The sequence below is a fragment of the Homarus americanus genome, unplaced genomic scaffold (assembly GCF_018991925.1).
Source record: "Homarus americanus isolate GMGI-L3 unplaced genomic scaffold, GMGI_Hamer_2.0 scaffold26351, whole genome shotgun sequence".
NCBI classification, from domain to species: domain Eukaryota; kingdom Metazoa; phylum Arthropoda; class Malacostraca; order Decapoda; family Nephropidae; genus Homarus; species Homarus americanus.
In genome coordinates, this window is record NW_024724368.1 from 1043345 (window position 1) to 1104818 (window position 61474).

Genomic DNA, 61474 nt, shown 5'->3' on the forward strand with positions numbered 1-61474 from the left:
ATCTCCCCCTCCCACATATACCAACCTACCCTATCATCTTCCCTTTATCTCCCCCTCCCTTATACACTTACCCATTCCTTCACCTACCCCCTCCCTTATACACTTGACCCATTCCTTCAACTCGCCTCTCCCTTATATTAATTTACCCATTCTTCACCTCCCTCCCTATACACTTACCCATTCTCACCTCCCTCCCTTATACACTTACCCATTCCTTCACCCTCCCCTCCCTTGTACACTCTACCCAGTCTTTTCACCTCCCCTTCCCTACACACTTGACCCATTCCTTCACCTCCCTCCTTTGTACACTTACCCATTCCTTCACCCCCCACCCACACACTTGGACCCCACGCCTTCGGCTCACCCCTCCTGTGTATACACACTCCTACCCATTCTTCCACCATCCCTCCCCTACACACTTGACCCATTCCTTCACCTCCCTGCATACACTTACCCATTCCTTCACCTCCCTCCCCACACTTACCCATTCCTTCACTTCTCTCTATACACACTTGACCCATTCCTTTCACTCTCCCTCCTGTGTATACACTCCTTACCCATTCCTTCACCTCCCCTCCCTTGTGGCTATCACTTACCCATTCCTTCACCTCCCTCCCTACACACTTGACCCATCTTCACCTCCTCCCTTGCACACTTACCCATTCCTTCACCTCCCTCCCTGCCACACTTGACCCATTCCTTCACCTCCCCCTCCCTTGTATTGAATTTTACCCATTCCTTTATCTCCCCCTCCCTTATACACTTACCCATTCCTTCACCTACCCCCTCCCTTATACACTTGACCCATTCCTTCAACTCGCCTCTCACTCTCCTCTTCACTCACAAACCTCCCCACCTTCTAGATACATCTCTCCGCCTCTTATCTTCCATTTATTTTCCCTTTCCCCGTCTCACACCTTCATTCACTCATGTCTCCCCCTCTCTCTTTCTTACATACCCTTATCTTCCCAACCCTCGCATTATACTCCCCCTTCCCCTCCTCCCTCCTCTCCCACAATAGGCCGTGGAGGTGAGGTAATCAGATACAGTTGATAAGGTTTCTTCCGGTCTGGCGCCGTCTTGCCGAGATGGTGGCCGCGTCGCCCGTGCCTCCCTGAATGACACTTCGACTCCACCTACCTAGAGTATTGTCCCACCACCTGATTGAGACCGCCTGTATGATTGATCACCCGAATGACCAGCCACCTAATTGACATCTTAATTGATTGACCATCCACCCGATTGATCAACATAAATTTTGCTTGGTTAGAAATTTGAAGGTTTGACGAGTGGATAGGTTTGTTGGGTGATGGGTTAATTTATGGGCGCATATATTGGATCATGGGTGGATGGTTTGGTTGGTAATTAGTTGATTGTAATGGATGGTTGGATAGTTAGTTGATACGTCGACTATTTAATTTATCGATCTATGAGTTATGGATAGAAGCTTGGTTGAGGGATGATTAAATGTGGTTGAATGGTTGATGTATTTCCATAAAGGTTTCGTTAAAATGTTGACGAGTTAATTGCAATATGATGAATCTGGTGATAATATTCTAAGGGTTGATGGGGTTGATTTGGTTAAGTTGATGGGATGAAGGTTGAGGAATTGTTGAGTTGAGGGTAGATCGATCTTGAGTATAATATGGCCATTGTAGTGAGATAAAATTTATTTGCCGATAGATGAAGCGTTTGATTGATGAAATTTTTAGGGGGTTAGACCAATTGGTTGAAGGGATTGAGGAGAAAAGCTGGGGGCCGTAGGTGATGTCCAAACCAAATAGCGTTTCCTTTGTAATATACCGGTATTTCGATTCATATCAAAGAAAATAAAGTAAGAATGGAAAATTTAGAGGAAATTAATTCAGTTACATTATATTCATGATAATATATCAACCTATAAAACATTATCTGAAGTAATTATCTTTGTACTGTACACGATTTTCACTGTCCGTTTTTATACCAAGAGAAAAATATTTATACCAAGGAGGAATGAAGTCAACATAGAATCTAAACTTGCTATCTGGTTATATTATCTATGAAATAATATTCTCCTGCGTGACAAATATAATATATGAGATAAAATAGTAAGTGATAAGTTATCTACATTTTATCTTTAAAGACTCGGATTAGGTGGCGCCATATTTCCCAACAGACTTGAAGCCTTGTATAACGGAGGCCGCCGCTCTTGGTGGATATAACTAGACTCGCCGATATACAAATTCATTGTGCTGTACTGTATCTCGCTTCAACCACCGTATTTCGTAAAAAAACCTCAAGAGTATTGTAGATGTCAAACGAAAATGGTCTTTAAAATAGGGTAAACAAGGGGAAAAGAGAATATTGTAAACATTTAACTCCTGAAGTACAATTAGTATTTTGTCGGCTCGAGTCTTCTTTTTTGCAGTTTCTTAAGTTGTTGTTTTTTTTAATAAATTTATATATCTACCAAGGTTATCAATGTCACCAAAGGGGTCATCAGAGTCACTCCAAAATTGAATATGAAGTTCCTAAATGTTTTAATGTTAAGAGAAAATGCATAGGGTTTAATTTTACGTTTGAAACATACAGTATTATGGTAACTTTAAGTATCGAAGAAGTAACGATAACTTCCACCTGTCTTTGTACAGCAACTTTGAAATCTGACGAAATCTTTCGTAAAATGTACATAAATGTTCTCATTTTAGCAACGAACCAAAGAAAAACTTGTTTCTAGAGGATATTAAAAAATTAATAGATTCCATAGATAACTAATTCTACATAAGAGATACAAAACTAAATAGCCTCTATGATAAAAATCTATTGAATATAAAGTGACATATGAATACAAACGAGTTTTTCAAGGCAAGAGTGATGTTGGTTTTACATACAACAAAATAACTGCCAGGAGAGAAGTATCCCCACGATAAGTACTGTACGTCAGTATATTTCACCGACTTGTATTACGTTAGATAAACAAACATAATAACAAGACACAGTAAATACTTAACAACTTCCCTTTGTAATTTGAAGTGTATAATTATTCGTGATACAATAATTAGTGATAAGATCCGAGCTATATATAAATATGCTATCGTATAGTACTACCACCGTCCATAGGAGCACAAGCCGTAGCTACATGTGGCTCACAATCAACTATCTCAGTAAATGTGTATTTCCTCGCTTTGCTAATGTATGACTAAGTGATTTGCTTGAACGTGGGGTGGGGAAGAGTCTCTGGGTTTCGTAACTTTATGTTGTTTTAGACCGTTATTGTCAGTGGTGGTGGTAAGGGGGGGGACGCGCTGGTACACTCGGAAACCATATTCTCTAGCCCACCTAGGTCGGTGCTGGAGGTTAGTACAGTGTCCTTTCTTGACGGGGGCCCACTCTAACTATCACGAAGCAACACACGCACGAACACACACAGTCATAGTACAGCTGTATAGATGATATTATGTATAAATATTGTATATGGCATTTTATACTCTGCATTATCTTCATTATATATGAACACGAAGAAAAATTACCATAGGTTGTAGTTACGACAGTATGACTGGAAATAAACACTTCCAAACCACCCAGTGAATCCACACAACGTTTACAGCGCTTCCACCACACCCCATCTATATCTTTTATTTCCCATCATTCGCGTAACTATATGAAAAATCGTGTTTAATTTAACTACATATTTAAAAAACCTTAAATTACATGTGGATCAGTTACTCCTCATTTGACACACTTATAGAGTAATACTTTGACCATCCCACCTGGGCACATGGAGGCCCATGGTAACTCTCACGGGGCAACATACGCACGAACACAGAAGTTATGATATGAATCCTTCCAGGCTTCACTATCATTATCATGTTATGTTCATCGTGCTCTGTATCATGGTAACTAGTCATAGCATCAATACATGGAGGAAAATCTATATTAATATACTGTAATATTGTATTTTATTGCAAACCGTAAAAAATCTCGTTTAACCATTGGACGTGAGGGAAAGCACCACACACTGGAGTTACGAAATGAAGAACCAAAGGACATAGGAATGACCGACCTGACGTCATGTGTAGGGAGGCCTGCCGTATCAGTGTGGACACGGTTGCTCAAAGGGTAAGTCGTATAATTCATCCTTGCATTTGTTGAGAAGAGTTAAATATATGTTATAATATATATTTATATATATTTCATTAGCCCAATGAAGCACGCGGATTTCTACATATAATTAACACTTCACCCCGCCAGAGGTAGCGTTCCCCGGTCACAATTAACAATTATAAGATCATGGGTTCGAATCCTGGCGGGGTGAGGTGTTGATTATATATATATATATATATATATATATATATATATATATATATATATATATATATATATATATATATATATATATATATATATATATTTACTTTCCCTCACCCTAGCAAATTAGTTAGCATAGCATAACCAAACAGCCTCGCAAGGACCAATAGATCTGTATAAAATGTGCCTTGAGGTTCCAGCTAGTATAATTACCGACTATTTTACACTCATTCCTGTCTTGCTTATATAGTCTTTGGAAGTGGCTAGGAAATATTATAGGTAATGTCATGGTCACATTGACGGCTGGTCTGTTTTTAAACTGAGGATTCTTATTATACTAAACGCCCGCAAAACATTATACACTAATGATACCTCTCTAAGCCTCACCTTTGTGAAGACAGTTGTTAATACGTTTTTATTCCACTTTCTTCCGGCAAGCTCAATCTTGAATTAGTTTATGTAAATCAACTTTAGTAATTCGCCAGACATTTGTCAACTGAGGGTCATCTTTGAATGTGTAACAGTTGGTTTGTTTGTAATTTCTGTCATTGTGTGAGATAGCCACGTCTGGCAAATCACGAGTATATATACCCAGGGGGGACGGAGGATCAAGCCTCCCGTGACGTCCTCCAACTTTGTTCTCAGGTATGTTAGACGTGTGTTCCCCACTGATATAGCCATTCAGTTTGATTTAGTCAATTTTGTGAGTATCAGAGTTCATGTTGTACCAGTGGAATTGTCATTCACCTAGTGTAAGAAGTACTATAAAGTAAATGTCGTCTGACGTTGCGAGACGAAAGATTTGTTTGTGTTTGATTCCATGCTGCCTCCAGTGATGTCCTCCAACTTTGTTCTCAGATCCAGGGTGGGTTTATTTGAACACCCCACTGACTGCCCCGGAGTCCGTGGCTACCTAGCAGTGAGAGATATATGGACGATGTCGTTGATTCGACATGATTAACTTGCTCAAGTCCGCCTCGTGGGCCTTAGACCCCAGACTCGCCATGTATCTGGCTACCACCGACCACAACAGCGGTCATCAGTCATCGAGTGTTCTAACCTAGGACATGCCTTGAAGTTATATGGTCCACAGTGTGTGTTGTAGATGTCTGGGGATAATTCTGGAATATAATTATCCCATGTTGGGTAGTGAACCCATGTATAAGTTGTTGGTTTCAGTAATAACGTGTGGTGTGTTGTGAGTGCATCTCATATGTACTAACAACAGTCTGTGAAGGTATCATATGTAAGTTTGTCTTTTAACTGTATGTAATGCTATGTAGCACCAGAAGGTGTGAGAAGTAAGGTATCTGATTGGAGTTGTAATGTGAGTAAAGCCACGGAGTTGGTCCTGGTAACGGTAATGAAATGTATCACCAGTAATGTGGGAGAAGTCAGAGTACCCATTTGGAATGGCATGTGAGTAAAGCCAAGGAGTTGTCATATGTCTATATGTAATGTGAGTAAAGCCACGGAGTTGATCCTGGTAACTGTTAATGCAATGTAACACCAGTAAGGTTGTGTGTATAAGAGTACAGTATCTGAGTAATTTGCAGTTGAGTAAAACCGAGGAGTTGCACCTTGGAGTTGTATGTTAATGATATATTTTCCCTACTTTGATTTCACATTAATAAACCATTTCTTAGAGTACATTAGGGGTATTCATTTTCCTACAGTAGTTCACCTTTATTTCCGTCCAAGTGACCCTGATATCAGAATTACAATACCCATGTGCCCTAGACCCTCGCCATGCTACCAAGGAACTGAGGTTATGTAGTAACCATGAACTGAAATAAGTAGACAGAACCATTGAGGGAACTAAGACAAGAGAAGTAAGTAAGACAAGGGGGGCAGCTTGAGTTGAGAGATAACCCCCCAACACGGTCATGTCATTTCTGGAGCTCTTAACAACTTTCAATGGTATACTATTTTACACACATACACACACAAAGAATTATTTTTGTTACTATGGAGGGTGCCGCTTACGGATATAACTGTGTGTTCCTTACCACTGAACACAAATGCCTATTGAAATTAATGTCAAAATCCTTTTTCTTCAATCCTACCTGGGTTATACACACAAACAGCGCTCTGGTTTATGTAACTCCCAGTAGATATTGCAAATGAAAACTCGCTGTAGTCAAAACCGGTATCTAAAACTGAAAATTACATCCCAGTACATAGTTAAAAACACCTGAAAAATTGATAACGCGTTTGAAATCAGAGTATTACTGTGGTTTCAGAATCTATTAATTTATCCACGAAATGAAGAAAAAACGTGTAAAAATGTCAGACGGATCATCATAGTGTTATGCAGGAAAGATTAATGGAGTGTCAGGTTATTACCAGACACTTGTACGGTACTGTATATAACAGCACCTTGGTGGGGCTGTTGCCTTCTTTTATTTATTTGCGTATTGTTTGTGTGAAATATGTCATAGTTTTAGTAAAGGTTAAGAAGACGGACACCCCGGTATATCCTGATATAGTTTGATGAGATCTTTGCGAATATACTCAGTTTTTTTGTTTTGTTTACAGAGTGCAAATCGAAGGAAAGAAAACAATCATCCAACCCCCCCCCCCAAAAAAAAAAAAACTAAGCCCATAATTACAGTCTTTAAACCAGACATAAAATTATATACAAATATTGATCATTGCGACGGAGAAATTCACTCAAATAATATTAAATAATGTGCCACTAGCACTCGAGTCTAAAACACTTACCAGATGGTGACGTGTTAAGATTACCCCTCGGAATAAATGATTAGGTTAGGGTAGGTTAGCTTTTGATCAAACTATGCATACCCAATACATTTTCAACACTACAATCTCAGCAAGTGACACCGACGCTGCTGCTCCTAGCCTACAATACAACAACCTATTCTGTAGTACGACCCTAGCTACTTTTTTTACGTTTGATTATGAAACGGTATGAACAAGGCACATAACTGTACCACATTTATCTTCGCAATAGTAACTATGAACCTCACATCTGTCTCAGCAGTACTTCATATGAACTTATCCCCTACGGTTAATATACGTTACAACAAATAACGAAGACAGGCATTTATTATATTCGCACGCTAAGATACGTAGTATATGTGGGAAGTTACTAAAACAGCTGGCCAATAATAAGAAAGGTCAATAAGTCGAGTATTTATGTTCTGAAGTTCAATATGTTTGATTTACAGGCCAAGCAAAAGGTAGCTCATTTCATTTACCACTTTGATTAGGCTGGGCGTGTTTACCACTTTTACGCTCTCACAACAAGGATGTAGTTTCTGGGTGTACCATAAATGACAACAGACGGAGCAGACAAACCCAACCTTAGTTAAATTTGGGGTAATAGTCAGGGCGGGATTTACCTACTTGTGGGCCCCAGGCCAAATTCATCAGTGGGCCCCCAAATTTATAGAAATGTTTGCATACTTATTGTACAGGGGCCCCATACTTATTGTACAGTGGCCCTTATGGTTGTGAATATATTATATAATGAAATACTCGGTGTACACTTGAAACAAGGTTATACGCTGGCACGCTGCTCAACAAATTAGTTTCAGTGGGCCCCCAGATACCGGTGGGCCCTAGGCTAATAGCCTACTTGGCCTATTGGTAAATCCGGCCCTGGTAATAGTAAAGTACCAGCGGCTCCAGTCACACACGCAACTGTCGCTATAGCCTAGTCTATCTACTGCGTAGTCATGAAAAAAAATGGAGAACCGAACATTGAATTATGACATACCTTCACCGGACTCCTAGTATTATTATCGAGACAACAACAACAAAAAATATATATCAAAATATTAAAACTTATTTTAGAAGCAAGTCTTTTGTATTACATTACCTTATGTTTGCTTAGTCCTTTTTGTTTCTTGTTATCGTCTGTGCGCCTACAAAACACAGCCTTGTTTATCTCACATTTGCTCTTGGGTACAAAGCAGAATTTGTCATGAACTTTGTCAAAATAAATATTCGTACTCATCAATTTTGAGATGAGGACAGTGACGGGATCCCAAGGTGAATATCACTTATTCCAAGTTGCTAACACTGGTACAGTTGCGGAAATGTTCCTACACCCCTGTGGTAACCCGTGTCCAAACGGCACCGTCGCAGTCGTGGTATCATTATTTATGAATGAATAGGTATTGGTCGTACAACGACGGATGTGGTTGGTGGATAGGTTTGTTATAGGTAATTTAATTTGGCCGCTTGGAGACATGGGTTACCACAGGGGGTGTAGGAACACATTTCCGCAACTGTACCACACAGCGTAATACTGAATTAGTAACAACACATTGTTTAAGGCCCAAGGTAGGCGGGTTAAACATTCTTTTACAATCTTCTTGTCGACTTCTTTCCAACTGGTTAAAGGCCTCATTTTCGACATGAAAGTCGATGAAATTGATCTTATATAAAATAGCAGGTCCTTGAGTCACAAAGACGAATGTGAAATGAATGTCCAACTAGGTCACAGGCAGAATCCAGAACTTTCACTTGAAATTGTCAGTGATGAGACATACTAAGTTCCATTAGTATAGTAACTATCGGTCTTTGTGCAGTGTGCACTCACAAACAAAATAAATAAATCCACACTTCACAATCATTGTTAAGGGAAATCTTGACCCCTGAACCACAACACATTACACAAACTTCTGCCTTATGAAATGTAAACACTGTTGTCGCTCAGTATGAGTAACTTCTCACCATGATTGTTGATACCGTGTTCTGAGTCGTTGCCAACTAGTCGTTTATATATTTTGCCAGCGACAGTAGGTGAGTGAATTTTCAATTAATTTATCGACGCTCACTAACTTACAGAAACCTTAGCAATATGGAACAAAAGCACATGATATTGGTTTTCAGGTGATAAGGGGATTTTAGATAAATTGAATGTTATATATTTTTTTTAATTATTAGTAGTTAATTAGTTTTAACTTATGGTTGTATATGACTGAAAGATTAATTCGTTACATAAGGGTAAAATGTGGTACCGTTGCTCGGCAACAAGCAACGATACTTTGAAATCAACAAAACCATTGAAGGTATGGGGATCGATATAGGGGGTAGGGTAACATCATATTTAATGAACTTTGCTCCATTCTCTTGTTGCAATTTTAATGCAGCTGTTGCCATACAACAGCTGCATCAACGGAGAAACCAAATTTGAATTTAGAGCGTCGTTTTAAGGATTATGGAGCATCAATATCACCTTGTCGTCTGTATAACCGCTTGAATCATGCGAAATGAAAGGAAATCACCACTTTTATGAAAACAATCAAATTTGTGATTAAAACACACCATGGATATCATTTAAATTCGACATTGAGATGGCAGTTTTTAAAGGGTGGTGTTCTAGAGTGGGGTTATTTCTGGAGCTGCTCCTACACCTCACATAATACCATTCTTATAGAAAACAGTTGTATAGTGAGTGTAATATGTGCATGGCCTCAACAGACGAGGCTTACCGAATATAAACTAAGAAACTAAAATTACATCAATATTCACCTTGAAATATACTAACTTGCTTCATAATCATCTTGCAAAGAGCAATATATAAGTTTTAAATGTCTCACCCCAATACATATAATGTACATATGCATTGTATCACCGTACAGTGTATGATGCAGTATAAGACGAGAATACACACAATTATTGTATGTATTTATTACCCATGATTGAGTATGGCAGGTGTATACATAACCCTTAGTAATGTTACCCCATAATATATATAATATTACACAAGCGTTCAATATTATCGACCAGGAGGGTTCCATAGAGCCCAAGTTTATCTACATTATTACTTATATGACTGATGTATATTTATTAATAATGTAATATTTTTGTGAATACGTGAGTAGAGATAAATACTGCTTGTGATAATATATTTTAGTTTTAGTATTGAGGCTAAACAATGACCTTGAAATAAGATGAACTATGACTCAGGAGTATAGTGACAATAATGAGTCCTAACACAGTTAATGCTAATGTTAAATATGATAGTGATAATGTAAGATTGTTAATGGTGCAGTAATTGTGCGGCGGTAAAGAGTAATGGTGTGGGGCAAGATAAGTGGTATATTTTGTAATTATTGATGATAATGATGATGGGAGAGAGAAACGTTGCTTGGGGAAGTACTTGATGGTGGCAGGGAATGACGGTCACAGGTAGGTCAGTGGCTGGCCGACAAATGTTAGCACCACCCCAGTCTTAATCATGGCTCGTTAACTGAACACTCACTCACCTGCCGTATATGTGTTGGTTCACCCCCGTCCCAGGAATCACGTGAGGATTAGACACTTCAGTTTATTATTGTCACCTGTTGAATCTAACCCCTAAGGTAGCTTTGAGGTGTTTAAGTATCAGGTGAATTAAGCTGGGTGTCTAATCTTAACGTGATCCACTTCGGGACATCAGTTCGGTCGTAGAGAGCATATAAGACAATTGAAAGGAGGTATTTTATCACAGTTTCCCTTTACCTTCTGTTTATCACAGTTATTTCACATTTATTCCCAAGAAACTCAGTTGCATAATTTGACTTGTACATGAGAGAGAGAGAGTGTGTGTGTGTGTGTGTGTGTGTGTGTGTATGTGCTTTAATGTCATTTCCATTACATAACATAAATCCAAACAAATTAAACATATTAGCGTAATTCACAATGTTTTGAAGACCAGGTGAAAAAAATGGTTTAAGTCAGCAGTTCAGCGAGTGAATAGGTGAGGGGGGAGGTGGATAATTACTCCCACCTGTGTTAGATGAAGTGAGCTCGAGAGTATAGGTTGAGGTGGGAAGTGAATTATACGACACACACACACACACACACACACAAACACACCACTTAGCATCCAGCTGAAACACTGAATAATCTCAGCAGCGGCTATTAAGGGCAAGTCACATATATTTGTTTTATCGTCCAATTTACCTAAATTACGTTGTGAAAATTCAAATGTCTCTTTTTTTTCTTTATAGAGGTTTTAAATAGTTATGAGTGGCCTTTATAAATCAATTGCTTGTGAAGCGCTTATAGAATATAACTGGTAACTGTGAGTATGACGCAGCATCCTCCTCTCTCGCACACCTGCTCCTGACGTCACGTCTCATAACCAATCACAGACGCGCCAGACAGTCTGCTCGTAGTGACGTCATTACCTCCTTGGCCAACCACGTAGCGCGTTTTCGGCCAGCTGAGAGCATGATGTAATTAGATTCTTTAATCCGTGTTATCGGTCTTGGGAGGTGTTTATTCCTTGAGAACAAAGACAGCTGCTGTGGGGACGCCTCGGCTCGGGGTCTACAAACTTTTTTACGCCTTGACAGCTGGCGTGTGTCCCTGCTGCGAGGTGCTTGACCTGGAGTGTCCTTCATACTTAGTTGTCCCGGATGTACACACACACACATTATCGTGTTTAACATTTAAATGACATCACTAACATATATTTAATTATGCTACACTTAGTCTTCCACACCGTGCCAGGCTACCACACTATATGAGGCTACACTCAGTGTTCCACACTATGTCAGGCTACACTCAGGCTTCCACAGTATGTCAAGCTACACTCAGTGTTCCACAGTCAGGCTACACTCAGTGTTCCACACCATCTCGTATTTTGTTCCATCATTCCTTACCGAGTGCAGCATGCTATCAGTCGAGTTTATAATTTCATATCCATTCCATAATTCCGTCTCGTATCCTCCCTTACCCATTCCATCACCTCCTTCCTTCAGTGTAGATGCTCAGTACTGTACAGTGGGTGTGACATATCCCTCCCTCCTTCCCAGCGTAAACATACTTGATATAGATAGATAAGTTAAGTGGCCACATCTTGCAGTGCTGTAAAATGTTTAGAAGGGATGTTGTAACTGTAGGTTAATGTGTTCCCGTAGGTGACTGGTGTTTGTGTGCTCACTGTAGAGACAAGACTCTCATATCTTATTATCTGACCCATTTTCATATAATCATCAATAGGTGTGTTACTAATTTATTTAGTTACCATGTAGGTTAAGTAATCATGGTTTTGTGTTTGAGAAGATGCTAATGACACACAAATATAATATTCTCGATTTATTAATGACAACACAGCTTATAATAGAAATAATTACACCCGCAAAAGTATGGGGTCCTTTTTTTCACTGTTAACATACAAGAGTACAAATATTCTTTCACATCGCTCAGTGTAGTGCTGAACGTGATACTGCCTATTGTATTAGAGCAGTGAACGTGGTACAGTCAGTGGACCACACCACAGAACTTGATACGCTGCCCGCGCCACAGAATTCTGAACTTTAGTAGTATAAGTACTATAACACTGACCGGTACTTAACTAATTAGTGAATGTAGCAGAGGCTGTACCAAAGCACTACACTTAGTACATGAGTTGTACCTTAGTAGCACTAATATTATTTCCCGTGAACACAGGAGGTACAAGAATAACTTGTTGAAGAAATGCCGATGACGCGGTTTAAGAAACAAGAAATAATAATAAATATAATATATATATAAGGTACAAGATAAACATACCATCCAAGAGGAGAGACTATGAATCATCACCAAGAAGATCATTGACAGTGGCGCCCTTCGAAGCACAAATATTAGAGAGAAATTAAAAGTGAAATGTTATAAATTAAATTAATTACATATGATATTAAGATAAAAAATAGTGTTCAGAAACCAAGAAATCGTCATCAACAACTTCACCAACAAGAGAACGCGACTAGAAAACACCTGAGAAACCAGGCCACGTACACATGCTATGCTACAAAGTTTTCTAGCTACCAGAAATCTTCATTAAGAATGGGTGAGGGCGTATGGAAGGCCAGCCAAATCATTTCCTGAGGCAGCCACTTGCCAGTACAACCTCACTCATAGCAACTTTCATAAATGGTTTTACAATTTTTAGTAAATAAACAATTTATTTTGTAATCTAGTAGAACCCATGTCTGATTTTCAACAGATCATGAAGCGACAACATCAAATATAGTACTATAATATGCTAGCAGAGAGCATAGTATCAAGTACATACCAAACAAATATTAATCTTTCATAAAAAAAATATTTTTAAGGCACAGATTATCGTACAGAAAGCAGAAGACTGACAATTTGTTTTGCCAAAATAAATAGTTTAAGGAATTTGTTACACGTCATACAAAAAAGGGCACAAATTCAATTTATACAAAGGCACTTATTCAGGTAATGTTTACAATCACTCAGTACAGTATTCTTTAACATTTACAAAAAAAGTAAATTAAAACGAATGTAAATGTTGGAATGAAAAATTCAAATAAATTATTTCATGCGAGAAAACACATCATTTACAACTTCATACACAAATGAAGACTTCTCGTAAACTCAAAAGTGACACTGGAACCCATTTCATCCTTCACAATATATATAATAAAATAGCCTATAAGTAGCATTATTAACAACGTATACACACTATATACAAAATAGGATTTATACAAAGGAGAAAATAATTTGTGCATGTTTTCCTCACACAACCGACGAGATCATGGAATTTGTTCCTACGTAACTTTTGAACAGCATTCACAACACCCGGAACACTGGACTGAGAACACATCTGGGAAGTAATGCCCGACACCCGCAAGTAAGCTTCGTGTTTGAGGACAGGTTTACTTGAGACGTTCTTGAGAATCCAAATATACAGCACCTTGGTTCTGACAATTCATTAACATATATTTGATTATTACTTAATAATACTGACACGTTTAGATAAACGCATGTAGGGGGCCCATACAGGAACTTTAAAGAGCAGGGTATAATCCAACAGTTATAATCAAATGTCTTGAGACGATTCCAAGCCCTGGCTTGATCACAGCAGCCTCGGTGACAAAAACAACTGATGCATTACACTTGCTACTCTCCCGCACCATGACGGGCTTCAGGCTAACTGTGTACTGTATATTAAGTACATCTACACTGCGGAGTGAAGAACAAAGAGGGCTAGTATGCTACCCCTCGTTGACATCCGCTAGCATCTGCTGCCTCTCCATTTAGTTTCTATGTTAAGGCCTCCTTCAACAGTCATACTTTGATAACCTTATACTCGTATAGGATGTTACAGCACTTTTTGGACAAGTACGACTTTTCCTGCGTGCTCTAGATTCTAAAGAGAATTATGTAGTGTTCATAGCTCCTGAAGGCAGACTAATTCCCACAGGTCCCCCGCCCCTGACTTTGACTGGATACAGAAAATGACTGAGATCTACACCATTTGGTATGAGCTAGATCGCCCTGCCATGAGGACACGCGCCAGCACCCAGGATCTTTTGAGATGATTCAGAATATTAAAATAAGATTTTTTTGTGTTAATCTGTAGGGGAGATCCTACCCACTACAGAAATTTTAAGGAAACACCGCTACCTCACCCTCAAAAATGTCTTTGGTTTGGCTTCAACTCCACTCAATAAAAAATGACTGTGATCTGAAGATTTTCAAAATAGTCCTTGTACACGTCACTGAACAGCTGCTTACTATAGAGAACTTTCAGATATAGCTGTCAGTTTCACTCTACTGTACTTGGGACTTGCTTGGAGGTTTGACAGACCCTCTGGTACCTGAGGTTTGGTGCTGAAGGTGGAAGCGGCGTCGGGTTGGCTGGCTGGCTGTGCCTCAGCAGCGCGTCCGTTACAACTTCTATGTCTACACTCCCCGGATGCCCATAACAGGACCCCTAAGGAGCAACAGTGCTATCATGCAACTACCGCCGCCCTCGGCATCAGAAGTGTATATCCGTGAGATCTTTTGGTGTGTCGTTTATATCGAAGTCCATGGGAACGGTGGCCTGCTGCTTGTTGGTGGGGGTCGACGGCTGTTGTTGCGCCTGCTGCTGTTGGTTGTGCACACTAGGAGGGAGTATTGTGCTTTCCTTTGTCACTACCAGATCAATCTGTTGTATCACAGGCATGAGGGCGTGAGCATCAAGGTTAACAGCGGAGGCGAGGGTGGAGAGGACTTCGGACCATGAGGACATGTTGAGTCCCCGCACAGCAGCAGTGATGGCGGCCACGGCTATGGCAGAGGGCTCAACCTGCACGAACTCCGGCTCTATAAAGAAAGAAAGAAAAAAAATGTTAGTCTCTTTGAGAAAAACATTAAAATTTAAAATATAACTAATAAAACGAGCAAAAATTCAAAACAACTTATTTTCATCATCAATTACAACATCCTCGCCAACAACACTTCATATGTTCCACTGAGCATCTCCTGCAACATGCAGAGCTGTACACACTTCCTCAGCAGAAACGGATGAGGGCAACTGCTGAGAGGTTAAGCTTTACTAATATTAACAAACTAAATTTCCACGCGGTAGATCATAATACTTAATCCTTGTCGCTATTCATAAATCCCAGTGACCAAAAGACGACCTTCATGGTACCTGACTCACGGCTCAAATTTGTGCTTTCATACAGTAATTCCGGACTTTTATGTACAATTAGGAGAGGTCACCTCTGTGTCGGCTATAATATGGGTTAATTTTCCTCACAAACTTTTCCTACAGTAAACTAAGTTCAAGCTAAGCCCAGCCCACAGCTACACAAACCTTACTTCACTATACGAGCGATACGGACGAAAATTCTAAGAAATTCAGCTCCCAGCCATAAGGAAAGTGAAATTTAAAGATGGCCGCGAGAGGAAACGCGGATGGGAAACGCAGGAGAGACGGATATACTAACGAGGCTCACAAAAGGCACGGCGCTGATGTAGTCTTCGGGAAACTGTACAGGCGAGCTGGAAGGACGTCACCCAGGAGACGGTCCCACAATGCACCCCTTCACAAACCTCAAACGACAACCGCAGGAGTCATCCCCGGAGCCCTTTACATGTATTGCCTTCTACCAAATTATGCGAGTGAACGAAAAATATCACATGACAACTGACAATCACCACGCCAGGGAACCTTTTGGCATGTAGGGGATAACTCTCATGTAAAGATCACCCATATAGTTATCGCAGCCACCCACTCTTACTAACTGCCACCCAACAGCGTAACTTACAGACTATCACCGTGGGGCATAAGTTCATGTCTTGTATTTACATGTTGAAGTGGTGAGCATTACTAGTTGTAGAAGGTGATAAGCTTGACCTCCCAGGGCTAACAACTGGTTTCGGCAGTCTCGACCCATCCGATGACAATCCCCGTCGACCTCAGAACAAGTTGCAACAATGATCCCCCTTGGCCGGTAGCCCTCAACCCTCTCAAGGCCCTACAGGACCCCGAAACAGTCCCTGTCGAGCACAGCGGGAGAGCCTTGTGGCCCTTGGAAGGCCCTTAGTAGCCCTTCGTCACCCCCGCTGCCTCAAGACCCCGAAATCCCTGCGAGGGCGAGTCCCTCTCCCGGTCGACCTGCAAGGCCTATTGTGCCCCTCCGACCGGCCAGTATTGTCCTGGCCTGCCCCATTGTTTTGCATTGTTGTTGTGTCGAAGAGGGAGCTATGGGAGATTTGGAGACACCAGACGCACCGGCGCTGTTGGAGGCGGCCACCAGCTACCACATACGGCCCAAAGTCCCGCCCTTCACACTAGGATTTTAGCCTTAAAGGACTGAAAGGAACAACACCGCTCATACACGCGGGGAGGTTTATGATTTATTATTTGGGGAGTTGTGTCGATAACTGAGGAAAATACACATTATATTTCAGGTAATTAGAGAAATAATTGTATATAATTAAATGAAAGTAAAAGGCCATTAGTGAACTTGTGGGTCACTTTTAAAAATTTTTGCACATGTATTGAAAACTGTTATACATCGTAAGTAATTACAGAACCCAAACGCTCCCTGCAGTTTGCATAAGTTTAGCATACTTTACAGCTAAGGTGGAAAATATTCAATGCAATAATTAGATGAAGGGGAAACTAGCAGTAATAGCGAGAGGCTATGGCAACACGTCTGCTCCCGTCCGTCGGGTGTTGAGGCGGTGGTGTAGCCTCCTCTCAGGGTGCTAGCCGACTTATTTTCCTCTACCAGCAGCTGCAGCAACCACCAGCCCTTTAAAACACTTCCTAAACACAAACAAAACAATCGCGTCAAACCTTTATTGTATTTAAACCAATTTAGAGGTGACACTTCATTCCCTGTTGAAACTTTTGTCCGAGAATACTGAAAGGTACAAGACTTTCCTCCTTCACGTTAAGACTCACGCAACCAAAAGTTTGAAGTCATGAAGGAGGAACTAAAATGAGACAGAAAATAAGGTTCCATGAGAGAGAGAGAGAGAGAGAGAGAGAGAGAGAGAGAGAGAGACCCGGCAGCAGTACAGCATCCCGGTCTCCACCACCACCATCCGTGATCACCTCTCGTGCTGCGTTTGAATTTCCGGAAAATTACGTACACTCCGGACATAACCACTCGGTGCTTCCGGCGCGTGGCCACTGTTGCATTGGCCTTTAAAGGGTTGAACGTCCGGCAAGAGCATGGTTAGTCGTAATTACTGGCAGCCTAGTCATTGTGAACCCCCCACTACCACTGTTTCCTGGCTATGTTCAATGATCCGATTTGGTTAAACTGATGTATTTTTTTTTTATTATTCATGCCATCCAAACCTAGATATCAATACAAGAATGAGGTGAGGTGGATGACAGGGAGGTGGCTGTTGGGTGAAATGAGGTGGATGTTGGGTAGGTGAGGTAGGTAAGGAACGAGGCTGCGTAGTATCGGGGAATGGATATGATGAGTGAAGTAAGGCGTAGTATTAGGCAGAGTTGTGCGAGATGAGCTGTGTGGTTATGAGAGGTGAAGCAAGATAAAGACAATGTTTGCTATGTGAGGTAAAACATGGTGAAGGGTTGTAGTGTGAGGCGAGACGAGGCAGGGAAGGGTTGTTGTGTGGGGTGGATAAGCGGCCACGTGGTGGAATTGGCAGTGGGGGAGGGGTTGTGAGGGGGTAGCCTCCTCAGCACAGGTAAGGGTAGACAAGCATCATCATGTCAGGGGAAGCTGTTTCAGATGGCTGAGGTTGAGAGAGCAGGGCGAAGGTTCCTCCCTCAGCTGCCAGACGGCATTGTGACGCCCCAGGGCTAGACGGACCAGCCTTTTGTACGCCGTCTACACCGCACCTCGTGGCGATTTAAATACCCTAACATACTTGGAATTCTGTTCTCGAGCTTCTGCTAGAGTGAATGTCTTACGGTACTTTCGATAATTACTAAGGTGTTGTTATGCCAAGTAAAAATAATGTCTAATGTAAAAGGTAGTACTGTACTGCACCGGTTTATAGTACAGTTTTTCCCATAAGGAAGGGCGCACCACATCCCGTTTTCTACAGCCACGCGGTCCTCTACTAACACCTGGACATTTAAAAATGGCTGCCGTCCGGGGGTCCAACTAGTGTTTTTTTTTGTGGTCGGTCGCAGCATCCGGCAGTACGGTATCGTGTGCTCTTGTTATTTTAAACATCCACACTGAAGCACTTCCATTTAATGTTCCCAGTATTACAATATTATTTATAAGAGTCGTATTTTAATTCCTTAGCATGAATCCCTCAATAGAACTCTAAAAGCGTAAGGGAGTCGCCATGACCTAATTCCTGTACGATCCGCGCTACATGTGTACTACACTCTAGTGAGTGAGCGTCACACCTTGTAGTACACAGCTATATCTCTGAACCCCACCATGTACACAACCCGCATCCTCCCCCCACCACATCCCGTCATCCCCCCCACTTTGCCACTACCCCCTCACCACCTTTCTCCACGCCGTCTAGAGGGTTAGGTCTGGCCACCACACACGTGGTCCCTGCCGCTGCTGGGTCCGTCCTCCTTGTTGCTACCATGAGACACCAACCTCCTCACCTGGTCGCACAACTACCGCTATACATCAGGTCACAGCACTAGTCTTAAAGCAGAATACCAAGATCAAAGAGTACAAACCGTCCTGTTAAGCCCAACTATTGAATCTTCTCTCTCCAGCCTGCCCTATGCTGCCGACACCGACCTACACGAGAGCTGAAGTTTGAAAAACACATAAAGAGCCTCTCTCTCTCAGGACTGTTTTTTCCTTCTGTGTGGACACTGCAGTTCTGTTAAATGATTGCCGTAATCGGCTTACAAGAACCCACAGACATACTGCTGCATTCACTTGTACAACCGCCTAAGCCTACCTCTCAAAAAACCAACCATATGCAAATAGGGGTCAGTCCACTAGGCCTCCAGGACAAATATATGGGCTAAACCCTCCGACCATTAGCATGCAGCACTACCTGAATTAAGCCTATTACTTCTTCACAACACATGATCAAATTGTAATCAAAGACTCCGCCTAACCCTGAATAGGCAGATTCTATTTCAAATGCCAATTATTCAAGGGCGACACTATTCCCGTCACCTGTAGGCCTATCTGCCTGGGGCTACGGTATTGGCATGGCCACTGGCTGCTACCACGCTGACCTGTACCCACCGGTCCGGAGTCGCCCTAGACTCGTAAAGGGACCGTCAAGACTCGACCACTGATTGGGGGAATCAGGTTATTGGAACTGTGATTTGTTGGTTAGTGCGTGAGGCTACGACCAGGCGAGGGCACCACCATCTGGCCAGCGAGATGCAACAATCTGATCACCATGATACCCTGTTAGTCTCAATGTTTGTAAACATGAACGTCACAGCTGACTGACTAAAAATACTTCGTGGAACTTGAACCGAGACGAACAGAGAAGTGCGTCATCAAACAACCAATCACCTTCGTGCTAGTATCATGCCGTGACAGACGGGAGGCGATCATCCAGGAACTCGGTCCTCACACGTGGCAAAAACTTACTAGAAGGTTGGATGAGGCGCCTCCTGAGACTGGCGTGAGGGGTACGAGGCTCGTCATAAACACTTCATATCAAGCCTAAAGTAGGACTGGGGACGGTAAAGTTGTTGCTAACACATTATCTGTAAACCACGGGGCAGGGTTGAAGGGAGTAATTGTATCTCAATCATTATAAGTCGTCACGTTAAATAGATGTACAGACAGCGGGGTTAACAGCGTCCAGAACACACGGTTTATACCAAGTAGCTCACGCCCAAGTGCCCCAAGTGAGGGTCAGTTTCTCTCCCGCCTGCCAGATGTCGCGCAGGTCGCAGCCACCTCCAGGGTAGTGGGACGCTCTAGTAACTAGTTCATTAACTGGAGATAATCTATTAAAACTTGCGTGGACAGGAGCACGATTTGTGGCGGTGCATTGGACAGTCGGCCTAGAGTGAGTGAGTGACGAGACTAGGCAGGACACCTCGTACAGCAGGCACAGTAACATTGGACCAGCAGCAATCCACTTCTACTTGGGTGTAAACATATGTACCACATCCACCGCTTGACAGACAGACCGTCACACACACACACACACTACCTTCCCCTTTCCCTCACCACGTGGACCCATGACAAGCCACCAATGACTAAGCTCATCTCAAAACAACATGAGTAATGAAGTATATTAAACTGATCTGTCATCAGGCTCTACGATGTCGCATGAGAACTTTTGCTGCACTAGTTTCGGAGTCCAGCAAAAACTCCTAATTTAGTTAAAGGTGAACAGCACAAAGGCTTGGGTTTAGGCTTGGACGATTCGAGGTGGTTCACAATTCACACCAAGCATGGGAATAGGGAGTGCTTAGAGGAGACAGTAGTTTACAGTTACAGGAAAGAACATTAAGGGTTTCATCAGTGGCATTGTTACATCGTGTATAGCTGCAGGAGGAGGAAGTTGAGGTTCATGTCGGGAAAAGGTTTAGTATTTCCCAGGTTATATAACTTCACTGGACATGGGTCAGGTTCAGTTAAGGTGGCGATGAAAAGTGTGCGTTGTGAAGGGTGGCGGTAAGGGTGAGTGTGGTCACTGGTCAGCGTGTTTCCTATCTACTGCTGGGCAAGTTCACATCTATGGCTGACTCCCCCTCCCCCCCCCACCAATATTTCCCATGGCGATGCCTTCTTTGCTCTACATACTGCTACGTCGCATCGCGCCTACCATGATGTATCAAGCCGGGGAAACTGAGAGGTTATAGTGGGAAGGTTGGTTCGGTGTGGTGGAGGTATACTGTATGATAAATGCGAGAGAGGGTGGAGCGGATCAATGGTCAGGTGTAGTCATCAAGTGTTACCTTTCTAGATTAATAGTTTGGTGTTGAGTATATCGCCGGGGTGTAGAGTGTGGGCAGGTACATCCCCAGGTGTGCGTGTGTGTGTGTGTGTGTGTGTGTAATATATGTCATGGCAACAACCGACCAATTACCGAGTCCGTTCTTAGGCGGAAAACTAGCGACAAAATTAATTACAATTACCAGGAAAATTCGACACTAAATAATCAATGGAATAGAAATCTGAAAATGAAATGAAAATATAGATGCAAAAGTGGCGATAAAAGTGGAGTTGGTGAGGGACTGAGAGAGGTGGGTGTCACAGCTGTGCCGCCATGACGACGCGCTACCAGCCCCGCGCCACACCACACCTTCACCCAAGTCTACGTCATTTACTTTTAATGAACTGACTTGCGACACGTGACTTGAATCTCTTTCCTCTCCAAGCAAAATGGATGTCCCTGGCATCGATCAAAAGTAACCGGTAATTAACACTGAATGTTAAGAGCAAGTGACCGATTATAATGATATAGCTAAAATAATGTAATTTTTCCCCCGACTGCCTAGTGTAACGTCCCCATCATCACTCCTCCCGCCTGTACATTATAATTATCAATTACCAGACCTTTTAATCAAACGACAAATATTTTAAATAAACATATTATGGTCTATACATAATTAAACATTAGCAATTCAGGTGGGAGACTGTTGGCGACGGTTGTTATAACGGTCAGCAAGTGTCCCTACCAACTGTTTACATTTGAGATTATATTTGGAGGCGACAAGCACGGGATTCCCAGGGTGTGGCGGCAAGTGTCACCCGAGCGAGTGGTGAACGACCAAGTGCTCGGCTAAATTGCAACACCTGTGTGTCTCGGCAGCGGACGACGTGAGGTCTGCCAAAATACATCTGCTAAACATAGTCCAACCGAGTTTTTTGCCAGTCATTTATACACAAGTAAGGTCATTTATAGTCAGCACATGCATAAACTGTTCTCACGGGCGTCACCCTCCCATTGGCAACACGAACACGCAGGAAGATGTCCGTGAACCAAGCAAAAAATATTAAATCTGTCCATCATGATATCCCGTCCAGATTTCCAGTCATCCAGTTTAAGCGGGGGTGTTTAGGTCTGCACTTGCTCAGGATTATCTATGGTCTTGCAGTAGTTAGTGAGGACCGCAAGGAAGGGAGGGGGCACCCCCTTTCACACTACTACCGCCACCCTCACACACACTGAACGCTCCCATGAAAGCACATGTGAAAGGTAATGAGAAGTTAACAACCAGTGCAAAAGTTATTTCCTCTGTAAAGCATCTCCGGCAACCCTGGGACTAAGGTTCTCCAGTGGCCTTCCGAGGATGTGGCCGAGAAACATCGCTCGTCCCACAGTCGGGCATAAGAGCGCAAGAAGCAATAGGAGTCACAAGTGAGGAGGTGACGGAGAGGTTCGCGGTTGTATAGGTAGAGGGGCTGGGCAGGGTCTTGCCCCCGGTCATTGAGAGTCCCCGCTGAATACCTGCCAGCAATTCGCCTGAAAGCACTTGGACAGAGGGGGACTGAGAGTCGCGTGGGGAACTCGCTGATACTCGCCATTACTCCCTCACCACACTTTTTTGTTTATTTTACACTCTTTGCCGGGTTCATGTCCCCTGTGAAGTGGTTATTCCATCCAAAGTATTGTCCAAGTTCGCCAGGGGCTGCCAGTGGTGCTAAAAAAAATTTATAGTCACTGTAAATGAGAAAAAAATTGTCGTAAAGTCAACACAGGACACCCCGATGGCATCAACTGCAGCTCAAATTGCATTCATTTGCAAACCCACCAGCAGGCGTCGGTGCCAAATGCTGCAATCAAGGGATCCCATTGCAAGCCGGGTAAAAACTAGCGGCTCCAAGGGTTTATTGGGAAGCTGGGAGGGGAGGTGGGTAGGAACTTCTGCAGGAGGAAGGTCGGTCAGGAGACGACCACCAACCAACATGCTATACCAAAATATACGACGCTCTTTCACCATTAGCCATGCTAAGTATAAATACACACATCCCAATTTATTTTTTTCAGTTTCTGATTTTTATCACGGAAAAAACAGTTCAGAGTATAAAAAACAAGAGAGCGCAGAGTGAGTACAGAAGGAGGCCTCCCGAACTTTAACACTAGAATGATTCATAATGGCAGAGCAATAAAGCAGAATTTATAGCCGAGGTTGACCATAATGAAGAATATGAACTGGTGGTGCAGTATCTTGGGCGGCCGGTCGTCTTTGTGCGGACACTGGTGTGCTTGAACGCGCGTGAAAGCCCTCCGCAAGCGGAGGACAAGCCGGGCACAGTAGCTCCCTAATGGGTCTTGGACCACGCCCCACCAGTGTCAACAACGCATAAAGCATCAAATATCACCGGTTTATAATCGCATCTACACACCCATCATCCGATGTTACAGCCGCAGAGTAATAAAGCCGAGGGTGTGAGGAGCGTCTGGAGCGGGGAGGCGGCCATCTATGTGACTACCAGTGCATGCGACAGAGACAAATTCAGTGAGAGGCCCAACGCCGCCCCTCCGGGCCCCCTGTGCCTATTGACGCCCCAAACCATAAGTTAAACAGCAACGTTCTTCTGGACTTATACATTAGAGACCGCAATTATGCCTAAACTCTCCGAGCTGCGGAACCTAATATCCTGGGTGTTATAAAATTCTGGTATTAGATAAACTATTCACTTTCCCATCCCGTCCTGTAATACTATTGCCAATCACATCTCTCTCATAGCTACGGTTCCCATACTCAGGGCGACCCTATCGGTAAATGACACCACAGAATTACCACTATTTACAGAGCCATTCAGAATTCGATGTGACGCCAAATACAGGTTGAAAATCAAAGAGGATAATTATTGGTACGACTCAAATGGTCCGCCATCAAGTATATAAATTAACAGCTTTCAGCGGAAACCCATCAGGAGGTAAGTGGGGCTGGCGGCACCAATGAAGGCCTGCTACCAGGGGCGATTGGTAGTCTTCACCACTGGCTTGATGAACCACATTCACACGGCACACCACGCCGTCCCGAGGTGCTCTTCACAGGGTCTCCTGCTGGGTCACCATCCAACGACCTGGATCAGAACACCCTCAAGTGTTTATAACTACGCATTCACATATTTGTTTTATAGAACAGCAATAGCACAAGACGCCGAGATGTTCTTTCACATGTCAACTGTTTCAAAGTTAGGAGGAATTAACCAGTCACCCAGGTCAGCAGCGCCCCTGAGTATCCCTAGGGCTAGATCCCCCGAGTCTGGCTGTGTTCCCTTGGGCGTACTTTGGACTCCCCTAAGGGCGCCCTGGATCTTTCAGGTGTGGCTCTAGTCCCTGCACTTAGCGGCTGGTGATATTAACGCGACCAACGGTAACAATCCACCAGATATCCTCAGACCAGTGACCTTTGTTAAGCAGCCACCTCCCAGAACGACACACTCCCTGGACCGACCAGCCCGTTGTGAATGTGTTCGTCGCCCCTCTTAGTGGTACAGAGACAGAACTGAAATTTCATCCCCCAATGCGTCTGGTGGGGATGGTGACGGCAAGGAGGCCCAGTTGCCTGAATAAGGGAGGGGAGGGTAGGACCTCACGGCCACCCTGGCCCTACTCCACTTGTCGTCAATGTGTTCCTCATCACAAACTCTTATTAATATATTAATGACTTGAAAGCACACATAGTAATCACAACTGAAATAAAATAAGAATAAACCATATCTTCATCGCCCTCCTTAAAAAATCAAGCACTAGTTTTCCCTAACACAAAAAAGTTAGTGATTTCAACCATAATTATGGCGGTCAGAAACACATCACCCAGCGGCCAGACCAAGATCTAGTAATAGATGCGGTACACCACTGATAGTTCTCATTTATTACACCATACATAACTAGTGCCCTCATGGGTGCAGCTTCTGGTGTGTGAGGAGATGCTCAGCCTTGAAGAAAACTGGAGGAGGAAGTGTGAGCATAACCGGTTTATGGCCAGACAGCCTCAGACGATGTGGCGGAGGGGAGGAAGGTGCGGTGCCCGGGGTGAAGAAAACCAGACCCGACTAAAAGAAAACGAAATGGGGAGGGGAGGGGTAGGTGGAGGGGAGTTAAAAGGCAGGGGGTGAATAAAAGCAAGAGATGAGCGGGTTTAGGGGTAAGGGACAGGGAAAAGGATCGGAGAGGGAGGAGAGAAGTGGAGGGGAGGGGGAGGGCACGTGTCCCCGGCATTGCACCTGGAGGAGACGCGCTCACGTAACGGTCGGACAAACCTGAAAGTATCGTTCATTTGTCCCCAGTCGTGGGTGTCACACTGTGTGTAACACTGTGGGAACGAAACTTGTCGAGGAAACGATACTTTTTTCTTCTAGGATCACTCGGGGACACATTCAGAAGGGGAGAAAAATTATACCAATGGCGGCGGGAGGAATCTACGACACCCCGAACGTGAAGAATTCTGGAACTCCTCCATCAAAATAAAAATGTATTCCAGTCCTATTTCTGTCAGGTTCAGTAACTCGCGTTTTAAAGCACTCTTTTGCTCCTCAGACAGGTCAGATGTTATCTATTTTCTCCATCGATGTCTCTGAACATTGCCTGCTCTTGTGGGAAACTTGCCCAAGTGTGACATACGGCGAAGTTGCTTCACGCTGCCTGTACAAGTTGGTGGCAGTCATGTAAAGAGTCTTCGGGAGAAATAGCTCTCCAGTAGGACAACCTGGTCTACCACGCTCTAGTCGCTGCAGCCGAGCATTAGAAACCACACACACACACCATTTTTTCGATGTGGTATTAGACATGATGCAGACGGTGACGACCCCGAGACACTACAGCTGATAATCAATGAAGTTAATGGGAGAGGTAATGTGCCGCTCTACCAGGTGGTGCAGGCGGTGCTGACGGGCAGATGTGTCGGAGGAGCGCCGGCAGGTCGGAACACCTCACGAGTGAGGGGCATTGATCAAGACTCATCCAGGGACATCGAAGGGGAGGGTGGTCAAGGAAGCTCCCTGCAGATGTCTGGTTTGCACCTCATTAACCTTCGCTAGCGTCGCCAGGGTGGTCCAGTGGGCACCGATGTGCTCCGTGCCCCAGTAAATTAATCCTGACGGTGTAACTAAGAGGGTCACCCAGGCGTTGGGTCAGCCACACCACTACTTTCTCCCTACATTATTTCATTATTCTTACATATCGGAAATTAAAGTCGACTGAAAGTAACTAATGACTTTTATTACAAGTGTTGAGGAAGACAATTTACTTGGGGGCAATGAGGTGCAGCTCCCCTCACCAGCCGCCCATGACGGCGTCCTTTTGAATCAATTACCGGCTCCTTGATCCCCTCAGAGGGGGGAACAGATGCTACACCACTCGAGGGTAACCACCCATCTAAAAGTTAGACAACACTTAATTACCCCGAGGAAGATCACGGACAAAGGGCCAAAAGGAGCATTCTGGTGGACCAGGAACGCACGCGCTCGCCCACCATCACCAGCTTCAACACCACCACCATCATCACCACTTTCATCAGTTCCCACACCATAACTACTACCACCAAAATCATAATCACCATTACCGCCCACAACACTCATCACCATCAGTACAGAAGCCATATTATCACATCACCACACTCCAGCCACTAAAGGGAACAGTTTAGTAATGAACGTGCGTGTATGTTCCAAGCTTAACTCCTGACTTAGAAGAGATTTTTATTTAAATTATCATATTTTTGAAGACTTGAAGACTTGGCAAAGGAAGGCCCAAAATACAGTGTGTGGTTTTCACGACGAGGTTCCTTGAGGTACGCCACGTCAAATGACAAAAGACCAGGACCCATAATTTGGATCGGTATCTACGTCAGCATTGAAATTGGTGGTGGGGACGCGTCGCTCCTGGTGGTGCAGTAACCTAACCCCTGGGTCCAGGACGCCCCCAGCCGCATTCTTCCTCTCCTCCCAGTCCACCCCCACGCATTAGGACTATTATATCAGCTTTCTTTAGGCGTACAATTCCCATTCACCCATTCTCCCATAGATGAAGCCGTAATCACGGGCTGTAGTGTTTTTCAACGGGTCTGCAGCGCACACACGTGTTCAAGGATGAATGAGCTAAAGCTCCTCCCCTTCACTGTAAAACACAGGCCAGCGCTCGTGCCACCACATTACGCCCACATACAAACATATTCTCCCCTTGCAGAACATGTTATATATTGATGTTATATATTGAACAAATAACTAAATACTTTAAATATCAGGAGCAATGACGACTTTAAGAAAGTGTATATCATAAAAAAGGACTAAGGACAAGACGTTTAGCGTGAAGGGTGACCATTACCCACAGCGGCCACACACTCGTCAAGAAGCTGTTTACAACATTCTTGGAGGCATTAACAGGGAACAGTCCGGGGGTTGGGCCTACCAGGGATAAATCTCCGATAAAATATGCCGGAGAAACAAAACCCATCGGGGATTAATATTCGTATTCACTGAGGTGTTTATCGGATAATCTCAGCAAATCGCTGTGGATTACATATTATTCAATTGAGGGAAAGATTAGTTCACACCATACAGACCGAGCAACACAAGGACATTCTGTGTTGTGTGGCGGTGCTGGGGTGGAGGACAGCCACCGTGTGCCTTTAATGCTGTGTAGAACTGACGACACATGACAAATATGTATTTATTTCAGTCTGCGGCAAACATCATACTCGCTGATAGACAGCCACCAGGGTAGTTATGCTCTGTGGGCTTCCCCTGTATGAACCTTACTGTCCTATAGTACCAAGAAAGCTGCGGGAAGCTACTTTAACTCAGACTCGAAAGAGGAATCCTGTGGCGTGGGTGTGAGTGTGGTGGCGGCAAGGGGCAGGAACACGGTGTCCACATGATGTGATATAATTATGACACAGAGGCGTTGGCTGGCTGAGTTTTAAAGGACTCCACCCACAGCACGCGCTCCCAGCTTCCCTCCCCACCCACATTTAACCACCAACACCTGCTATCTTCACACACCCAGTAATGTAGCCTCATTTGCATAAACAAATGTTTACAAATTCGTTTATACGATACTGAATATGTGATTTCTAAATATTAATCGTTTAGTATTTATTTTCCTACTGAGAGCGATTAAGGTGTTAGGTATGGTTGTGTATGTACCTGTGTGTGGGGGTGTGTATACGTGTGTGTGTGTGGGTGGGGGGGGGCACATATCATGGGGTAGGTGGCCCCCCTCAGGCCTGCGGCTGTAGTAATCACCATGACGTCACTTCCGATTACACGCACGCGCCCCTTGATTGAAAGAACACACCCGCACAACTTAAACACAAAACCTAGAGCACCAATTCTTACATCGTAAACACGAAACAAACTTCAACAGTTCCCCATTAATACACCAACTGTACCTCACACCAGCTATATGCGCTACTGACTGTTTTATTTCCCAAATTAATAAATAGAACACAGGCTAACATTGCTTTTCTCAATTTCGTTTCATCTAAACGTTGAAAACATATCAAGTACTGCTACGCCTCCATCAGGTGTTCACGTCACCCTGTCCTGACTACCTATAATTTGTGTAGTTCTTACCATATTTACTACATATACGGGAAGTACTAAAGAAGATTAGTATAGTTATCGCTCTCCTATGCTACACTTGGCCCCAGTTCAAGCTTCGGGTGGGGCCTCAAAACCGGATAAGGTGAGGAGTGTGTGAAGGGAGGCAGTGTGAGGGAGGCTCCCCACCGCCGGATACGATACATCAACACTTCCCCTCGGCGGCGCGACAGGTCAGTAGGCTGAGCGGAGGTGAGGGGAAACTAAAGCAGCGTTAGTGTGTCGCACCTTTCATGATGCAGGTGATGAACTCCATGCATGCACAAATTGATAGTCGGACACACACCAGCGATGATGTACTCGCCTGGGAACGCTCTGTTTCTCCCACACCCAGCCTCACCCTCCACAAGTCAAGTAAATTATATTCGCTTAACTACCCACTAAATAATTTTTTTATGGAAACGTCGTTCAAAAAATACCCATTACTTTATTGTACTGAGATTGTGTTCGATGACACCCCCAGCACATATAACCTGCCGACGGAAGGGAGACGGGAACAACACTCCATGATCACCTTAAGTGAATGAAATGAAAGTTATGACCACAGTGGGGCCAGACCAGCCGACTCGTGTGCCCTGGTCGTGAAGATGGCCGGGTGTGGTCAGCCTCGGGGTTAGTCAACGGTTGGCTTGTTTGGTGTGACGTTTGGACATGGTCAACTTGTTTGCTATTGTGTCTGGACGCTGACCACAGCAGTGTCCAGACGTAAGGCAAGACAACCTAGATCTACGGAAGGGTGTTGTTAACTTCCCCTCGAACTCCTCGGCACAGAAAAAAATTCTAATATTCACACCGGTGGAGCCCCTAACAGCGAGCCACGTACTTTACCTCGAGAGAACGAGACCTCCACCAACTAGGGCCAGAGAGTGCACAAAGAGTTAGCGAGGCCTGAAGTAAGGACAATGATGACGACAAAGAAGATAGCGACAATAGACGAACAACGACAGGAGGGCTGAAAGGGCCAGCCAAGAACTTGAGGCGGAACACAGACGACACTAAAACTGCTAGGAACCTCAGGAGGAAGGGAGAGGAGAGGGGTAAGGGAGTGTGTGTGGTTAGGGCCATGATGGCGGTTGGGCGATGTGGTTATGTGGCACGACTATGTAGGGGGTGCTGGTCTAACCGCCCACCCGCACCCTACGCCCACAACCCCGCTGAATACACCCCCCCCCCCTCCCTCATCCATTCTACCCACCAACTAACGACATGTCCTCTGAGACCAAGGACCTCCATGACACCTAACCTAACCTAACCCACTACGGTGATTAAGATTACTGAAGAGACTGTGTGAGGCCAGAAAGTGTGTGTGTGTGTGTGTGTGTGTGTGTGTGTGTGTGTGTGTGTGTGTGTGTGTAGCCACTAAGGCAAGACGTGGTTTGAGAGGTGACTTGGTGCACCGGAACACCCAGACCGCACCAGACGCCTATGGGTGGGACCACGCTACATCAGTATATAACCCCAAGCATGGTTCATGGGGGAGGTGAGGCGGGTCTTGATGGTTGAGAGATGCAGTGACGAGTACTGGATAATGATGTGGTGTGGTGGTAATGGTGGATATGATGCGATGGTGGTGGTGATGGGAAGTGATGACTGAAAAAATGGTGCATGCTGTGTTACTATTACCCACTTCTGAACCATGGGAAAGTTAGCCCCTTAACCGGTCTGAAATATTACATGCCAGGTTGACAGTTGTTCCCGGTCATCCTGCTAGATGTCCAAGATGTAATACTTCCTGATAAGCGTCCAGCTAATTATAAGTTGTGCGGCCCTCATGTCTCTCCCTCAGTCTCCCCAGGGGCGTCCAGGGCAGCGCCTCTCCTTACACCCACCTTGCCAAATGGTGGGTAATGAAGGGACATATGTGTCCAAATTACAGTCGTTAAGGGTCGTTAGTTGTTGTATCGGTCATTTGCGGTCGCTCATGCACTACAAGTTTTTGAAAGAATGTCTGAAAAATTGTGTGGTGTACATTATGTGATCATCCACCATGCTAGACCGGTGGCCATATATCTAACGTTCTTTATCGACTCTTGTATATGAACGAGTAGGTGAGGGCAAAGTCTAACACTCTGGTCAGTAAACACAGGCCGCGTGTTAGGGATAGACTACACTTACGGATATGGTCAGTACCCAGAACCATAATGAAGTTTTTACAGTGACGTGTGGAGGTGGTGGAGCATTTACAGTGACGTGTGCAAGTGGTGGAGCATTTACAGTGACGTGTGGAGGTGGTGGAGCATTTACAGTGACGTGTGGAGGTGGTGGAGCATTTACAGTGACGTGTGGAGGTGGTGGAGTGAAGAAGACACCTGCCTAACACCCGCCTTTTGTCTCAGAAGACTATGACATGTCCTGCCCGGCGAGGGTTGTGGGAGACAGACAGCCCTGCACGACCCACCATCCTCCTCCCGACCCTGAGGATCCTATTTATAATGGACACCGAAAACGGCCTCAATAGGTTAAAAAGAGGAAAATAAATCTGTAAACACACAGAGTTATAATTGGAACGGAACTCAAGGTCTCTGGGGCCGAAAATGTTTATAACTCTTTTCACCAAAGATTTTATAGCCTCCCGGCACAATGATCCACTGATTCCAAAATTTCGTTTATTTTTGAAAACCTCCTGGAACACGACCACGCTCTATCAAAAGTGACAAAGCAACGGGTCTCCAGGTTGTAGTTGTCGCCCTTACGTAGCCCCACCGGAGTGACGAATGTGCCCTGGTGCACCCGCTCCAACACACACACTGCGGATTAGTGTGTAGGCGTGCGGATCTTGAGCACAAAGGGTCGCGTGGCTCTACTATTTATAACTTACAAAACCCGGCGGGTACATGCAGGACTCACTGTCTAAACGGGTTATCGGGACATCGCAACCAGCGAGACATCGGATAAGGTATGGGACTATTATCGGGTCCCATGTCGGTAGTGGATGGAGGCTCTATCGGCGATGATTAGCATCAGGTGGTGGTGGGTGAGGGAGGTTCCATGTCCACCGCTGTCTCTCCCGCTAATAAATATGTCCATTGTACGAGGCATCAGCTGCCCCGTCATTATTAATGCACATCAGGGCTAACAACTTCCTCACTAGAGTAAAACAATAACACACTAACCAACTTCATAAACTGATGTAGTAAAGTGATTTAAAATGTGTGGGTTCCTCTCATACAAAGTAATTCAATCACCCATCCGCAAAACACAAATCGTTAACAGAATCTACTCAACACGTCAAAGCAGCACTAGCGTCGCGTTTCTTCACTGTGTGCGACGAGGTGCTCTTAAAATAGCAACTCTAAGAATTAATAAAACCTAGATCATGACAGCCCGCATACCCCTACACCACCTCATCAGAATCTGTGAGAGGTTTAAGACCAACCCGGGAAGTGTGTGTGTGTGAGGAGTGGAGCGCCTTAACTACACCTCCTCACACAGATCAAAATGCCTCGTCCCCACCACCACCACCACCAATATCATGATCAGATGCTGTATTCAGTAGAGGTAAGATTCCAAAACCCACCTTAAGTGGGCGTGAAGTTACCGGCCTGTGCAGGTGAGCGTCTGAACGTGAGGGACTTCTGTCCTGCCTCGCACAACACTGGCTGAATGATGAAAAAATATTCATCGACTGAACACACACACAGCCAGCTGATCATGTCCCGAGGGGGGAGGTAGTGAGGGCCGTCACCTGGCTCGCGTGCTGGCTGACAGCCCGGGGCCACCACGACCTGAACTGCGCCCTCTGCCACTCCTCACCCAACCCTCAACAAAACATGTAATAATCTATTAACAAGTAAAAGGAAACACGTCAAACTTGAAGCAGCGCGAGTGGACGCCGGGTAATTGGTGGATACTCAGAGATTGGTTCTTACATCCCACTTGAAATCTCCTGTTCCGGACGCTCCCCTCCCCACTATAGCCACCCAGGCAGGGGATCCCGGGTAGTAAAGCAAATGTGAACCTGCAGCAGCTGCCCCGTACACCACTCCTGCCTCTACTGGTCATCAATCACACTGACGCCGCACAGTGGAGTCCCCTGACAAACCCCGCGACGGCCTCTGGTGCTAGGAAAACCATACTACTGTAGGGGTGAGTTTTGGCGGGAGCAGGTGTGGTCAGGTGGGTGTCAGGAGCCACCAACAAAGACTTCAACAAAACAATGGCAGGAAGTCTGGTGAGCTACATTGACGTTTCCAATTCTACCAAGACAGCTAAATCTGGGCTAGCGGCGTAACAGGCTTAGTTAGGAGACCATTGGTAGGTGTTTGTAAGTGTGTTCAGTTTAATCATTATCCCCCCAAAAATTACGACAAAATGAATAATAAAGGATGTTCTGAAGTAAATCAATGTAAGAATAAATAGAGAATCAAGTCAAACTAGGAAAGTTAGTTAGAAACCCAGGTGTGGAGGCAAACAGCAGCATACCTCACCAACACCATCCATCCACCACCTGGCTTCCTTCAGTCCTACACACACACACACAGTTACCGTCTTAAGTCCTGAAGAGAAGTTGGTGCCTCGGGCTACCTGTCCACGCACAAAGGTCACCAATCATACTTTCCCTCTTCTTTAGACTGTTAAATTTAATTCACTTAAGGCTGAGCGCGGAAGACCCGATCAAGGTTACCCACCTTCCGCCACTGCAGTGGGTACTGGAAATTGACCACAAACACCATTTTTTCTACTTCCTGTACAGAGGACAATAACTCTCCGTTTCCCTTGGGATTGTTTTCGGATCTTATAATGTTGAGCGAAACAAGTACCACTCCAGGCAAACTGGGATATACAGTACTTGCCGCATTACTTTGTAAGGCTAGGAGTACCCACTAAGGCAGGTGGTTCTTTCTATGAGTATTTGTGGGCACGATGATAAAACAAGTGATTTATATACACTGCCCTAATTTCGCAACTGAAAGGCCTTGGTGGAGCTTGTGAGGAATAAATGCGTTCATTCATTTGCAAAATCGCGCAAAAAAGTTTCATGATTCAATGCACATTGGAGAAACTTTTTACCCCTCGCAAGTGGAGTGGTTTTTGCTCCGGGTATACAGTGCCCGTGGAGGGGTGGGAAGGGAGGAGAGGGGAGGGTGAAAGGTGTGGGGTGGGAAGAACGAAGAAACTAGGGAGAGGGAGAGAGGTGAAACACCAACTGTTTTAAAAGAGAGTTCTGAGAACGAAGTTTGGGATTTGACAATCATATTTTAGACAAGTACTATCAAAATATAGTCTTAAAAATTACAGACACGAAATGTACTATTTTTTTTTTTACTTCCTGGAGCCAAAAAAACACAGGGGCAGGAGTAGGAAGGACGGGTCTCCGGTAGCGGACAGAAGATAAGAGAACCCAAAATGTCGGGAACATAAAAGATGAGAGAGAGGGCGTGAAAGTCGCCTGGAAGTGTAGACAGCTGAGGCTCCGGTTGTAGTCATACTCCTATGAGCAAATCGAAATCTTCAATCAGCTGGTAGCTTCTATTAATTATTAGACATTCAAAGTTGCCACACATAGTATATGTTAGCCGTCGACCAACAGTTGCTATACTGTGTTTACTAGTTAACGACACCCTTCACTGTCTAACCACGCGAAACGTTTCCAGGAAGTGTGAAGACGGTGTTAGTGAGTCACAGGCGAGTCTGATACACCATTAGCACTGTGTGAGAGACCACCGCCTGCCCAGCCGAAAAAAAATTGTCGAGGCACCTATTCACGGCCTCCTTTGGTCACCTTTTCATTGCAGTTTATTGCTGGCTCTCAACACAAACGCTTGAGAGACTCGCTCCGGCAACTACCCCTAGGCCTATACAACTCCCGTGATGTATATGGCTTTAAAAGTCTATATAAATTCGTAGGCATAAAACCGAGGGTGACACGGCCATTAGGTGGTGGGAGCGGGCCCGGCCGGATACCGGCCCGCGACACCACCATCAGCTAGACAATTAGCTTCTACTTTATGCAAATTATACTGCTTGTTGCTCTCATTTTTTTCTAAGGACCCACCACTGTCGGACGAGGTATCTGTCTATCTGTTTGTCTGTCCAGGTGTGTAGATGTGAATGAGCAGACATGACCCAAGCATTTGCTTATTTCTACACTTAACTTTTTTTTTGCTTTTATTCCAATTGAAATGTTATCGTCTGGACGTATCTAGATCCTGATGTCAACTATTGAGTCAAATCCCTGACCTCAGTCTGCCCTAGATAAGATAACTACAAGACTAGTCTGCCACACATTATATCTGCCTTCACTTGGCCTTGCTTAAGTGTGGGCAGAGAGAATAGTAAACCTAGACCCAACTTGGTGGATATATTCAAATGCTAATTGACGAATGGTACAATCCACAACCCCGGGGACTAAATAAACGATGACCCTTTGGAGAGATGCAAGAAAAAAAAAAGAGGGCACAGGAGGAGCATGGCTAAACGGGGCAGAAAGGGCAGGGGGTGATAAAAAGTTTGACAAAGAAGAGGGAGGATTGCAAGAATTTCTATAGGCCGCGTTTTGGGCGCTGAGGGGGTGAATTATCGAGACGAACAAGGAGAAAAATGGGAATTTTACTTTTAAAGGAGAATACAAATACTTCCTTAAACCCGGAGCTACCATTCCTGCCACACCCTCCCTTTCCTCAGACATAAAAAATACAACGAAAAAAGAAGATAACAAGATCACGCCCACTGTAAAGGACCTCAGGAACTCCAGTGAGAAACCAACGACTAAGAAAATCTACAGAAAAGGTTGTTTATCGCCTTTCCCGGGGGGATTTGCCCCGAACTGTTTACACACAAGAAAGCATTGACCGGCGGCCCGAGGAAACGTCCCACAACCTGTTATTTTTTTTTACCTAAGTTGTTTTTAAGCCTCGCATAAGAGGTGCATCACCGACGTCACAGTCCTAATACAGGGTCCCTCTAAACGCTCCTAAGACTCCAACTGTACACAACAGAAGTAACTTTATAGAATGAATGGTCGTAACACAGGACTTGGTGTAATATAATGCTTTGTACTCTTCAGTCTAGTCTCCTGAAACGAGAATGGAAGGCAAAACCGTCACCTAATTCTGAACCCAAAATCACTCATCAACTAAGAGTAAACGCCAACATCAATCTCTAAATTCAGATACCATCAGCACCGGTAGGATAACAGCAGTGCCCGGCCTCACCTTCACTGTCCCGTGCACTGTAGTTAAGATGGCCTCCCTCCACCCCACCCTGTCAACCCGAACAAATTGTCTTCTAATGTGTGTTTTTTTTTCCTTTTAACCTGCATTTATTTACTACGGTGGTGAGTTTTTTTCCCATCTCCCTTTTGGTGAGGGGCTACTACTTCTTATCCCTCACACAAGGAGAATTAATTGCATTCGTCAAGGAACGGGATTTTTATTTAAAGAGTGTATTTGCCAAGCGCCATTTGTACATCGATGTGTGAATGTTCCTTTTCTCATTCACAAGGAAATAAAAACAGGAAAATTTTGGAGATATTGTACGCTACATGAGGCTACTTTACTGTGCAAACAAGGGTTTAATAGCAGAGGCTGTGCGAGTGTAACCCAACTCCAGCCAGTAGGTCGTCAGGGTCCCGCACACTTCTGAACTTCAGGTGTCCCAACTCACAGTGTCCGTCACCCATCAATACCTCTGAATACACACATGGAACTGGCCTACACTAGGGTACACAGCCCACATCTGCCGTGGGGCATCACACTGCGGGTGCTCCCAGGCATGTCGTACCTCGTCTCCTCCTACACGTCAGTTCATGCGTGAAGATTCTAGGTCTCAGCGAGTCGTTTACTGTACCACGATAATAGTTGTTATCGTGCAATCAACTACACTCAATAAGTGCATTTGTCCCATATAAAATCCACCAGCCGCCGGGAGTAAGTTCTATAGGACACCGGCCAGTTTTGATAGGTTGTATTCACGTCCATCTGCTGGGCTAAACGCACGCTGATTGGCCCGTAGCGGGTGCCAGCTGGAGGTTCCTGAGCGCGGATTGGTCAGTGGAACGCGCCAGGAGCGGGTGCCTACATGTAGTATATATTTAAACGAATACGAAATACAAAAATGCTCAGGGCGCTATCCTGTGCCTTTATATTGATAAATGTTAATTCTGAAGTGTCCCGCTATATACTACTAAAGGGATGTGTTTGTTTTAGAGAGAACTCATAAAACGGGGGAACCACAGGACCGGACACATGTCACGAGCTCAACTCTCATTGGCTGATCGATCGGGAGGGTCCAAACAATTCGTTCGGGAGGGTGGTGTTGCGCAGCAACATCAACGTGTTTATGCAACAATAAATTATATAATGACTTGGAGATTATGGTCAATTTGCAGAATTACAATCGCAGCCGTAAGCTTAACTACACTCGGGAAACGATCAGACAAACTTACAGCACAGCAAGCATGGACACTGGACAGCCTCCACCCCATATACCACAGTAAAACCCCAGGCAAAGTGGTCACCCCGCGCCCCGTCCACAGTTGAAAGGACCCACGTGCGCCAGTGGGGATTTTTTGGTTATAATGAGTATTGCCTAATAATATATCAAGGGACAATAAACTTGAGCCGTGACAAAACACGTAGATAAGCTCCGAAATCCCAGCAGCTGCCCGAGGCTTTGTTTATCAGTGGTCTCGCCTCCACTGTTAACACAAAACGGTGGCGCACCACTTAACACGGTGACACTCGCTATCCCAGATGATAACAGATTAACATACGGTGATGAACATAGCCCAACACTAGTTATCTGGTGTACCAGAGCCGTCCGGAATAACTCTACAGGCTTCGGTGTTTTTGTCTCTCAAGGGCTCTGTGGCGGCGCTATCAGCTTACTTACCTCCAAACATTATATTATGTAAATATAAACAGAACATCACATGTAATACAGTATATTTACAAAATGGCTTGGTGTTTGTGTTTACAAATTCCCATGAAGAAGTTACACATTCAAAACATGGGTGTGTACACCATCATTATCTTCATATAACTGCGTGTTCCACTGTAACTTAGACTTACAGGCAATGTTGCAAAGAACGCATCAGGGACGGCCGGGTGCAGAATATGATGGACTTGGTACTGATGTTCTGAATGTGTAGTTTCCACAAGAGACACTATAAACACAACCATCAAGGGATTTTGTAATTATCCTTGCGTGACACTCATATCCATAGATCTGGGTAAATTTATGAGTTAAAAGCACCATGGCTACTCACCGGTGCCAACCAATGCGACGAAGGTGGTGGCATGTCTTCTGACGATGGGTTCTTGCCCCACAGGATACACCCGACGGAGGAGATGGTCCACGAAGTCGCACGCCGTGATGGGCGACAAGTCCCACCCAAGTTTAGACAGCAACAGAAGTTCCCATTGCTGGAAAGATAAAAATAAATACATATAAATATTAATTGTGTTAATGCAAAGAAACTCGAGCTAACATGATATAATAAAATTGTTACCTTTTAACATTTAGTTCTGAGCGAAATAAGGGGAGGGTGACGACTATCTTCAATACACTACACACGCCTACATCTCAAATTATCCATCCAAAATGCATTGTGTAGAGGTCCAAACATGTGGACAGCTATGGAGGCACCACACCTCCACTGCCATTCACCACTGCTTGCTACAATCGCCCCGACGATGAAAAAAATGCCAGAAGCACCACCCCTCACGTCAGCTGGTGGCCCGCTAGGCCTACGGTTAGTGCAGCCCTTCACAGGGACAAGGGCGGCAGGGTCGAAGGAGGATCAGCCAGCCCTTCTTGCCCTGGGGACCACTTGCGCCGCGCGCCCTCTACCACAATCAACCTATGACGGGTTATGATTATGTGCCGTACAGGTACCAATTTTGCCGTTTAGGAAAATAAAAGCGACCAAAGGGGGAGCCGGGTAGGTAAAAAAGGCGAGAAAGGCTTAAAGGAGCTGGAGATGTAGTCGACGTAAAAAAAGGAGAATCATATTCACTCCTGAAAAGGAATAAACGCAGGAGGGTTTGTGTTGGGCACACTGAGTAAAATACGCTCTAGTGTTCACAGCGGGAGAGTAAAACGTCACTAAAGCCCAACCAGACCTATAGGAACATGTTGCTAAATTTTATTGTTACTTTACAGCTTCTAACAGCGGCTGCAGAAGATAACAAGGGCGGTAAAATTTATCATTAATAGCTTTTTGACGAGCTAGGGACAGTTAGTGAAAACAGTTCGCTAATAACTCGTTTGTGTGAGAGCAGATGCTGCCAATATCCGCAAAACCACCGAGGTCAGCCAAGTATCCAGGCGATTATAATTACACCAGACACGGACACGTCAGGGACACTGTAGGTCGCTATCTACGCCAGTTCCTACACACACACACACACACACACACACACACACACTTGCTAGCTTATGGCAGTCCATCGAAGTCGCACACACACAATCCCAACCTTCGTCGTTACCCAAGTATCAAATTCACATATGCATTGCCATTATGAGTCTCCGATAAGGTCGGGTGAGGACAATTTTACTGAAGAACCAGTTGTTAATGGGTCAAACATAAAGACAGCTGCCGGGTCGTAAGGTCACCCGCCCAGCCCTGCTCTACGTGGGTCAAGTCAGGTCAAGGCAGAGATGCCAACACGTGTTTTTTTCACGAAGGTTTGTTATGCTAAAAACTAACTGCTGCACTTCTGTTGGGCTACATGTTGAACAGTGAGTAATGTTGAGTCCTTAAGTGTACCGGTACGCTTGTGAGGGAGGGTGACGCACACACACATACCCCGAAGTGAGAAGTAAACACACACTGAACTTGTAGAGTTCATGATATATCTAAATACAGAATAGCTGTCTGCTAACATCACTTTACACTAATTAATTTTATGTAATCGACCAAACCTGCCTTTCTTTTTTCTTTTGCAAGAACCTGTAAAAATTCTCACCATAGACGACAAACTTAATAGAATAAAAGGTAAATGTATTAATGGGACAGGTCAGACAACTCCTGACCTCGCACTGGGATAAACGGATCGACTCATCTTGACCTATACCAAGGTTGGTGTGTGTATTTCACAACTCCCCTTTACATATGATCCTTTGTCATAAATAGACCTCTTGGAAGCGTATCTGCTGAGATTAGGTCATATTTCTTAAATCTGAGATCTCAGGTCACGAACTGTCCAAGCGAATCAAATTACCGGCTGGTTCCTGAACACTACCACAGGATACGGACACAGTCAGACGGGAAAACAGAAAGGTCATGTGGGCAGGAAATCGCCGAACGAGTGATATATGATATCTAGTGTATCTTGTAGCCTTTGATACGTTGCTAAACCACTAAACAGGGGGAGGGTAAGAGAGAGTTAACAAGGTTGAGGAGGAAGGTAGATTGTTGGTGAACGTGAGGTGGTGATGGCTGCGCCTCCCTCCACCACAATAACGTCATGATAGCAGAGGACCAGCTGGCTGCCTTTAACCAAAACTTATAAAGTTATAATACATAATATTCGAACACATGTCTTCCTACACCCCAGAGTTATAGTTTGACCAACTTACTATTTATCACACACATTAAGACATCTTTTCATCTTTTGATATATGGAAATAATTGAGTGTGTATGTCTATAATGTCTTGTGTAATCATTCCAGGCATTTCCGGTTTTTTAGACGGCCAAATAACTAGTAAACAAACAACAAACATTTGCGTAACGCGGCTACCAAACACTCCACTGTCCTCAACCAACCAAAGGAAGGGTTAAATTAGCAGACCAGCAGCGGAAGAAGGAAGAGGCGGCTTGTTTAGTAGAGGGTCTCCCAGCAGATGTGGCGACCCTGTCCTAAGTGGCCGGTCCCCTCACCCTCCTGCAGTGACCGCCTGCAGTGCCCCGCCTTGCCACTTCACCTCCCTCCTCTCACGGCACTAATTCCCTGGTTCCTTACGACTCCCTTTATCATAACAATTCCTGGGAGGGAGGCAGGTGGTGGTCATGGCCAAGGTGTGAGGGGCGGAGGAGGGGTTTCACTGTGTGGACGCGTCGGTTCGCCTTACACCACAAACACGCATCTTCGCACCGTCGCCCCGCAAACATGCACACTTCGACAAGGTTATAGAATGCAAACATTGAGGAGCTGCTGAGTGACCTCGAGGAAAGGGGGTCGGCGCCCGTTCTCAACCCTCCCCTTGTTCCTCGCTCCGGGCGGTGGACGAGCAAGGAAGGCAAGAGGAGGGGAAGGAAGGAACACGAGGAGAAGAATAAATACACGTGTCCAAAATGTGATTTGGTCTGTAATAGAGGGGGAGCGACCAAAGAGACAAGCGGAAGACCTGGTTTCCCTGATTGTGTGATTGGCCGGGGACAATGGAGGGCACCCACACTCAGGCGAGGTAGTTCTCTGACGTAAAGGTCCTCCGCCGGAAGAGTAAATGTTACCAGGAGGTGATGTGTGTGCAGTGGACAGCGGCACCCATTCACCGGAACAATGGCAGCTGGACCCCTTTCCACTGTGGAATGGGAAGTGGGGCGACAGGGCCTGGTGGGTGTGGGGAAGGGGGGGGTGTGAACAAGCAACAGGTAGGTGCAGGTGGTGTTCTCACGAGGGCAGGAAGTGACTGGCTGCAGCCACGCCCCAACACTCTTGATAGAGAGTCATCTCCAGACGAGACACAAACAGGATGCAGGAAGGAAGGAAGACCTGCTCAATAATTTTCTCGCCCATGGGGGGGGAAAAAATCTGTTTATACTTGTTCTATGTCATTACGACCAAAATATACCTGTATACCAATACTAATACAAAGACTTAACCATCTACCTTTATAAAATCATTTGGGGATAGAAATAATAAATTCCCGTTTTGTCGCACGACTCCTCTCAACTTCAGTTAAACCGTAATGACATTTGGGGAGTGGGCCTACCCCACCCCCCCCCCTCCCTCCCCCCATGGTGGGGCGTTGCGTCATGGCAGGTTCTTCCGTGACTCACCTTCCTGACGAGGCGGCACAGGTGCAGGAGGCGGGCGTGGGAGAGTGGAGAAGGGGAGACGGGCAGGAAGAGAGATAAGAGGCACAATATTTATACAAAGATGTGTGTAGCAGTGCATAACATTAAACTAGATGATGATGACGGAACAAACTATCGCCTAAGACTTTTGCAGTCTAAAAATTATAGACATGGTAACACGACAAATGGGCTAAAAAAGGAAGAACCGGAAGAGGAAAAAGGAAGGATGATGACGGAGAATGGGAGGCCAAGAATGAGTACGAGTAGTCTTTGTGCCCCAAGGGGGAGGCTGGCCATCTGCGGGAAATGACGCGTCAGAAGTTACGCTCCACAGCCCAGACACTCCTCATAACAGGTCGGCACCAATGATCACCAACTACTCTTTTAATTACTTTCAGGGTCACCAAGACTTTCAACCCGTCCCCAGGTGTATATTCCGCCAAACACATCAAGAAGAAAAAGTGAGTGTATGTTGTCAACACTCGCTAACAAGGACACAATCGCCTGATAAATAGTACCAGGGAACCATAAGTGTCAACACATGTGAAAGTTGTCGCAAGTGTCAACCACCTTTAAAAATTAACTTCCACAAGTCAGAGACAGGTATAAAGCCACATGTGAAAAGCAATCAGGAGGTGGACCGTGCGACACACAGCCCGCCCGCGCTACTACTAACTCTTACTCCGCGTGAAACGATACTTTGTGAATTTATTTATAACTAAATTATCCTAACAAAACCATAATAACGTGCCGCTTGACCGTGCCTGTCTAACAAAAAAATAAATTGCCTTAAGGCAAAGAAATTTCTCCAAAATCTTGATTAAAATGTCATTCTAAATAGAACATTTATATTTATCAGCAAATTTGTATATCACATTTAATATATGGCGTTGAAGTTAAAGGATTAGAGGTGTTGTCAACACTACCGGGCCTCCTTCCTCAGGCACAATGGCTGGCAATCCTCCGCTCTCACCTACCCAAGAAATCCTAAATGGATATAACCCAAGTATCATTTTCTTATCGCTTAATGTAGTCCACAGTCTCACAAATAGGATTTAGGAATCATGTTGAGTTTGGTATTTATGTGAGGATGACTTCTGGTTGTGGGGGAAGACAACTCTCACTCTCACAGCTTCTTGGAGGCGAGGTGCACCTTGTTCGAACACCTGCGTGACAACAATAAGACGCTGCTCCTTTGATTCTTATCGACATCTTTCATGCATAATTTTTTCTCATGATCGTTCAAACAACCAATAAGATAACACAGAACATAAAAATGATTAATACACCGTCAATACTCCTTGTTGTATAAATTCGTAATATAAACGGATAGAATTCGAACACCAGAACGACCTGAGCGATGCTGTATTATTCGAGGAACATGGCGGGCGTCTTTGAAGTGCTGAGCTGGGCGTCTTGAAGTGATTGGGTCTCTACAGGAGGCGTACCGATAGTAAACATTACTCAAAGGCTACAACGGGGAGTCTACACTGATAACGTCAACTGAGGCGAAAAAATATAGTTATGAGAAGCATACATGATTCCTCGATTACCCACGGGGAGGACCAACTCGCATCAATAAATAACGTACGTACACACACACACACACACACACACTACAGCAAGAGAACGAACCAGCCAGACGGGTTGGGTCAGTCTCGAACAGTGTCGTGAATAAAGCAGACTGGTGAGTCAGAGAGCGTGGTGAGTCAGAGAGCGTGGTGAATCAGATGGAAGGGTTGGGAGCGTAGTGGTGAAGCCTTTACTGGGACCATTTGCCGCTTGGACGAGCTTCCCAGGCAATTCGACTCCTGGCTCAACAGGGGTGGTGGAGAGGCGGTGTCACTGTGTCATCCTGGTGAAGGTACCGCCGTGTTTACTGTGCCATCTGCCATCCTGATGACTTACCTCTAAAAATACGGTGTTTGTCTTAGTAACTGTCCGGACTAAACTGAAACTTATTACTGTAACTTGCGTCATTTAAATTAATTAGTGAAATCGTGCGTTATACATTGGCAGTATGTTATTACCATTAAGAACTGCAATGTCATTCAGTACACCCTTGAGGTTTCCAGGTGGACAGCAGTCAATCACACGGGGTGTGATAAAAACACGTGTAATAGCTCCATTAGTTTACATTTGCGTAAGTTGCAATGTACACCAACACCTGTGTTAAATGAGTGTAGGAGAGATGGGGTCAGTCTAGCATGAGGTTACGTTCTGATCCACCAGAGGACGTGAACGACGAGGATGAGGCAACATTCTGATACACCTGGGGACGTGAACGACTGACTGAGGGGCTGCACGGCTGGTTGACCAGACTTCATCACCGGAGACACTCAAAACAAATGAGTTCTCCCCTTGTGTAAATTTTGGGAGGGAGAGGGACCAGATCAATCATACTGACGTGTCGTACTACGTGAGACTACTAGGGTTGCGTTAAGGTGGTTTGGTGAAACAAAGCGAGGCGCTGACTACTGCTGGGGAGCGCACACGTAAAATAAACGCAAGTGGACAGATGTGAGACTACGTATATAAATGAAGACATACACCAGTACAAATGATGAAAATAGAATATAATAAAGAACGTGTTCCTCACGTTATCGCAGCTTCATCTTTCCTCGTTTGGGTATGGTAGAAGGGTACAGTTGTGAGCAAGGATGGAGACCCCTTCCCCGGTGGTTCCTCTCCCCTCGCCCGTCCTGGAGCGGGATGGTGGTGGTTCGGCCGTCCTGGGCTTGATGGATAGACCGACTTGCCGTCATTGTTACCCACTGTTCTCCCCTATAATCCCGTACACTTCTGTCCAATACGGCAGCATTACCCTCACCCGGAGGCATACTTGGGGGAGGAGGATACCAGGGGGTACCACAGGGGGTACCGCAAGAGCATACACGGTGGCATTCACACTCGGGAAACCAAGGTGTGGAGGATGGGGGCGGCTACGGGTATATAGTGTGGGTCTCAATCGGGTGGACTGGTGATTGTCGTCATACATACGTGGTTTCCAAACTAGCCTCCTGAGACACTTACACAATGCCAACTCCGAAAAACTGCGGGAAAATGTTTTAATTTTTCTAAATTCTGGATCGTCAGGTGTGGTAGGCATGCGAGTATCGGTGACGGCGTGTATTGGAAAAGGTGAGTGACGAATGAGGCTGTGTGGTGGTGTGTAGGTGGGTGTGACGGGTGGGTGAGTGTGTGACGGGTGTATCTTGTGGTGAAGCACGTGTCGGACAATTATCTAAGGCAGAGTTGTGTTGGCCACAAGTAATTGGAGTGGCGCGCTCGAGAGACTACCCAAAAGACCCTGTCATGAGGAACCTTAAGGAGCCAGTTTTCAATTATTAAACGCTATGAGCGCCAATTGATTATCATCCTCCGGCTAGGTGTTGAGGCTCTGGTGACATAACGTGGTGTGACAGCCTTCACTAACAACCTCGCCAACGTCACCACCACAATTTCCAGTGCTTTCACGGCTCAGCTCAGACTATTCCTTCCTCCCTTCACAATCGCAGCTAACTTACTGAGTACCAGCGTCTCAACTTACCAATAAAAACAAATGGACGACAACAGTAACACACCATAAGCTATAAACAAAGCGAACGCTTTGCTGGCTTGGAGCAGGGGGAGGGAGGGGGAGTTGCACATCAACTTACATAACACGCAGGTGAGGAACAAATCCCGGTGTCCCTTGTGCCACGATGTAGTATAAAATGTGTGAAAAAGTTTCTACATAGTACACGATTTCATATTTCTATTCAACTTCTACGGTACACTTTACAAAAACACTTAAAGAGATATGGATGGGAGTGTGTTTGGGGTGAGGGAGGAAAAGGTATTAGTATAGGCACAAGGTTTCCAGTCCCCTCAGCGCCACACTGCTGAGGAGTACAAATGCAGCGCTTGCAAGGCAAACGTGAAATCCATGAATTATTGCTTTCACGTACACACAAAATTCAGTGTGAGTGAATTTTTCTAAGAGTGTGTGATCGCACTAACCAGACTAACAAAGCCTTCGCCGCGTCACCGACGTTCACTAGGATCTGCTGTAAATCTTTCTTCGGCTCAAGTTTTTGCGACAGTGTAGGGTGGAGGAGGGAGGGAGGTGTGAGGCGTAGCCACACACGGGCGACCCCGGAAATCACTAGTGTCAGTTACGGAGACAGTTAGGCATACCGGGGCGCTGACCCGACCCTGTCTGCTGTTAGTCCCTCTCAGGGGTCATTGGTCACGCCGCCCACACATGTTTTACGTGTTATGGCTCCAATATCCGGCCCCACACACTACCAGACCCAATTCCTCTTCTATTATCACCTCCCATGCAAATAAATAAGTCACATAAATTTAAAATATGGATTCTGGGGGAGATAACAGCAAGGTGACGCATGAAGGTTATCATCTTCAGGAAGGGGCTAACCCGACGACTGCAGCCAGAACCAGAGAATGTCAAGTGCCCGCCAGGGAAGGCACTCCAACTTATGCCATTGGTGATGAGCGTTATGCGACGCTTGAGACAGGCACGTGTGGTAGAAACCGAACCTTATGTATTGATCGGTGTTTGAACAAGATTAATGGATATCTAATTTTACAGCCAAGTAAATATCTTAAATTTACAGACGATAACTCGAGAACGATAAACTAGACACGACGTTTACAGTTAGTGCAGCACAAGCGGGTGTGTAGAGTGAAGCATGAGCTCACACTTCTGCGTCATTCCCATACAAAGTTATCCCGAGCGTTGTGCGGTTTGGCGCCAAAATGCCTCGGCAGGGGACACGATAAACCATTATTTGTGATAGTTGAAGCTCGGGCTGTTAAGTCACGCGTGTTGTATAATTTTACTACACAGTTTGATGTCATAAAGAACACTGATATAACTAGGTGCCGCGTGAATGTGTTCGCTTAAAGACTAACATGTCCACAACCCTTTCGTTAAAATACTCGGATCATGCCTATTCAGTGGGACCCCTAATCCCCTGGTTAAAATAATCGGATCACGCCTATTCAGTAGTGAACACACTGATATTGTTTATGGAAATTCTTTGAAGGAAAAATGGCTGCCAAACAGTCGATTTTAATCGGATCACTCATAAGTATTATTGAACTCATCTTAGGTCTGTGGGGGGCCACCGTCCCTCCCCACCAGGTTTCAAGAAGCATTGGAGAACCGCTACGGGAGTTCTCACAACAAGAAGGAATGTCCATAGCGAGTTATGCTTCCTTAGTATCTCAAGCACACGCGCAGGGGAATTAGTTGCTAGAGGCATCGCCAAGCAGGTGATGGTCCAACAGTAATGGCGCCGCATCGGCTTATCATTAATCAATGGTGGTCCCAGTGCAGAGCTATTTGGCGCGCTCGGGCCAGCCGGCGGCATTGTTCCACACCCTCTAATCGATATCGCCTGGGAAAATTACCCGAAATATAATTAGTAAATTGCAAAAACTTTCCACTTTTCTACCTTACGACCGCAGGCACACACTATGGTTTGTAATTTCAAGTGAAAAGTTAATTTTTGGTAGAAGTTAAAAAGTCAAATACAAGACTAAATAACAACGTGACTTTACAAGTTGGTGTGATGGGCGGGTCATAACAATTACGAGGACACGCGCGGCAGCGACACATAGCCGTCCTACACGTGCCCCTCTCACACACACTTAGACATAAACTCTCTTACATAAACAATTCTGCCAAAGCTCCATAATTCTGGAAACAGTATGGTGACACTGTGTGGTGACTTACTGTGTGGTGACCTACTGTATGGTGGCTTACTGTGTGGTGACTTACTGTGTGGTGTTCCGGAAGACAAAAAGATAAAACTACTCTACACTGAGTGGCGTAGCATTACCCTCACGATCACAACACTCGGGGCTGGTAACTGATGCTGCTGGTAATTACCCAGTTACTGTTAATTGATGGATCTTAGTGGCACGTGGTAGGCATAAGGCAGACGAGTGATGATCATTAAACTGGATGCATCACAACCCTCATTCACCTCCCATAAATTTAGTCATCAGTGATGCATGCCACCACCCGCCAGCCTCCTCACTCAGGTGTAACCACCATCTCACGGCTGTCATATACTTATACGTGCACAAGCTTTAGCCGTCTGTGAAAGCACTCGATCTTAGGTATCCTTACTAGGGGCAGCCCCACCGAGGCACGACGAGAAAAGTCCCAAATAAAATTCTCACCTTCCCTCCCTCCAACTAGTGCGTTGTTAGACGCTCAGCGGTGTGGCGCTTCAGCTGCCATAAAGTAACCGATTTTACTGCCCGATAGCATTGTTTTGCCCCTCCTAGGCCTCATGAGCGTACCGGGTGTGCAAAAAAAAAAAACACGGTCGGTAACCCTAGCCATTTATTTTTATTTTTTTTTACTCGCGTATGAGACAATAAATTTTGAAGGTTATCACAGTCATGGTATTGGCGACAAAGATATGCATTCACACTTGATTAGTGAAAAATCTTGAATGGCAAAACTAATAACGGAGAACCTCATCTACTGTATGCGGTTCAAAGGCGCGGAATAATGACTGAATATCGGGTAAGTTATCCCCGGGCCCAACACCTGCGCTTCATATCAATAAGAACCATAGACTCCATCTCCAGGTGATCTCCGCCCAACCTGGTCACACGGACTGTCCACACTAATAGGTCAACTAAGTTAAACCCATTAGGCATGGTCACGCAACCACCATATTTCCTCTAAACCCGAACGGACGGGTCCAGCCTCGACAGGCTGAAGGTAATCTACACAAAGAATCGACGACTACACCCCAGACTATCCACGAGAATGGCAGCGCTAACATCATACAAATAAATAAAACAATTTAAAAACTTGCCAAGGAAATTGTCCTGCATTTACAAATATCGAAACAAAGTCTCTCGATATTCCTAAACACATCACGTATGGAACCTGATATGACGACTTATTGACAGCCTCTCCCTTCCCCAACCCCCGTGTTCTCCCCCATCCAACACCTCCCCCCCCCCCTCTCTTTGCACCCCATCTCGTCTTCACACTACTATTTCATAACTCCCTCGCCATTCCATCTTGCTTCCAAATGACACACGTCAGAACTTCAACGAGGAGAGGAGAGGAGCCGATTATGTTACCCTCACTCCTGGGGGAAAGAGAGAGAAGGGGGGGGGGTGAAGGCAGCTTGCGGATAGCCTGCTCCTCTAGTCACAAATCCTATTCTGCTACAGACGACGGTCTTGTGCTTGATGTTGTCAGAATTAGCTCTGCACCTACAGATGGGTTATGGGATAAAATCAAATCCCGGCAGTCATTTATCGAGCCCATCTTCACTCTGGTGGCCAAGCATATGACAAAAAAATGACATTCCTCACACTAACATAACAAACAAAAAACGCCTAAGTCAAGACATCCACCATACAAAAAATGAGTCGTGTGGTTAAGCTCCTTTCCAAAATCTCTCCAAGTTCCCATGGATGGTTGGGTAGGCCTCCCTGCAGCCCCCCCCCCCTCCCAGAGTGAACACCCAGCGACCTTAGTCAACCAACTCCTGCAGCTTCAACTTAATGTAATGGTAAGGAGTAGAATGAACCTTGGTACAGGGAAAGTGAGGGTGTGAGACTTAGGCATCCGGATGTCTGGCCATAATGGATGACAGCGTTAGGCTTACTTCATGATTCGCCCCAATTTGGACAACATGATGACGATAAGCCTCGATAGTTGGAACTGTGATGAGTGACTTGTTAAGTTTCATTTACACACACAAAACACAAAACACACACACACACACACACACACACACACACACACAACAGGTCATGCAGTGATTTATGTAATATCGAAAAGGTGAATGTCTCATGACGTACCTTTATCTCCTCTACACTGACGGAGTACTCTGTATAGTAAGCGAGGTGTTCGGCTGAGAGGGGTCGGCACTGGCGCAGCTTGGACGCCAGCAGGAGACAGACAGCTCCCACTAGCTGCAGCTGGGTTTTCTGTATCACACACACGCAGAGGAACCGATCAAAAAAGTTGATAGCTGTGGCGAACACTTGGTCCTCACACGCCTGTTCTTCACAAATCTGTAAGAAAACAAGAACACATTTGTGTTTAGTGTTGTTGACACGCAGGTCACTTACTAACTATTTTGGGTTATTGTAAGGCATTGGGTAAAAAGATCGGTTTCATTATAACCTGCTCTTAACGTACAGTACAGTAAGGTGCCGAGGGAGGGGGGTCGAGGTAACCCCCGCTGGTCACTACTCTCACCCATCAATTTATGACTCAGTCATGTGTTGTGACACTTCATATCCCCGAGTCTGTCGTCGAGTGATTTTCTCCCAAAGTATAGTATCCCTAGAAGACGGATGAGGGTAGACGTATTCTGGTCAGTACCGGTACACACCACCACAAGTTTTGCACAACCTGGCAACTTAATTTAAATTGACAAGATCTTATGACAATGAAAGAAGACAGGTCAAGGTACACAACTACCACAGTGGTGCACCCCCTGGTGGAGGCTGGCTGACAGACATACACACCACCACTACTGCATGACCTATTTTCAATTTCCTTTGTGCGTATAAAATATTCTCCCTAAATATTTGAACATCACCGCCCCCCCCCCCTTCTGGCTAAGATATCATTGGTGCCAAAAGCCTCAGGTCGACCTAGAAAGCGATGAAACTGATACTTCCTAGAAAAATACAAAGAAAATCTCCAAAGGACATGAGGCAGCCCAGCCAGGCTCAAGGGTTCCCATAGTTAGCGGCTAAGACAAATCCTCCTAAATTACAACCTCTCCAGCTCTATATATTCTATCAAACAAATAAAAACTGATCCTGATCTTCTTTATATTAGATTTTCTATATTGGTTCATGTTTTACCCATGCAAGTGCTAGTAATCTTCATTTATTATCAAGTTTCCATACTAACGGGGCTGGAACCACGTGAACCACCAACTTCTGAGGTCACTATGGTAGACCTGCGCGGCCATACATTCACACCCGACATATTTAATTATCGTCCTTATGGCTCTTGTACCCAAGTACCAAAACCGCAGAAGCCTTGACGGTGGAGTTTACGACTTAACGCCATCAAACAGCGGCAGCTGTATAAGAGGCAAATGACCTAAATCTCGAAGGCATTTAAAAAGCAGAAATTTAAGGCGCATTTTCTACTCGCCAAACATGTTCTAATTGGATCCGTAATGCTGTTGTGGTGTGTCTAGCAGACAGGCTTCCTACGGTTGTCATGACAGCAGTTACACACCCATTTATAAGAGCTCGCCCTATACAACATTACTTAAGAAACCGTGAGAGAGGTTCCCTGAGTACTTTTCTCTCTCACTCGAGACGGACTTCGAGGCTGGAAGCACGTGGTTTAAAACTAATTTCTGTTGCTAAAACTGGCCCCTGAAACCTGTTTGCGGAGTGACTTTGATTGGTGTTCTCACCTTAATGTATGAAATACACGAGGAACGTATACTACTTGAACTTCATGAAATACGGTCAAAAATTTTGGGTTCAGTAATTAGTTCCGCTTCCCTAGGCCTGAGACGCCATTGTTCCGGTAACAGTCTCAAACCCATGGCCAAACACATGGTTTAGACCTATTCACAAAACCGGTCAAAGTGAATCCATAAAATTTAAAATGATTCCGTTTCTTTTAAGAACAGAGTGCCCCGAGAAAAAGAAGGAAGCTGTGCATTGTATAGGCCTACGTAATACTAGGCCTAGGCGATGACCGCGACTTTGACAAATATTGGGTCTGTCACTTGTATTGAGAAACAGAGAAGGCCATGTTGGTTGGGGGTCTGGGACACAAGGTAACCCAGGAAGGATGGGGGGTTCCTCTTTCATTATGAATGAACGAGTCTTCAAATATGATCAGTGCATGTCTATCCCAGCACCACTTCGTTATCTTAAGTGGCTGTACTTTTTATTGTAATACACCGGTTTGTTAACAAGCAAATACAAAGGTCCACTTCCGTCTCTCCATTACCACCAACATTCATGTTCTTTTAAAACGTACCAGTGTTAAGAATCTTTGCTCTGGGACACTGAGCTGAGATTTGCAGGATGTGGTCAGGGCAGTGTGTGGACAATTAATGTGTGGTCAACCCCTGGCGGGCCAGCCTGTTCCCCGTCTGCCTGGCCACTCCTGGGAGGTGGAGGGGAGGGTCTTGAGGGGGCACCACTTTCCCTAATACAGTTATTGGAGGAAAGGATGCATTGATTTTATATCTAAAATTAACCTTAAAAGATGACATAATGTTAAAGGCTTTCGGTCAGCGTAACAGAGGAAGTTTGATCAGAGGGGTGATGATAGGCAAGCAGGGAGGTGGAGCGAGTGGGTCCGGGAACACTGTCCTGCAAGTGTCATGTTACCGGCATTTCCTGTCTTAAGGACTCTGAACATGAGATTTAAATCTACGATACAATGGTTACGGCGAGACTTTGTGAAGTGGTAAAACACGTAGTGAGATGCTCTTGAAAAATTATAGTGTAACAAGGCCTCTAATCCGTCTGTGCTAATCATAACTGTTGAATTACTCTCACTGTTCCTGGATTTATTTTACTCTTAATCTACTTGCACAAATTACTGAACTTATGGCCCAAAACTTTTTGTTACTGACGTTAATGCTGATAATTTTTTTTCCGTTGAACGAATCAATAGTGAAGTACCTGCTTACTGTACATCAATACACTAGTACACTTCATATGAACTGTAGTTAAAATAAAGCGACAAGCCATTCGTTATACATAATAGTTAACCAGCATAACCCACTCAAAACTGATTCCGTGTGCCCATAAACGCTTCCTAGTCTGTCAAAATATAAATATTCAACAACATTATGTAAACACTAATATGATGTTTACGATGCACTAGTGTGGAAAACCATCAATATACACAATAATGTGGTGTTCTACGGCCTACATTACTTATACCGTATGTCTTCAAGCACGTGCCATCCAGCGACACATTTAACAAGACAGGAAGCTAATAAGGACGAATTTTGACACGTAAGTTCCTCATACTCTCGATTTGCGACTGCTACCTTATATTCTTGGCCTCCTGCGGAAAATCAAGTCTAACCACTGGTGTTGGGGACAAAGTCAACATGTTAACAGGTAGACGGCAATGAACACTGTGCCTTTCAGTTCGCTGTTTAGCTCTTTAATACGGGAGCTGTGGGGTAGCTGTGGTCATTATGTTTTCCTGTTCGCTGGTGGACCACGATTCCAAGATACAATGGTGTTATTATTTTGAGCATCTGCACTGTGTTTACAGGGATTGAATATATATGGTTATACAATTCATTCTTACTCACTTCCATCATCCATCCCGTGACGATTTTGCGCATGAAGGGTTGGATGTCATTCTGTATGTGTTTGAAGTAGTTTTGAGGAGGCATTGAGAAAGGCTGGAGTTGCAGCATGTTGTCGAGAACACGTCTGTCGTTGAGCAGTGTGGGGTCCTCGTGAGCTATGGGTTCGTCTGAACATGCTGGGGCTTCAGAACAATACAACTCCTCCATCTTCAACTCTTCCGGTATAAAGGACTTGGCACTAAATTCAACTCTGGTTCAACTTTTGAACAAGAGCAGAGTTCCGTATTACATGCGCCGTCTCTTTACTTAAAATTCGTCACGATGATAATTGCAGGCAGCACGTGGTGAAGGTGTAACTTCAAGAACTTGTAAGGAACAGTCTGACGGTGGTGGCCGAACAGTTGACACAAACTTAAAAACCAAAGTCCTGCACATTTAAATACACTGCTTTACCACTGACAAGTCACTGATAATAATTATGCATAAGTTCGTTACACTAACAGTCAGTTGTCACACACTTGGATAAGTTATTTAATATAATCCAGGATGGGTATGAACCCGTTGCACATATGAGCAAGAGCAGTTGGTTGCGTCGAGAGCGAGGACCAGACATGTACTCTCCTCGTCACCCCAACGCACACTGGCTGAGATAATACAGGGTGGCTGTATCGGGACTCGGGTCTCAGGGTCTGGAGGCGGGCTCAGCAGCTGTTTCACAACATACTTGCCAGATCCTCCTTGGGAGTATTGCCACAATTCATTATCTCTATTTTATACATAAACATAATATATTAGCATGCTTTCTTAATGCATCCTGATATGATGTGAATCTCACTTTCTTAGCCACTGACCACGGTGTTTGACAACATAATGTAGAAAATTCCTGAGACGCCGGTGCTGTACTTACATTTGAATTTTATTGCTGCTGTATTTTGGCTACAAATTTAGGTTATCAGTTCCTGATAACTTGTATGTTAATGAATAATGTTAAAAAACCAATCAGGATTTCTGTAAAAGTCACAGGTCTTTTAACAAATTAGATCATCATTAACATTCAAAGGCGCTGATGAGGTTAATCCTTTAGTCTCGTGGTAGATGTTACTAAATATCTTAGTTATTAAAGATAAAGAATAGCTCTTACCTCTTCTCTTCTCTAAGACAAGGGGTTTCCTTATCACATCCAACTAGAGGCGGGTACCCACCTCTCTCTCTCTCTCTCTCTCTCTCTCTCTCTCTCTTCATAGTGTGTATCTCCCGTCAATTTTATGATTAATATGCATTTCAAATTAGTTTGTTCACTGTTTAACATGTTTACATGTTGCGCCAGTTATGATGAAATTGCCGCAATATATATATATATATATATATATATATATATATATATATATATATATATATATTACGGCCTTGTATACTTGACATTTAAGGTGAATATCCCAAGAGACGACCGCAACAGCTAAAGTCTTTACTGAGCCAGGCAGATGTGAAACCTGCGTCCCTGGACGGAAAGGTGGGAGTGCAGCGCCTCGCCCTTGATAGTTTCTCCTTGGGCCACCGGATGTCACTTAGGGTCAAATTTTCTAGAGTTCGTACTGATGGACGAAAAATTAGTTACGTTTACTTTGTGGCCTTCACTTCGTTGTTTTACGATATTTATATTACATAGTTGTCAATACATATATATATATATATATATATATATATATATATATATATATATATATATATATATATATATATATATATATATATATATATGCAAGTAAATCACTGTAGGTGCGCGTGATCCAAGTATAACCACAATGTGTGTGTGTTTTCAAGATTTATACCTCAGTGGTTTTTGAACCTGGGTCTCATTCCTAGTTGGCCCCAGTGCTAACTGGACCCCAGGTATAATGGGGCGCTACTTCTGGTGGGCCCAAACCCAAATGGGACTAAAAGCAATTAAGACTCAGAAACCACGACGACTAAAAATCATTTCAATAACAAACTTCAAAATATACTCCGTCTTAGAGTGAACAATCTGTGGGAAAGATACTCCGGGTTTCAGGTAAGTGGACGTGCTAATGGTGGTGGTGGTGGTGTCTGGGTGTTGAGGCAGGATGGTCGTGGCGGAGTTTTTACACTGGATCCTGTGAGGGTATACATGGTTGAGGGGGTGAGGGAGGGAGGGAGGGGAGAATCCGGCCCTCAAAACTGGCAGAAGGGAGGATGTGGAAGGGGATGGAGGTAGGATGTGTGTATGAGTGTGTGGAAGGCAACATCTGTGAACGACCCTGCCGGTCCCGTATCGGCCTCTTTAGTCACCTTAAAACTCACCAACGAAGGTGACTTCCTTAATAACTCATATCATTGTCTCATAGCTGGATGATCGTCATACACGATTCCGAGTGACAGTAAAGTAGTAGTAGTACTGTGGTGTGGAAGGGGTGAAGGGAGGATGTGGAGTGGGTGGAGGGAAGATGGAGAGGGTGAGGAGAGGAAGAGTCCCACTTACCCTCCCTAAAAGAAGAGAGGAAGTGAGGGTAGATAATGAGGGAGAGGTTGTGGGGGTGGAGGTGGGGCGGGGGATATTGTGGGGAGGTTAGGGGGCGGGAGGTTTGAGGGAAGGTAAGGAAGAGGTGAGGATGTTGTGAGGGAAAGGAGTATTATGGAAAGAGAGGATGGGAGGAGAGGGGGGGCAACGAGTGAAGAACAGGAAGAGGTTGTTAGGAAAAAGGAGGGAGAGGGAGAGATGTGGAGAAAGTGGAGGTCACATCAATGAGGTTAGGTCAAATGAGGTCATCTCAGAATGCCCACTACTGAAGCTGTGACCGACCTGATCCCAAGCAATCCTACAGTTGTTTAAGAAATCAATAATGAATACAGATAAACATTACACCATTACACCATCAGCACCACAACTACACCATTAGCACCTGTATACCGCCACTGCGCCATCAGCACCACTACACCATCAGTACCACTACAGCACCACTATACCATCAGTACCACCATACCATCAGTACCACTATAGCACCATTACACAATCAACACCATTACACCATCAGTACCACTACACCATCAGAACCACTACACCACAACTACACCATTAGCACCTGTATACCACCACTGTGCCATCAGCACCACTACACGATCAGTACCACTACACCATCAGCACCACTACACCATCAGTACCACTATAGCACCATTACATCATCGGCACCACTACACCATCAGCACCACTACACCATCAGTACCACTACACACACAACACTACATCAGCCTGGCTACAACCTGCTCTGCACCAGGCGGGGCTCCAGCTTCCTCCTAGTGTAGTATTTCAACCAGATATCCTTTTTATCTAGCCTCAGTTTTTTATGTGTGGAGCCCTCTAAATCCTTCCTGGCCTGGGCGGGCGCTCGACCAGCTGATCCGCTAAATAAATAACTTAACGGCATAGTTTCCGTTTTCTTTGCACACTCACCCATAGTTTCCGTCTTCTGTCTACATATTATGGCTTCCGTTTTCTGTCTACATGATATAGTTTCCGTTTTCTGTCTATACTAAATATAGCTTCCGTTTTATGTCTACAGTAAATATAGCTTCCGTTTTATGTCTACACTAAACATAGCTTCCGTTTTCTGCCTACACACCATATTGTCCGTTTGTATGTACACTCGCCAGGGCTGTCTTTTTCTGGGTACGCACACGCTTCTATTTTCCAGACATAATTTTTGTACTCAATATGACTTCTGCAGTAAGAGAGACGGGTAAGGACTTCAAGGAAAACACTTATGTTGATGAAGTTATCAGCAGTACTCACGATGATGTTATTTCCGTGTGTTGCCCTGCTGTTGACATACGCAGATAAGCCACAAGTGTGTAAGTACCGCCTGTCATAGCCCTGGATGACTACCATAGATACTGTCACTGGCTGGGGACGCTGTATTTCTGTGCAAATATGACGGATCTTGTTGAACACGGATGCAGCTTTCCCAGCCAGTGACATTATTATATTTTTAATCATTCAGGGGTATGATAAGGCGGTGATAATTATTCCAGCATATATATACTGTATATCCAAGATAAGGCATCACCTTTATGATTGTTGGAAATCTCTATACTCGTACTATTGTTTCTGAATAAAGAATTTAATAACAAGTAATTGGGACTTGATAACTATGAGTTTTTTATGACGTGTATTTTCTATATACCCTGTAGTCTAGTGGATGAGACGCATTTGTCTGTCTATGAACAGCCCCCACAGACACTGGTCCTACTAAATTTGTCTTTAATTTGTGCAGTCACTGATATTGTCAAGAATTCACATCCGTCAGCGTCTCGATCACCAGTGTATACAGAGTGTATTAGCGTTGGTCTCCCAGGGCACGTTTATCCTCGACGCTGGGTATAATACAACTCCTCGTTTGTTATGTTAAATGATATCAAATCTCTGGTGTTAACAAGCCACACTTCTTGTTTCCAAGACGTTTGTGTTTTAGTTTGTATACAAGATAATAACACTTGTTTTTTTCCTACGATAGGCATATTTAACGCATTCTTAACATCTAATGTGTGAATTATTTTATCTAGACTTCTAGAGGATAATACACGTGTGTGTGTGTGTGTGTGTGTGTTATAAATGTTGTGTACAGTAAAGCGTCGCACCCCCGGGTTGTGTAACTTCTTCCTTACATCGTAAATGCCTCCATCTCGGCGTCTTTTGTGTCATCCTTCTCCTGCCACAGGAAGTTCCAGGTTGTCTCATTCAGTGCCTCAGTAATCCCGTTTGTTCCACGTCGGGTAGGCCGCCCTGCCCGCTCCGCCAGCCTACACAAGCAGTGGGCCTCAGCCTTCCCTTAAAGGACACTCACAATGACCCGCCCAATGACCGCCTTGCCAGCTTGTTAATCCACCAATTATGTGGCATAACGGGATTTCCTCAGCCCCCCTCCCCCCCTTCACAAACACCGGTTTGTCTCCTGAACGATGCGCAAAGGTCAGGGTCAAGAAGTTCATTATCACTAGATCCCGGATGTTCAGGCAAAATGCCATACAGGCCTGTATATGCCTATATTTGCCCTTTTTTGTCATGTGAGTGAAATATTGCCTATTTCATTGAATTATGCCTATAATGCCTTATTTTAGTGTTTTGTCTGTTATTTGTAAAAAAAGGTGAAAAAATTATTTCCCTACGATTCGTACGATTCTATGGGAGAAAGTTTTTTTTTTTTTTTTTTTTTTACAATATACTGTATTCCTATTCCTGGCTCACTATACCTATTTTGCTCAGTGAAGCGTCATTAATAATCCAAGGTTTGTCAGCTGTCATAATCACGGGTTACACTGACAGGGGTGAAACGATTAGTTCTCTTTCAAAGACGGAAGTTGATACACCCGCATAAACACTGCCCGAAACAAAGGCTTCCCTTAAACAAAAACTTTGCAATTACAGAATTTGGTGATGTTTTGTCAACAGATGAGGAAGTGCTCTTTTGCAAAGTCTGTGAAAAATCGATACACTATGAGAAGTACTCTGTTTCTCAGCATTTAGAGACATTTAAGCATAAAGCAAAAGCTTTTCGAATAGATGGTGAAAAGAAGACATGCCTTCTCTCAACACACACAGCAGCTTCCAGTCGACAATCTCAGTTTTCAATGGACTAGTGCAAGGCGTTCATCGATGCTGGTATTCCTTTGTGGAAAGTGGAAAATAAATATCTAAAGAGATTTCTAGAGAAATACACCAAGGAAAGTGTACCAAGTGAGGCTACATTAAGAAATAATTATGTAAACCCTGCCTTTGGTAGTATCATGCAGAAAATACACGATGAAGTGAGTGACAAAAGAATTTGGATCTCCATTGACGAGACGAATGATGCTGTTGGAAGGTATGTTGCCATTGTTAATCGAAAGGTTTAGATATGTATTAAATTTTTGCATTTTATAAATAAAATGGTTCGTACCTTTTTTTCGTTTTATGCTGCCAATATTTGAATAGTTTAGTGCTTATTTGCCTGCCGGGTCAGGAGAGGAGCATATTTACGCCACAAAACAGATAGTCAAGTGTGTACCTACAGTAAGAAAGAAGACACTGGAGCAAGTTGACTTACTCAGCTTTAAACAAAAACTGACGATTTTTAGCACCATAAAAATAGCTACAGAGAGCACAGTTGAATATCTAGGTTAGCCACCTGATTGGTTCTGTTTTGCTCATCCATTTCCCCACTCACCTACTTTCTCGTGGGGCTTCTTCACCCCTACCCTCCCACCCTCCTTCTCTCCCTCCATCTTGTTTTCTCTACCTGTGTAACCATCTTCCCTCCTCTCATCCTCTCTCCTCCTTACTTGAGCAGCTTTCGTTCCCTCCCTTCAACTTTACCTGTTTAACCTTCCCTTCTTCCCTCCCTCTCATCTCTTTTCTTCCTTTACCTTCTTTCTTCTTCTTTACCCATTTAACCTTCCCTCCACCCGCCTCCTAAACCCACATAGCCCTCAGCCATCACTGTTGTAGGGGGTTGGTATAGAGGACCAGCTGGTAAAGGGTCAGCCATCTAACAAAGGGCACAGGTGGTTGTATCTCATCAAGTGCCAGGCCTCTACCAGGAAGCCTGTGAGGAACAACAACAACAACAACAAGTGGGCCCCCAAATATATATATATATATATATATAACATGCAAACATTTCTATAAATTTTAAATTTGGGGGCCCACTGATGAGTTTGGCCTGGGGCCCACAAGTAGGTAAATCCGGCCCTGGGTAACATATCTCCTTACTGATTTTGAAACATATTTACAGAGACGACATGTATACTCGATATCCATTGTAAAAATTTATCATTAATCTAGCTAAATATGCTAAGGTATATCTCCTTAGAATATACTTAAGAGGGAAAACACTGGCCCTCTAAGCTGCCTTCCGTTTTAACGAGTGATGCGCCTCTTTGAAATAATGTAAACAAGCACAGACATACGACGAACGTGAACCGCAAACAACCGCCAGCTGCATATTCAGTAATTACATATAGAAATACATAGCATTAACATGCAATTTTAAATGTTCTATGCATCATGAAGTGTCTATAGTATGATAAAATGTCACTTTATATTAATAATTAAACAAATTGAAAAAGAGAAAGAGAGTGTCTGAAATATTTTACAGAACAAAAAAAGTAATTCAAATTACTACGTTTTCCTGGTCGGAAATACAGAATGAAACATGTAAAAAATACTGAATTTTCTAACAGTGTACCTTAAAGAAAATGGAGGTGGGGTGATATTCTGTGACTCTCAAAGTGCTTTGAAATCAATGAACAGCCCGTCAGGTTCTATGTCTAAAGTTGTATGTGATATTAAAAGAAATGTGATAACTGCCAATGAGAACAACTCTCGTATCGAATTTGTGTAGATTCCGTCCCATGTTGGAATTAGGTATCATGACTGTGCTCATAGACTCGCCAATGAAGCATATAAGAAAGAAAATGTTGACCGTGACCTTGGCCTGTCCAATGCTGTACTTAAAACATTCAAGTCAATATCATGAACTCTGATCTAGAAGAACTGAGAAATGCAGAGAGACCATGCGGTTTTAGCATTAGTAATATGACAAATTTTGTGACAAGAGATACCGGTATGGCCAGCACAAGGACAGAACCAGACAATGTGATATAGTTGTGGCCAGAATTAGGCTAGGATACAGAAACATCTGGCAAGTTAGTACCGCTGTACCCATACAGGAACACTCATATCATGAACTTTGCAATTACTAGATTGATTCGGGGGTGCTTGAGGACATTCTTGCTGTTTATCCAAAATTTGCTAGCCCACACTGATTAGTCTTCAATTAAAATATGACGTCCAATGTATATGAACCACTGTCCTGCATGGCAGTGAACGGCGACATCACCCACATGACTCTGACCTATATATACTGCTAATGAATATGATGTATTTCTTTGTGCATGAACCTCTGTCCTGCGTGGCAGTGAACAGTGACATCACCCACATAACTCTGACCTATATATACTGCTAATGAATATGATGTATTTCTTTGTGCATGAACCTCTGTCCTGCGTGGCAGTGATAAGTGATACCACCCTCAGTGTCAAGACCTGATTGAATTACTCAGAATAGGCAAACTGTACTCCAAGCTTTATCAATAAATTTGTTAAACTAAAAAAAAATGTACGCCGGGCAGTAGCAGCTGTATGTGGTCCATACCTGCTGCCGGTC

General features: G+C 44.3%; 1 protein-coding gene across 1 annotated transcript; it reads right to left on the reverse strand.

Moving 5' to 3' along the window:
- Positions 1-12335: 12335 nt before the first annotated feature.
- Positions 12336-53886, reverse strand: LOC121864115 (G1/S-specific cyclin-D1-like). The gene is made up of 4 exons (XM_042363030.1): positions 53260-53886; positions 49793-50008; positions 38188-38344; positions 12336-15348 (listed from the first exon to the last, which is right to left on the reverse strand). The coding sequence occupies exons 1-4, from the start codon at positions 53464-53466 to the stop codon at positions 15020-15022; spliced, it is 909 nt and encodes a 302-aa protein (XP_042218964.1). The 5' UTR covers positions 53467-53886; the 3' UTR covers positions 12336-15019.
- Between the last annotated feature and the right edge of the window lie 7588 nt (positions 53887-61474).

Coding starts and splice junctions, on each gene's coding strand:
- LOC121864115 (XM_042363030.1), bottom strand. CDS start 53,466: ATGGAGGAGTTGTATTGTTCTGAAGCCCCAGCATGTTCAGACGAACCC. Junction 50,009..53,259: donor TCACGGGATGGATGATGGAA/GTGAGTAAGAAT, acceptor GTTTTCTTACAG/ATTTGTGAAGAACAGGCGTG. Junction 15,349..38,187: donor CGTCGCATTGGTTGGCACCG/GTGAGTAGCCAT, acceptor CTTTCTTTATAG/AGCCGGAGTTCGTGCAGGTT.